General features: G+C 38.3%; 3 protein-coding genes and 2 long non-coding RNA genes across 7 annotated transcripts; 3 read left to right on the top strand and 2 right to left on the bottom strand.

Annotated features, from left to right (window-relative positions):
• The first annotated feature begins 1,003 nt into the window (after positions 1-1,003).
• On the top strand, positions 1,004-3,804 carry LOC128519461 (E3 ubiquitin-protein ligase TRIM39-like). Its single transcript, XM_053493234.1, has 7 exons — positions 1,004-1,023; positions 1,514-2,097; positions 2,191-2,286; positions 2,397-2,630; positions 2,726-2,873; positions 3,065-3,091; positions 3,193-3,804. Exons 2-7 carry the CDS (start codon positions 1,516-1,518, stop codon positions 3,735-3,737), a joined length of 1,632 nt encoding a protein of 543 aa, XP_053349209.1. The 5' UTR covers positions 1,004-1,023; positions 1,514-1,515; the 3' UTR covers positions 3,738-3,804.
• A 6,803-nt stretch (positions 3,805-10,607) lies between these two features.
• LOC128519371 (nuclear factor 7, brain-like) lies at positions 10,608-18,039 on the top strand. Its single transcript, XM_053493117.1, has 7 exons — positions 10,608-10,689; positions 15,581-16,164; positions 16,246-16,341; positions 16,414-16,647; positions 16,743-16,890; positions 17,109-17,135; positions 17,237-18,039. The coding sequence occupies exons 2-7, from the start codon at positions 15,583-15,585 to the stop codon at positions 17,779-17,781; spliced, it is 1,632 nt and encodes a 543-aa protein (XP_053349092.1). The 5' UTR covers positions 10,608-10,689; positions 15,581-15,582; the 3' UTR covers positions 17,782-18,039.
• Positions 18,040-26,922: 8,883 nt separating this feature from the next.
• On the top strand, positions 26,923-28,633 carry LOC128520776 (uncharacterized). The gene is made up of 3 exons (XR_008357956.1): positions 26,923-27,201; positions 28,103-28,175; positions 28,575-28,633. It is a non-coding gene; the product is annotated as an uncharacterized LOC128520776 (long non-coding RNA).
• Positions 28,634-31,506: 2,873 nt separating this feature from the next.
• Positions 31,507-32,977, bottom strand: LOC128520829 (uncharacterized). The gene is made up of 3 exons (XR_008357961.1): positions 32,936-32,977; positions 31,962-32,034; positions 31,507-31,562 (listed from the first exon to the last, which is right to left on the bottom strand). It is a non-coding gene; the product is annotated as an uncharacterized LOC128520829 (long non-coding RNA).
• An 18,006-nt stretch (positions 32,978-50,983) lies between these two features.
• Positions 50,984-63,615, bottom strand: LOC128520158 (Fc receptor-like protein 5). Of its 3 annotated transcripts, none has more exons than XM_053494445.1 (8): positions 63,482-63,615; positions 60,923-60,958; positions 60,290-60,586; positions 59,024-59,305; positions 58,483-58,758; positions 55,961-56,209; positions 55,652-55,792; positions 50,984-51,635 (listed from the first exon to the last, which is right to left on the bottom strand). In XM_053494445.1, exons 1-8 carry the CDS (start codon positions 63,510-63,512, stop codon positions 51,625-51,627), a joined length of 1,323 nt encoding a protein of 440 aa, XP_053350420.1. In that variant the 5' UTR covers positions 63,513-63,615; the 3' UTR covers positions 50,984-51,624. The 3 variants fall into 3 exon arrangements, with proteins under 3 accessions (XP_053350420.1, XP_053350338.1, XP_053350261.1); XM_053494363.1 differs by lacking the exon at positions 50,984-51,635 and adding an exon at positions 55,383-55,513; XM_053494286.1 differs by lacking the exon at positions 50,984-51,635 and having other exon boundaries at positions 55,575-55,792.
• Between the last annotated feature and the right edge of the window lie 4,265 nt (positions 63,616-67,880).

Here is a 67,880-nt window from a genome sequence, read left to right as displayed (position 1 = left end):
GTTTACAGTGAAGTAGTGGCTGTTGTCTTAGACATTAGATGATCAGAAGGCATTTTAATACTGTAGTTGTTTATGTGTATAAATCAGTACATGGTTAGAATTAGAAAAAAAAAACAATATAAGACTAAGATATTTAATCATGTATATTTAAGAAAATAAATGTTTGAAATTCTAGACAGACAGCAACGTAGTCCAGCCGACATCTGGCCCAAATCTATTCCACAATATATGGAATCTGGACCAGATCCAGAACAGAGCTTGACAAGAACTGGTCCACATTTGACCCGGAGGCCCGGAGCCGCCTTAGTGTTGGTCTGGTAAATTGTATCTGTGCCGGTAGTGGCCCATTGTGCCAAAAGACACCGGCCCAAGTCAGTTACACGGATCTGGCCCACATGATTTTTGCTATCTAGGTTTTTTTTTTTTTGGTTTCAAATAAGTAAATATTGACACAGTGAAAAAAAAGAAAAAAAAATTGTTATTGTTGTTTATCTGAGATGTATTTGCCTAATATTAAGGCACGCGCTATGATCAGATATTTTTTTTATGTTTTTACACAAAAACACACAGGATTCAAGGGGAGTAATAACTTTTGCACATGACTTTACAAAGCTTATGCACATTTAATACAAAGTGGGACCATAACGATTTTAACTGTTAATTAATATAAGTGAGATATATTAAAATGTTTTCTTTATGATAAAAACAGAGAAATTACTCAGTAAGTGTTTTAGTGAACATTTAAAAAGGCTTATTGTATTAATGTGGACATACAAGATGTGTAATGTTTATCTGTAGTTTCTTTGGAGAATGGCTGCCACCTAGTGGCCAAAATGTGTAACTGAGTAATAAATAAATATTCTAGAATGAGGGGGCGTGGCCTAATGATGTCACTCGGGTGAAACGAAAGTGAAGTGTGAATCCGTTATCTCATCAGGATTCATCAGGTTTCAGCAGGACACAATCTCCAGTTTGAAGCTTCTCAGTCTTTCTTCAAGGAACTAAAATCACAGCAGCTAAACTGTAAGTGAGCAGGAAAAGTCATATATATATATGTGTGTGTGTGTGTGTGTGTGTGTGTGTGTGTGTGTGTGTGTGTGTGTTACGGTGAGATATTCCCTATAATACATTTATCATTAATCATTTTAAACAAAATAAACTTTAAATAATTAAAATTAATTTAACTGCTTTTAATTTAAACAAACACTTAAATGAAACTAAAGACTAAATTCTTTGTCATTTATTACAATCTGTAATCATTGATACATTTCTGTAGTATGAAGGGAAATAAACACTTTAACACAGGCTTGTATAGAAAAGAAAGAATCAACTAGTAACTATACTTTTATAATCACATACACCATCCTTGATTATATTCCCATAAAAGCACAACACTGATTATTTTATTCCTGTTTGTAATCAATATTATACATATGCAGTGTCAGTGTTTATTGTAAGGATTACACTGTGGAACGTTTTCTAAAATCCACTCCCATCATGTCTCCTGTGTCAGTCATGGCTTCCTCCAGCAGTGTCCTGTGTGAAGATCAGCTCCAGTGCTCCATCTGTCTGGATGTGTTCACTGATCCAGTCTCTACTCCATGTGGACACAACTACTGTATGATCTGTCTCAAAGAGTTCTGGGACAGCAGTTCACACTGTCAGTGTCCAGTGTGTAAAACATCTTTTGCTAAAAGACCAGAGCTATGTGTGAATACGTTCATCTCTGGACTCGCTGCTCCATTTAAGAAGTCAGTTCAGACGAAATCCAGCAGTGCTGCAGAAAAACCCACCCAATCTCTGGTGCTCTGTGAGGCCTGCTGTGAAAAGAAATGTCCAGCTGTGAAGTCCTGCCTGACCTGTATGACCTCTTACTGTGAGACTCACCTGGAACCTCATGAGAGAGTGTCTTCATTAAAGAAGCACAAACTGATGGAGCCTGTGGAGAACCTGAAGGACTACATCTGTCAGAAACATGAGAGACCCCTGGAGCTGTTCTGTAGAGACGACCAGACGTGTGTGTGTCAGTTCTGTACTGAGGGAGACCACAGAACTCACAACACTGTTCCTATAGAGGAGGAGATTAAAGAGAAGAAGGTAAGAGACTGTAACTTATTAATGTATAGTAAAAGTTTGCAAACTAATAAAATGCAATGACCAAGGTTTGAACATCATCTATATTTTTCTCAGACTGAAATGGAAAATACACGAGCAGAAGTTCAGCAGATGATCCAGGAGCGTCTGAAGAAGATTGAGGAAATCAAACACTCTGTAGAACTCAATAATGTGAGTCTCTTAAAGAACCTACAAAATAACTCCTTCATAACAAACACATTAGTGAAGTCCTGATACAATCAAATGAAATTAAATTTTTAGCTTAATTTGTCTCCTGTTAGAAAACCACAGAGAAGGAGAAAGCAGATGTTGTGAAGATCTTCAGTGCTCTGATGAGCTGCATTGAGAGAAGACAGGCTGAACTGCTTAAGGTGATAGAGGATAAACAAAAAGCAGCAGAGAGGCAGGCTGAAGAGTTCATTAAAGATCTGGAGCAGGAAATCACTGAGCTAAAGAGGAGAAACACTGAGCTGGAGCAGCTCTCACACACTGAGGATCACCTCCACCTCCTACAGGTCAGAGTCCCTCTGTTTCTCAATAGCAATGCAGCACATGACAGGACAGCAGTCCCCATGCTGAGGGATTTCTCCTCTCTCCTGCTGTACTGTAGATTTACCCGTCACTGTGCAGCCCTCCACACACCCAGGACTGGACTGATGTCACTATTAACTCTCATCTGAGTGTGGAGACTGTGAGGAGAGCTCTGTCTCAGATTCAGGAGACTCTCAGTGAGGAAATGGAGAAGCTTTATGAGACTGGTCAGTATTTATTGATCTAAATGCCAAAATTCATAAAGATTCTGATAACAGAAGTACCGTAACTTTTTTTTAACTGCTTGTGTGTTTAGGTTTTATTTTTACAGCATTTTTTTGTGATTTATAATAATTAAATATTTGATTTTACCTCATAAAAGTAAGATATCCAAAATATTGTCTTATTTTCCAAACAGAACTGAAGAGAATTAAACAATATGCAGGTTTGTGAGCTCTTATTGATCACATGACTAAATATATATTTCTTCACTGTTACACACTGTACAATGATAAACCTGATGTACGCTGTGTTTCTGTCTCTCAGTGGATGTGACTCTGGATCCTGATACAGCGAATCCTTATCTCATCCTGTCTGATGATGGGAAACAAGTTACATGTGGAGACGAGGGACAGAATCTCTCTGATAATCCAGAGAGGTTTGATTATTGTCCCTGTGTGTTGGGAAAGGAGGGATTCTCCTCAGGGAGATTTTACTATGAGGTGCAGGTCAAAGGAAAGACTAAGTGGAGTTTAGGAGTGGCCAGAGAGTCTATTAACAGGAAAGGGGAGATTAGAGTCAGTCCTAATCATGGAGTCTGGTGTGTGTGGCTGAGGAATAAGACTGAATATGTGGCTCTGGACTCTCCTCGTGTTTCCCTCTCCTTAAAACAGGCTCCTCAGAAGGTGGGGGTGTTTGTGGATTATGAGGAGGGTCTGATCTCCTTCTATGATGTTGATGCAAAGTCTCATATCTACTCTTTCACTGGTCAGACTTTCACTGAGAAACTTTATCCATACTTCAGCCCCTGTCCTAATGATGAGGGTGAAAATGCAGCACCACTGATTATCTGTCCTGTTAGTCAAATATAATATATTTTTTTTTATTTGAATTTTATTTTCTCTAAATCTTTCCGCATTATGTAAAGTTGGTTCAGGCTTTAAAGCAAGTTTAACCTCAATTGATTCATTGTTTTAATAAATAAATAAATACATTTTGCATTATATTCTTTTGAGCCTGTTTTGATTGGCATAAACTGCCAAATTTATTTAATATATTTTTTTATTTGTATTGTATTTAGAATTTTGTGATCATCTATTGTACATTATCTAGTCCTGTTTGTACTGTAGTGAAACCATTACAGAAACAGCACAGATAAAAAATTCATTGACTTTAAAACAAGTAAGTCATAATTATATACACAACTGCACAGGGCTGCGTTTCCCAAAAGCATCATAAGCCTAAGTAGTTTGTATAAATGATCCTACGACTGATCTTAATATTACGGTCTGTTTCCCAAAAACCTCGTAACTTAAGTAGCACTTAAAAATCTGTGACGAGTCTTTAGCAATTCTAATAATTCTCTGTTACGGATCCACGTTACTACATAACATATTTGCATAATGACCGCCCACGTTCTACGTCCCGAACAACTTGCCCGCCCACAAACAGTACAATTTCCATGTGGATTAACATTACATCATGTCAAAATGACGCTATATCCTGCACTTACCACTGAGAAACGTTCTCCTCTAGTCATTCTTGCGAAACAGTTTCTTGTCGATGTGCCACTTCAACCGTTTTATCGTCAGCTCGAATTAATACAGTAAAACCGACGCCATCTTTTCCATGTATTGACGGGTCTCCAGAGCTGCCATTAAGTTATGGTAATGGGCGTTTCATTTTCCGACACGCTGTAATGGTAGACCAATCATAAAGGACCAGGCCATCTGACCAAGATAGAGTATAGAGAGATTGAATCTTCAAACTGCTTCACACGAGTCGTTTACGAATCATTTAAAAATGGGGTAAAATGAAATCTATTTTTGGAAAAAACTAAAGTGTTTTTTGACCTTGCATACATGTAAACCTGTTTTAAGAGATTTATTAAGCAATATTAGCAACCTTTAAAATAGCATAATAGGGGCACTTTAAGGGAAACAGTTTTAAAAGTCATTGCCATGTCAAATATATACAAACAGCATCAGCAAACAGGAGACACAATCATAAGTCAAAAGTCACAGACAGGGACAGACAGACAATTTTCACTTTACATTTAACCTTGGATTGCAATTACCCTGCTCGGAGTGTTTTGCAAGACGAGCAAAGATTTTAAATAAATTTTAACTCTGTAAACTAATGAGGTCTTCAAATAAGAGCAGTATTGTGGATAATCGTCTCTCATGCTCGGTCTCAATGCGTGTGCGTCACTCATATAGTCAACATGCGTGTACGCTTATACTGTTTACTATAACACTGTGACCATGTGTGTGTGAGCATGAAGCATTTTTAAAATTTAGGTTTGTATGTGTGCGTGCATGCTTGTGTGAGCGAGAGTCTCTGTCGAAAAACTGGTGTGTGTGTGTGCGCATCAACGTTCACCTTTCCGCCATCTTGATACACCGCATGAAAGAACTCGGCGTGGTGAAACGGGAATCAAGAAAATTGGTAAGTAATTTTAAACACACATTTGGGCTTATTATTAACCTTATACATATGTGATTTCATAAAATATTATGTTGTACTGTTTACATACGGTTACATACAGTTATTACTAGTTTGACGGCGCTAACTCGGCTAGAAGCTTTACAAGATTCCCTCATCACAATGGTAAACCGAGTGGAAATAAAATAAGAATAATACAAGTAAACTGCTTGAGGTGAGATGGATTGATACTGAAACGTATAATAAAAACCGTTTCGGCTAATGCTGGAGCGCGATACTTTACAGCGCCATCAGCGTAAATGTCATTTATACATGGCGCCAGCATGTATAAAGTACACGCATGCTTTGTATGGACTTAACATTGTTATAAAGCTTCATTATTATGAATATTTTCATTGATTTATTATGAAACTTGTGTTCGCAAGTTATCTCATTTATGGTTTATGGTCTCTCATTTAGTTAATGATTAACACATTGCGCTTTACATTTACATTTACATTTAGGCATTTGGCAGACGCTCTTATTCAGAGCGACTTACAAAAAGTGCTTTAATGTTTACAACATTGGATACATACTTACACGGGGTTAACTAGGTTAATAACTAAGTGCCATTAGTCCAACACATCGGAGAAGAGGGTTTTTGTTTTTTGTTTTCTTCGGGAGGGGGGGGGGGGTGGTTAGTCCATGTACTGGACTTTTATGTAACGATAATGCTAGCACATGTGGCTAAAGGCATATTTTAACGTATCGCGTCGACCAGCATACCCAAATTCTAATTTATTTTGGGTCAGTTTTGTAATTAATGCTTTCTTCTCCCCTATGCTCTACCTCACTATTCTTGTTGGCAAGCAACCGAATGTGGAAATGCAAAAATTATGGTGTCTCCAAAGCCAAGCGTTCTGAGCTTCTCAAGCATTTTAAACTTGATCATAGGAATTTTGGACGTCATCATTCTTATCGTTGTGTTTATTCAGACTGTCCTTGTTCATTTACTACTTTGACTTCAACGAATGTGTCAAGGAGGCAGTCCTATTGACTGATTGTTAATTAAACTACTGTAGCTTGCAGGTTGATAAAGTTGTTATAGATGAGTCAGCCACCTTTCTTGCCAGTCACACCCGTTAAAACAGCAATCAGAGAGCAAGGTCCACTTTCCACTACATGGAAACGGAAGGCATACTACAAAGCCCATTTTTCAGTAGTAAAGCCTGTAGAGTCTGTGCTTGATCAGAGTGATGGAAGGACATTTCGGTTCGTTCAAGTTCTACAGTCCTTGCAGCAACTTCTGAGTTGGCTGTCAATACTTGATAATACATACTGTATCATTTAAAATCAGTGTATAAAGGAGATGAATTTAAATAAACATGTGTTTTTTTTTTCATTTACTTAACTTTAAAAGGAATGAACTGCTTTCTGAACCTGCTATCTCTTTAATTTTGTATGTTGAGGAATTTAAGATATGCAACCCCCTTGGCATGTCCAAGAAAAAAAACACAAATGTTTTGGAGTGTATTGGATATTGGGCTATTTACATAAAGGTGCCAGTCATCCCTGTCTGCTATAAATTTAGCTGCTTAAACACTTTTTATTGAGATTATCAAGCTAATGTCACAGTGGGATCATGAATCACAGAGTATCAGTGACAAAACCTGGAATGTTTACTGTTTAAAACATTCTTAAGTCATTGCCATGTCAATTATAGACAAACAGCATTAACAAGAAGGGGAGACAATCATAAGTCAAAGGACAGAGACAGAGAGCCACCTATTCACTTTAGTTAAAATATTACTTAATGTGCTGCAGTAAAAATAACTATAGAAGTGAAAGACCATCTTAATAAAAAAACGTACGTTCTGACTTTTACAATGCTGGATTTCATGACAAGTTCATACAGTATATCAGTCATCTGCATGTGGAAAGTCATTCATTCCTGACGCGTCCAAAAACATCACTTATAAGCTGATCCACCAAGAGAAGCCTGTGTAAGACAGTGTATTTCGACATTTAATGCAAATTTTAACTGTGTTTTATATTCTATTTGTAACAATACAGCACATTGCTTGTAATAAACATTACATTTTGACTTTCAAATCTCTGTTGTTATTCAAAAAACACAAAACAAAAAAAAATCTAATTTTTTTTCATATTTCCAGGTAAGAAAATAGATACATTGTACAGGCTTATGTAATTATAGTCAAATTCAAGTTATTTATTGTCACATGTGCAGTAGCTACATAGTTAAATTATGATCTTGTCGGGTCGGATTTTTCAATGTAACTTGGCAACCCTGAAATTGGATCAGAGAAAAGATTTGGTTAAATCAATCCAGAGTTATTAAGAATAGCTAAGCTAATGCTAGAGTAAAGCTGGGTGGTCATGCTTTAAATCCTGAATGTTTTCTCCCACAATCCAGATCAATATATACTATATATATATATATATATATATATATATATATATATATATATATAAAGATTTTCCTAGACAAGATCTTATCCCAAATGACTTGGGGCATTAAGCGAGGTGCACCCTGGTCAGGGTGCCAATCCATCGCAGGACACACAAAGATACACACACAGATACACACACTAACACATACATTATGGGCAATTTGGGAACAACAATTAGTCTAATGCATGTCTTTGGACTGTGGAAGGAAACCAGAGTAGAAAACTGGAGAAAACTCACCAAGCATGGGGAAAACATGCAAACTCAATGCCTACAGAGACCTGGAAGTGCAAGGCAACAGTCCCTACACAAGGGTGCCCCTCAAAAAGTTAATATTCTGATTTAAAAATTCTACATTTTATTCATTAAATACACAGTATGGTATGCACTGAAATGTTTACATTAGTATTATCTCTGGATGCGCTGGGACACATCATCAGTGATGTTTCCTGAGATCATCGGGTGTTTCAGGTCTCACAACATCAGACACCCTCTCTCAGGTGACCCAGCCGGGGTTGATCACGCCCCAACTTGTGTCCGAGCAGCACTGGCCCACTTTGCGGACCTCTTGATCCAAATCCACCTCAAGGCTCTTTCTGCGGCTTCTGTGATGGACTTAATGGCTCTCCTTTTTGCAGCTCCTGTGATTCCAAGCCTGGCAAAGATCTTACACAGGGGTCGAGCGGCAAAGCCTCTGCACCCTACTTCTATAGGCTCACAGCAAGCCTTCCAGCCCTTCCTTCGGCAGTCCTCAATGAGCTCCTGGTACTTGAGCCGCTTACGCTTTTTTGCCTCTTCCATGCGGTCCTCCCATGTGACTGTCAGTTCCAACAAAAGGACTTGCTTGGACGATGCAGATGTCAAAACCATATCGGGTCTCAACGAGGTTGATGTTACAAATTCCGGGAACTTGAGCTGCCTGGCCAGGTCAACCCGCAGCTTCCAGTCTGCTGAAGATGAAAGGAAGCTGGTTGAGTTTTGCTTTCCTTGCGCCTGCTCACCAGCCCTTACGAAGGCAATTTTTCTCTGACTGCCAACATATTTGTTGTTGGCCACTGCATGTGAAATGGTCTCTGCTATACACTTCAGGACCTGATCGTGCCGCCAACGGTATCGGCCCTCTCCAAGGGCAGATGGGCAGCCACTCAGAGTATGCTCCAGGGACCCTCGTCCAGGACATAGTGGACACGTTGGAACTTCACTCTTGCCCCAAACATGCAGGTTCGTTGGGCTGGGGAGCTCGTCGTACACAGCTTGGACCAAGAACTTAATACGCTGTGGCTCTGCCTTCCAGATGTCATTCCAGGTGATCTTCCTCTCCAGCGCTCCTTCCCACCTCGTCAATGCCCCTTGTTGCCACATGCTCACCGCCCTGCTGGTCCTTACCTCCTCGACACCTGCTCGTACTTCCTCTAGGAACAATTCTCGTCTCGCCTTGCCCTGAGCCTTGTTGTACTGTGGCTTTGGGATTGCTCCCAGTCCTGCTCGCCCCGTTGCCACTGTGCCCACAATTGCCTTGTGTCTCAGCCGAGACTCTGCCAACTGCAGTCCCTCTTGTGCTCTCCACTTCCTTCCCGTTCGCACCTCAAAACCTGCTGCTGTTACTCTAGAATCTCAAGAGCCTTGCTAGACTAGGGCCTCTCTTATACGAGAAACCCTGAACTCCTCCTCCAGGCTGCTGATGGGTAGCTGAAGCTTATTACTCCTGCCATATAGTGCTACACTTGTTAGACTGCGAGGCAGGCCAAGCCATCGTCGGAGATGGCAGCTGATCTTCCTCTCCAGGGCCTCTACTGTAGACATCGACACTTCGTACACCAACAGCGGCCAAAGAATCCGTGGCAAAATGCCATGCTGGTATATCAATGCCTTAAATCTGCCTGTTTGTGACCTACAGAAATAAGAGCAGCCGATGGAAAATAATGTAAACCATAAAATCTACAATATGTAGTAATTTTGTTAGTACATAAAGTCAATGTAGATAATTGTTTTTTGAAAACAGTATGAACTGTATAAATAAACTGTATAAAGTATATGTAATGTGCAACAGCATCAGTGTTGCTAGTCCTGAGTTATAAAATGAAATTATGATGTTACTTACACCGTTATTACTCCTTTATTTTCTTTGTTTCTTTTATGATCTGAATAGTTGGTCAGATGCTGAAGCACCCTTTTCTGCTCATCAGGGTTGTTACAAAACTTACCTGAATTTTTTAGCCAAGCTAAACATGTCTGGTCATTCTAATGGAAGCTGTTAGATGGTATTGTAAGCTGGACATTCTGGGATATTGGCCAACCTGTCTGGTGCTAGTAAATGTGCTGCAGGGCAGGTCGGGGAACTTGATTTAAATGATGCGCTCAGTGATTGCTACACCCCCTGTAGATCTCATCTGTCCTGCATGGGACTGTTCCCAAACCAGGTTGTGATGTTTCCCGTCATGATGCTCTCTATGGTGCAGGAGTAAACATCTCTAAGCACCTCTGAGGGAAGTCTAAAGTCTCTCTGGCATCTGAGGTGGTAGAGACGCTGCTGAGGCCTTTCTGACAACGGTGTAGATGTGACAGATCCTGCATGACGTGAATAAACATTATACATTATACATCATTATACATCATTATACATTAATACACATGAATATGAAGAATATTTAGATCAGGTGGATGTTAAAAACAGGATTTGTGCACATGTTCACGTTCATGAATGTTTACCTCCAGTTTCTTTGGTGAATTTCCGCCACCTAGTGACCAAAATGTGTAACTGTATAATCAGTATACCGTATATACTCTAGAACGGGGGGCGTGGCCTAATGGAGTTTCACAGGTGAAACCAAAGTGAGGAGTGAAGCCGATTCATCATCAGGATTCATCACAATCTCCAGTTTAAAGCTTCTCAGTCTTTCTTCAAGGAACTAAAAGCACAGCAGCTGAACTGTAAGTGAGCAGGAAAAGTCAAACACTAACGAAATGATTTTAAAGTAAACAATAAAGTACTGCTGTAACCGAATACCAGAGTCGGATAAATAACAGTGTTGTGTCGAAGTTGGTTCCCCCATTGAGATGCGTTTCCCCACCAGGTGCAGGTCGCGCGCGTTCAGAGCAACACACGCCCGTGAGAGGTTGCGCGCGCACCACTGAGATAAAACGTGTTCTAAAAGTGACATTGTTACAGTTTTTAATGTCTGAAGTTAAAGAGACTGAGATTTTGCTTATCATAACATGCGTTGTATTGTTTTAATATTTATAACTAATATTAAATATATTTATATTAAATTGTGATTTATTAATGCCATTTTAAAAACTTTGATAGAATATTTAAATTGTATATTTAATTACATACCAGTGTTGATTATCTTTATACTCAGTTTAAGTTTATTGAGATTAAATGCAAATCCTCTCGCATTATTATATTAAATATATAATGATAATAATACGTTATTATTTTTTGAGACTGTATCTGATGGGTCTCTATTAAAGCACATAAGGTTTTTCTCCACTTATCTTCTACAGTAAAGAGCTTCTCACACCTACTGTATCAGACTGTTGCTGCTGATTTGTTTCCACACCACATGTGAATTAGCTGAGTTTTATTCTTCACAATCCTTATGTTCATTATAGCCAGGGAAACACATCCCGTTGGATAGAATTGTACTGTCAGATACTGTTTCCAACCTACTTTCTAAGTAAATAAATTGTAGCATGTTAGACTGTTACTGTGGCTCTCTGAGTTTTATCATTAGAAAGTATTGTATCTTCATATGTTCTAAATTCAGGAGTTCCCAAAACTGTCAAAATCTTACTGCTCACTTGTGTACACAACAAAAGTGAATTTTTAATGTGTTTGCTTTTTTGTGGAATTTGACCAAAGGGGTGAGATGGGTGATTCTTAGGTGCCAATGATCCTGTCACCAGTTTACTAGAGTATAATTGATAATCAATAAAAATGTGTAATGTTTTGTGGTCTTAATGTTGTGGATGATAAGTGTATGGTATCAAAGTATTTGAGGACATATTTGGAAGGGGAACATTAGGTAGGGGTCAGGGGTAACTCAGTGGATAAGGCATTGGACTACGGTTCGTAAGATCCCAGGTTCAAACCCCACAACCACAAAGTTGCCACTGTTGGGCCCTTGAGCAAGGCCCTTACCCCTTAACAGGCTCAGATGTATAATGAGATTTTAAAAAATGTAAGTCGCTCTGGATAAGGGCATCTGCCAAATGCCCAAATGTAAATGTACTACAGTTAAAGATGTCTTGAAACATAATGCACTAACTAACATTAATTTTGTTATTTTTAAGAGTGAAATCAAATCTCTTAGATACACTTTTGCACAGCTGGACGAGGTACTTAGGAGATGTTCCAACCAAGAACACCAGTTCTTCTGTGAATGAAGGCTGCCTCACTGTCTGTCTTTTTTTAGGTAATTGCAAACTGGCAACGATGAGAGAGAGAAAGACAGAGATAACATAACTAAACAGAGACAACAGTATGTGACAATGACAATTCTAGCCATCAGGATGTGTATCTAATGCTATAACAAACATACTTTGTGTGAAAATGAATAACCTCAGCTAATTCACTTGTGGGCTGCAAACATGTCAGTAGTACCAACTTGACAGGGTTAGGACACATCTGTCCATGAACAACAGAAGGGAAACATTATCTGATAGAATTAATTATAGACATCAGAATGTGTTTCTGATACTTTAATGAACATAGTTAGAATGACAAAATGTAGATAATTCACTTTTTTGTGTAAACAAGTGAGCAGTAACAGTTGGATAGAAGTGAGAACACCTGGAATTAGAGCATGAACATATGAAGATACTTAGTGTAAAAATGATGAAATGATGAGATGCAGTAACAATCTGCTACATGTGGAAATTTATTTACATAAAAAGCAGAGTGTGAACCGTATGTGACGGTGACAATTCTATCCATCAGGATGTGTTTCCCTTGCTACATTAAAAAAAAAAATTAAATCAGTAGCTACAGTCTGATAGGTGTGGGAACCTCATTACTTAGAAAATCAAAGGGAAACAGTATCTGACAGTGACACTCCACAGACTTTCCCTGTTGTCGAAAACACTTCAGCAGTAACACTGGTAAGATTTTTAGATTTCTTTTCAAACATGTCTTATCGGTAAAGTGGAGCCAAACCATAGGTGCCATAAGAAACCCATCAGATACAGTCTCAAGACATTATTATTATTATTATTATTATTATTATTATTAAAATAGAAAATTATCCCATTTGTAAAATAGCATGAATAAATCATGGGTTGTGCATAGAGTGATTGAAAAAGCAATAAAATATATGGTATGAAAAGGAAAATCTCTGTCTCTTTAATTTCAGCGATTTAAAAACAGTAACAATGTAACATTTAGAATCTGACGAAGCTCAATGGTCCACGCACAACCTCTCATGGGCGAGCCTTTCTCTCAACGTCATTTAATAACTGCTTAAAGTCCACTGGGTTTGTCACAGTTCAAATACTTCAAATACTTTGAGAGTGCACTTGCCTTAAACAACTGATTTTAACACACATTACAATGTGTTTTCTATGTTTTATGTATATACAGTGGTGTGAAAAACTATTTGCCCCCTTCCTGATTTTTTATTCTTTTGCATGTTTGTCACACAAAATGTTTCTGCTCATCAAAAACCGTTTTTATTAGTCAAAGATAACATAATTGAACACAAAATGCAGTTTTTAAATTAAGGTTTATGTTATTAAGGGAGAAAAAAAACTCCAAACCTACATGGCCCTGTGTAAAAAAGTGATTGCCCCCCTTGTTAAAAAATAACTTAACTGTGGTTTATCACACCTGAGTTCAATTTCTGTAGTCACCCCCAGGCCTGATTACTGCCACACCTGTTTCAATCAAGAAATCACTTACATAGGAGCTACCTGACACAGAGAAGTAGACCAAAAGCACCTCAAAAGCTAGACATCATGCCAAGATCCAAAGAAATTTAGGAACAAATGAGAACAAAAGTAATTGAGATCTATCAGTCTGGTAAAGGTTATAAAGCCATTTCTAAAGCTTTGGGACTTTAGCGAACCACAGTGAGAGCCATTATCCACAAATGGCAAAAACATGGAACAGTTGTGAACCTTCCCAGGAGTGGCCGGCCGACCAAAATTACCCAAGAGCGCAGAGACAACTCATCCTAGAGGCCACAAAAGACCCCGGGACAACATCTAAAGAACTGCAGGCCTCACTTGCCTCAATTAAGGTCAGTGTTCACGACTCCACCATAAGAAAGAGACTGGGCAAAAGCGGCCTGCATGGCAGATTTCCAAGGCGCAAACCACTTTTAAGCAAAAAGAACATTAAGGCTAATCTCAATTTTGCTAAAAAAACATCTCAATGATTGCCAAGACTTTTGGGAAAATACCTTGTGGACCGACTTTTTGGAAGGTGCGTGTCCCGTTACATCTGGCGTAAAAGTAACACAGCATTTCAGAAAAAGAACATCATACCAACAGTAAAATATGGTGGTGGTAGTGTGATGGTCTGGGGTTGTTTTGCTGCTTCAGGACCTGGAAGGCTTGCTGTGATAGATGGAACCATGAATTCTACTGTCTACCAAAAAATCCTGAAGGAGAATGTCCAGCCATCTGTTCGTCAACTCAAGCTGAAGCGATCTTGGGTGCTGCAGCAGGACAATGACCCAAAACACACCAGCAAATCCACCTCTGAATGGCTGAAGAAAAACAAAATGAAAACTTTGGAGTGGCCTAGTTAAAGTCCTGACCTGAATCCTATAGAGATGTTGTGGCATGACCTTAAAAGGGCGGTTCATGCTAGAAAACCCTCAAATAAAGCTGAAGTACAACAATTCTGCAAAGATGAGTGGGCCAAAATTCATCCAGAGCGCTGTAAAATACTCGTTGCAAGTTATCGCAAATGCTTGATTGCAGTTATTGCTGCTAAGGGTGGCCCAACCAGTTATTAGGTTCAGGGGGCAATTACTTTTTCACACAGGGCCATGTAGGTTTGGATTTTTTTTTCTCCCTAAATAATAAAAGCCATCATTTAAAAACTGCATTTTGTGTTTACTTGTGTTATCTTTGACTAATAGTTAAATGTGTTTGATGATCAGAAACATTTTGTGTGACAAACATGCAAAAGAATAAGAAATCAGGGTAGCTCAGAGCCTGGGGTAGCTCAGTGATTAAGGCATTGGACTATGGTTCAGAAGATCACAGGTTCAAACCCCACAACCACTAAGTTGCCACTGTTGGGCCCTTGAGCAAGGCCCTTAACCCTCAACTGCTCAGATGTGTAATAAGATAAAAATGTAAGTCACTCTGGATAAGAGTGTCTGCCAAATGCCTAAATGTAAATCAGAAAAAATTGTTTTTCACACCACTGTGTGTATATATATATATATAAATGGGATGAACTGGGTTAAATATTTTACTGTCAGACTTCCTCTTAATACATTTATCATTTATAATTCCTACTTTAAATTATAAAGATCCATTATAAAGCTTTGCATTTTCACACCCCATTAAATGTAACAATAAACCGTCAAATATGTGTCATTTGTAATTAATAAAAATCTGTAAACATCGACAAAGCACTGTGGTATGAAGGTAAATAAACACTTCAAACCATGATTGTATAGAGAAAAAAATCAACTAGGAACTATACTTTTTTAAATCACATACATCATCCTTTATCATTTTCCCATAATACCACAACGCTGATTGTTTTATTCCCTGCTTGGATAATTATAAATATATGTTTATTGTAAGGATTAGAATGTGTAAAGTTTTTTTCAAAATCCCCTCATCATGTCTCCTGTGTCAGTCATGGCTTCCTCCAGCAGTGTCCTGTGTGAAGATCAGCTCCAGTGCTCCATCTGTCTGGATGTGTTCACTGATCCAGTCTCTACTCCATGTGGACACAACTACTGTATGATCTGTCTCAAAGAGTTCTGGGACAGCAGTTCACACTGTCAGTGTCCAGTGTGTAAAACATCTTTTGCTAAAAGACCAGAGCTATGTGTGAATACGTTCATCTCTGGACTCGCTGCTCCATTTAAGAAGTCAGTTCAGGTGAAATCCAGCAGTGCTGCAGAAAAACCCACCCAATCTCTGGTGCTCTGTGAGATCTGCTGTGAAAAGAAATGTGCAGCTGTGAAGTCCTGCCTGACCTGTATGACCTCTTACTGCAAGACTCACCTGGAACCTCATGAGAGAGTGTCTTCATTAAAGAAGCACAAACTGATAGAGCCTGTGGAGAACCTGGGGGACTACATCTGCCAAAAACATGAGAGACCCCTGGAGCTGTTCTGTAGAGACGACCAGACGTGTGTGTGTCAGTTCTGTACTGAAACAGACCACAAAACTCACAACACTGTTCCTATAGAGGAGGAGATTAAAAAGAAGAAGGTGAGAGACTGAGAGTAAAACCTTGAAAATTGTTTACATTAACAGTGTCCAAGGTTTATACAGGATCTATATTTTTCTTAGACTGAAATGGAAAAGACACGAGCAGAAGTTCAGCAGATGATCCAGGAGCGACTGATGAAGATTGAAGAAATCAAACACTCTGTCGAACTCAATAATGTGAGTCTCTCCTTAATATCCTGATACAATTATGTGAAATAAAATATTTTAGCTTGATTTGTTTCCTGTTAGAAAAACACAGAGAAGGAGAAAGCAGATGTTGTGGAGATCTTCAGTGCTCTGATGAGCTGCATTGAGAGAAGCCAGGCTGAACTGCTTAAAGTGATAGAGGAGAAGCAGAAAGCAGCAGAGAGGCAGGCTGAAGAGTTCATTAAAGATCTGGAGCAGGAAATCACTGAGCTAAAGAGGAGAAACACTGAGCTGGAGCAGCTCTCACACACTGAGGATCACCTCCACCTCCTACAGGTCAGAGTCCCTCTGTTTCTCAATAGCAATGCAGCACATGACAGGACAGCAGTCCCCATGCTGAGGGATTTCTCCTCTCTCCTGCTGTACTGTAGATTTACCCGTCACTGTGCAGCCCTCCACACACCCAGGACTGGACTGATGTCACCATTAACTCTCGTCTGAGTGTGGAGACTGTGAGGAAAGCTCTGTCTCAGATCCAGGAGACTCTCAGTGAGGAAATGGAGAAGCTTGATAAGACTGGTCAGTATTTACTGATCTAAATTCTAAAATTCATAAAGACTCTGGTAACAGATATATCTGTTTTTATCACTGCTTGTGTGTGTTTTATTGTTACAGCATCAGCAATTTACAATAATCATATATTTTATTTCACCTCATAAAAATAAAATTATATATATATATATATATATATATATATATATATAATGACATCAATAATATTCTTATTTTTCAAACAGAACTGAAGAGAATTAAACAATATGCAGGTTTGTGAGCTCTTATTGATCACATGACTAAATATATATTTCTTCACTGTTACACACTGTACAATGATAAACCTGATGTTCGCTGTGTTTCTGTCTCTCAGTGGATGTGACTCTGGATCCTGATACAGCGAATCCTGAACTCATACTGTCTGATGATGGGAAACAAGTTACATGTGGAGAGACAGAACAGAATCTTCCAGATAACCCAAAGAGGTTTGATTCTTGTCCTGATGTCCTGGGAAAGGAGGGATTCTCCTCAGGGAGATTTTACTATGAGGTGCAGGTCAGTGGGAAGACTGAGTGGGATTTAGGAGTGGCCAGAGAGTCCATTAACAGGAAAGGGGTGATTACACTCAGTCCTAATCATGGAGTCTGGTGTGTGGTGCTGAGGAATAAGACTGAATATGTGGCTCTGGACTCTCCTCCTGTCTCCCTCTCCTTGAAACAGGCTCCTCAGAAGGTGGGGGTGTTTGTGGATTATGAGGAGGGTCTGATCTCCTTCTATGATGTTAATGCAAAGTCTCATATCTACTCTTTCACTGGTCAGACTTTCACTGAGAAACTTTATCCATTATTCGGCCCCTGTCTTAATGATGGAGGTAAAAATTCCTCACCACTGATTATCTGTCCTGTTAGTCAAATATAATATTAATTTTATTGTTTGTTTATTTGTATTGCATTTAGAATTTTGTGATCATCTGTTGTACATTATCTAGTCCTGTTTATACTGTAGTGAAACAATCACAGAAACAGCAACATTAGTTACATTTTAACTCTGTAAACTAATGAGGTGTTCAAATACGAGCAGTATTGTGGATAATCGTCTCTTATGCTCGGTCTCAATGCGTGTGCGTCCCTCATATAGTCAACATCTGTGTACGCTTATACTGTTTACTATAACACTGTTACCGTGTGTGTGTGTGTGCATAAAGCATTTTTTCTTCTATGAGTGAGAGTCTCTGTCGGCGAACTTTTCCCCTCATGCTTTTATTTCCTCTTATTTCTTTCTCTTATATTTTTTTTTCTTAAAAATGTTATTTTCTTAGAAGGAATTGCCTTTGCATTTGTGTGGCCTTCTAAATGGTTGGTCGGATGCTGTTGGCAGATCAGTATGTAGTGTGTGGTGTGTACGGGTGCGAGGCTTTGGTGAGTGCCTACCCAGCATTGTGATGGGGTGGGAATCTGGTCTCTATGGCCTACAGTAAGTTGAGGCATGTAGCTGCTGCCGGATGGGTTGGTTTACGTGTCTCAGTATCCGCAGCTTATTATGGTCTTTCACTAGAATGACCCAACCAATTTAGCTTTGAGTTGTGGTGTGCTGAACCACGAGCCATGTGTCAAGGAGGCATCCTCAGCATCCCCTTCAAAAATATGCATTGGCAACTCATAAATGCTTGCTTTGTGAATACAAACACACATCATTGTTCTAAGACTATTTCCATCACATTGGACAGCACCGGAAAAATAATGAATCTGTTCATTGTGTTTTTAGTGGGTGCTCTTACAAAACCTATATTTATGAATCATTTAGAACGCACAAGGCAAGAAAACACAAATCATTCTCTGAAGAGGATCTAAAGCCTGGCATTGGTGTCAGTGAAAGACCAGTCCCTATTTTTTCTGCAAAAGATGAAATTGAATCAGATGAAAATGTCTCACTTGATGAACCTACTGTACATCCTCTGGTGTAATAACAAAAAGTACTGAAGACTTGTCCAAAGCTATAGAGCACAAATTAGCCTCAATCCTATTGACTGATTGTTAATCAAACTATTCACTGGGTACTGCAGGAACATACTGTAGTTTGCAGGTTGATAAAGTTGTTGTAGATGGAGTCAGCCACATTTCTTTGCCAGTCACACCCGTTCAAACAGCAATCAGAGAGCAAGGTCCACTTTCCACTACATGGAAACGGAAGGCATACTACAAAGCCCATTTTTCAGTAGTAAAGCCTGTAGAGTATGTGCTTGATCAGAGTGATGGAAGAACATTTCAGTACGCTCCAGTTCTACAGTCCTTGCAGCAACTTCTGAGTTGCCAGTCAATACCTGATAATTCACATCATTTAAAATCAGTGTATAAAGAAGATAAATCTAAATATACATGTTTTTTTTTTATTCACTTAACTTTAAAAGGAATGAACTTCTTTCTGAACCTGCTATCTCTTTAATATTGTATGTTGATGAATTCGAGATATGCAACCCCCGTGGCACATCCAAGAAAAAACACAAAGGTTTTGGAGTGTATTGGATATTGGGCAATTTACATGAAAGATGTCAGTCATCCCTGTCTGCTATAAATTTAGCTGCTTAAACACTTTTTATTGAGATTATCAAGCTAATGTCACAACCAGTGGGATCATAAATCACAGAGTATCAGTGACAAAACCTGGAACATTTACTGTTTAAAACATTCTTAAGTCATTGCCATGTGAATTATAGACAAACAGCATCAACAAGAAGGGGAGACGATCATAAGACAAAGGACAAAGACAAAGACAGAGAGCCACCTATTCACTTTAGTTAAAACATTACTTAATGTGCTGCAGTAAAAATAACTATAGAATTGAAAGACCATCTTAATAAAAAAAACGTATGGTCTGACTTTCACAATGCTGGATTTCATGACATGTTCATACAGTATATCAGTCATCTGCATGTGGAAAGTCATTTATTCCTGACGCGTCCAAAAACATCACTAATAAGCTGATCTAACAAGAGAAGCCTGTGTAAGACAGTGTATTTTGACATTTATTGCAAATTTGAACTGTTTTATATTCTATTTGTAACAATACAGCACATTGCTTGTAGTAAACATTACATTTTGACTTTCAGATCTCTGTTGTTATTCAAAAACACAAAACAAAAAAATCTTAATTTTTTTCATATGTCCAAGTAAAAAAATGGACACATTGTACAGGCTTATGTAATTATATTTAAATTCAAGTTCTTTATTGTCACATGTGCAGTAGCTACACAGTTAAATTATGATCTTGTCGGGTCGGATTTTTCAATGTAAACCTGAAATTGGATAAGAGAAAAGACTTGGTTAAATCAATCCAGAGTTATTAAGAATAGCTAAGCTAATGCTAGAGTAAAGCTGCGTGCTCATGCTTTAAATCCTGAATGTTTTCTTCCACAATCCAGATCTATATATATATAAAAGATTTTCCTAGAGCAGACCTTATCCCAAGAGACTTGGGGCATGAAGCGAGGTGCACCCTGGACAGGGTGCCAATACATCGCAGGACACACACAGATACACACACACACTAACACATACTGTACATTATGGGCAATTTGGGAACAACAATTAGTCTAATGCATGTCTTTGGACTGCGGGAGGAACCAGAGTACCTGGAGAAAACTCACCAAGCATGGGGAGAACATGCAAACTCAATGCCCACAGAGACCTGGAAGTGCAAGGCAACAGTCCCTACACAACGGTGCCCCTTAAAAAGTTAATATTCTGATTTAAAAAATTCTACATTTTATTCATTAAATACACAGTATGGTATGCACTGAAATGTTTACATGAATGTTTGTGACCTACAGAAATAAGAGCAGCCAATGGAAAATAATGTAAACCATAAAATCTACAATATGTAGTAATTTTGTTACCACATAAAATCAATGTTTATAACTGTTTTTTTAAGTATGAACTGTATAAATAAACTGTATAAAGTATATGTAATGTGCATCAGCATCAGTGTTGCTAGTCCTGAGTTATGAAATGAAATTATGATGTTACTTACACCGTTTTTACACCTTTATTGTCTTTGTTTCTTTTATGATCTGAATAGTTGGTCAGATGCTGAAGCACCCTTTTCTGCTCATTAGGGTTGTTACAAAAATTACCTGAATTTTTTAGCCAAGATAAACATGTCTGGTCATTCGGATGGAAGCTGTCAGATGGTATTGTAAGCTGGACATTCTGGGATATTGGCCAACCTGTCTGGTGCTGGTAAATGTGCTGCAGGGCAGGTCGGGGAACTTGATTTAAATGATGCGCTCAGCGATTGCTACACCTCCTGTAGATCTCATCTGTCCTGCATGGGACTGTTCCCAAACCAGGTTGTGATGTTTCCCGTCATGATGCTCTCTATGGTGCAGGAGTAAACATCTCTAAACACCTCTGAGGAAGTCTAAAGTCTCTCAGGCATCTGAGGTGGTAGAGACGCTGCCAGGCCTTTCTGACAACGGTGTAGATGTGACAGATCCTGCATGATGTGAATGAACATTATACATTATACATCATTATACACTAATACACATAAATATGAAGAATATTTAGATCAGGTGGATGTTAAAAACAGGATTTGTGTACATGTTCACATTCATGACTGTTTACCTCCAGTTTCTTTGGTAAATTTGGTGAAGCTCAGTGGTTAAGGCATTGGACTACGGTTCGGAAGATCCCAGGTTCAAACCCCACAACCACCAAGTTGCCACTGTTGGACCCTCAAGGGTCCAACCCTTAACCCTCAACTGCTCAGATGTGTAATAAGATAAAAATGTAAGTCGCTCTGGATAAGAGCATCTGCTAAATGCCTAAATGTAAATTTCCGCCATCTAGTGACCAAAATGTGTAACTGTATAATCAGTATATATACTCTAGAACGGGGGGCGTGGCCTAATGATGTGACTCAGGAGAAAAGAAAGTGAAGAGTGAAGCCGATTCATCATCAGGATTCATCACAATCTCCAGTTTAAAGCTTCTCAGTCTTTCTTCAAGAAACTAAAAGCACAGCAGCTGAACTGTAAGTGAGCAGGAAAAGTCAAACACTTACGAAATGATTTTAAAGTAAACAATAAAGTACTGCTGTAAGTGAAGTGAAGTAAAGTGTGCGCGAGCGGGCAGTAGCTTGGTGCAGCTGCTCTCCGGGTTTTTGTGTGTTTATTTTGTTAACGGTCACGTGACTGTTAAGGAGCACGTGTGTAGTCCGGATCTTGAACTGTTGCCTGTCTGACTGCCCCCCCCCCCCCCCCCCATATTATTTACCCAGAGAATTCTCTCATGTTATTATTATGGAACTCCAAAGTGTTCAAAATTAAATGAATAAACAGGACATGATGAAATAAATAACTCTATGAATAAATAAGACACAGATATGTAATATGAGAATGATATTGTAAATTAATGGAACACATTTTTTGAAAAAAGCTTATTATTGTTAAATATATTGCTCTCTGCTATATAAATTTACTTATTATTATGAAATAGTATTTCATGGTCATTATTTTTCCCAATAACAGAGATTATTGCGGAGGCATTTTATTTATTTAATTACATTTTTTTTTTATTTCAAAATGTCATTTATTTCAAAGGCAGTCTTTACAGTATGTCAAAATCCCGTTTTCCCCGATGGCCTATTTATTTCATAATGCGACTTTTCAGCATAATGACTTAATAAGAGCAATTATCATCCCAAGCATTTCAGAAACATCATCTAAACCAGTGGTTCTCAAACTTTCAAGCCAGCGACCCCTAATTGAAGATCGACAAGATCTCGCGACCCCTCCTAACAAAAACAAGCAATAAACATAATAAACTGTTCACAGTATTTTGACTACATTTACTATACATCAAAATAATTTTGGTTCACCTTTCAATGGGAAGGGTATACTTGTTTTTGGCAGCACAAAAGTATGTAAATGTATGTAAATGTAAGTACCATTAGTCAAACACAACTGGAAAGATTTTTTTTTTTTGCATAATTCTGTCTGTTTTAAACCATTATATTCTTTATAAGGAAATGAGGATGATGGAGGATGATGAGAATATTATTATTATTATTATTATTATTATTATTATTATTATTATTAATATTATTATTTATGTTGATGTTTTTATTCCTGATTATGTTCCTGTTGGTCTCAGTCTGTACTTATGCTGTACCTGTGCTTCACACTAGTGGAGATTTTTTTTCCTCAGCCCATGAATACATGGACATTTTAATAAAGCCCATATACCTTTTTATACCATGCTATTTTTTTTATTGTTTAATAATGATAGCTGAACATAGCAAACATGAAAACTTGGACTTGTTTTACATCCACAGGACCCTGCAGTCATTAAGTCATACTGGAGTACTCTAGAGGGTAATGTGAGGTTATCTGTCTGACAGCTGAAGCTTGGTCGAAAGTCAGTCATGCAACAGGACTATGATCCAAATCACACAAGTAAATCTACATCAGTATGGCTCAAAATAAAAGAATTAAGGATTTAGAATGCCCTAAACAAACTACAGTGAAGTAGTGACTGTTGTGTTAGAATTAAGATTAGATGATCAGAAGGCATTTAATACTGTAGTTGTTTATGTGTATAAATCAGTACTTGGTTAAAATTTGACAAAAACAATCAATAGCATGAGACAATAAGATATTTAATCATGTATATTTTAGAAAATAGAAAATGTTTAAAATTCTAGACATTTAGCAACATAGTCCAGCCCACATCTGGCCCACATCTATTCTACAATAGACGGAATCTGGACCAGATCCAGATATAGTGAAATATTGACGTGTTTTGTTTATGATAAAAACAGAGAAATGACTCAGTAAGTGTTTTAGTGAACATTTAAAAAGGCTTATTGTATTAATGTGGACATACAAGATGTGTAATGTTTATCTGTAGTTTCTTTGTAGAATGGCTAAAATGTGTAACTGCACATTTCTTCATTAATTTATTTTTGTTGTAACATTTCTTTATCTATTTTAGATATTCCACATTTTTATATATATTTGTTTATATAAAAATGCATTTCCACATTTTTACATTTATTTGTCACTGTATGCTGATAAGGTAGGTGGTCCCAGCCTTAGTCGAAACCGTGATTGGGCCGCAGGGCACCTCAGACAGAGGTGCCAGAGGTGTCCGCTGTGTTTTCGTCTCTTAGTGGATGTGACTCTGGATCCTGATACAGCTCATCCTTATCTCATTCTGTCTGATGATGGGAAACAAGTTACACGTGGAGAGACAGAACAGAATCTCCCTGATAACCCAGGGAGTTTTGATTATTGTGACTGTGTCTTGGGAAAGAAAGGATTCTCCTCAGGGAGATTTTATGTCACCTTCCTCTTTCTGAATGAGGATATGAAGTTGGCGGACAACTTCTTGGAAGACCGTCAAACACAGTTTGGTTAAGGTCAACATCCATCTCAGCATCAAGCTGAACTAAATCGTCCATTAATCTTTCAACACGATATAAAACGTAGTCATTAGCTGCGAGGTTCCCAATTTCACCGGCTAATGATTTTAACTCATTAGAGGCAGCTTGTAAAAAAAAATACGCCATATTTGCCAGACACAGGTGATTACAAGCTAAGGCATTACTAGTTGAGTCGAAACAATCTTACTTCATTTAACCAATCATGGTTTCCTACTTTATCAGCATACAGCGACAGATAAATACATGTAGAAATGGGGAAATGTAGAAATAAATATATGTAAAAATGTGGAAAATCTAAAATAGATAAATAAAGAAATGTGACAACACAAAAATAAATAAATAAAGAAATGTGACAACACAAAAATAAAGAAAGAAAGAAATGTTAAAATTCAGAAATAAATAAATCTTGAAATATGTTAATAAACAAAAGAAGGAATACACTTAGCATTTTTCCAAGGTATATTGTATTTATGTATTAATTTATTTATATATTTACTTATTTATTCACACATTTACAGTATTTATTTATAATTGTCATGTTTAGTCCCCCATACAAGATGTGACAAAATTACGTCAACCTTAATTAAAAAAAAAAAACATTTAAATCAACAAACACGATTATTATGAGTATGCTGTAAGTAATTATATTATGTAAAGTGCACAACCTGCCATTTTTTTTTTTTTTTTTTAGTGTAGTACTGCCTTTCAGTGTAGTACTGATTTTTTTTTTATCAAAAATACAGCAACATTTTTTTTGTTTTTGCAACATCAGCATGCACATTGGAATCAATGATAATGTATATTTACATATATTTAAAACTATAGGTATTTAACACTCAAAATAAGTTAACTGTGCAGTTGAGTCTACACTCAAAAAAATAACTTGTTGAATGAACATAATTAAATTATAGAAAGAATTTCCACCTGATTTAATGGCTTTCTTTTAGCATTAAGCAATTTTGTTGGCCCAACTTAATGTTCTTAGGTTCAGTCAAATAAATTTTATTAGGTTCATTTAACTTATTCACTACAGCTGCGTCCAACATAATTTAATACTGTTAACATAAATGAATAGTGTTGGTACAACACATTTTTCAGTCTAAATTAAGTTGATCTAACTCGAGTAAATTTAAATTTCAAGACCTGGTCAACAGAATTCTTTAAAGGAAGGAAGCATAAGACAAACGGGATAAAATAGAGATTTTTATTTTACACCAGCAGCAACTTACAAATGAAGTCTCAATTTGAAAAGATGTACAAAACATAAAACACCACAAATAAGTATTAATCATAGAAAAAAAAATGTAACACCAACAGAAAGTTTTGTACTTTATAACTGTCCGTTATGACTTTTAAATATGACCGTTAGAGACGGTTGGTCAGGAAACTCCTGAAGTCAGATACAGACAGGACACTTTCACTCACAAACTCCTGTGAAAAAATACAGAGATAGATTCAATTAAAATTCATGATACTTAATTTATCAAATGAACAATATTTATACTTTCTTCCTCTCGCTTCACAACTCATGAGAACAAACCGAAACCAGAACCCGAACCGCAGATTAAGCACACGCATATAACCGTCGGTATTTTAAGTGTGATTAAAAATACAAGAAATAGCTTAAACCAAAATAACGTGACTAAACAGCAGGTGACATTTATGTTCAGTATTTGGTTTCTATTTAGAAAGATGGGAATAAATTCCTGCTTACCTTTTCCACACGCCCGCCAAACGTTTGTCTTCTCAACACGCTGTGTTCTCTTCTCGCGATATTTCCGGTTTTGCTATTTCCGGTTTTCATAGTGACAAGATCTCTTTGGTTTATCTCAACATAATTAAATCTAATACATGTTAAGTTGTTGAATTTCATGTAAATACAACATAATTTATTCATGTTCATCTTGGAAACATGAAATTATTATGTACAAAACACATATTACATTTTAGTACATGTAACAGGTAGCCATGTTCATTTTTTTGAGTGCAGCTGGCCTTTTCAAATCCAGGCACTAGGTGGCAGCAAACTTTTTTTGACCCACCACGCAGCCCCATTTTACTCTACAACTTTCTGCTTGCATACCAGTTGTTCTGGGTCCTCCATGGTTTGAGAAACAGAATCTCAAGTCTTCTAAAACTCCTTTTCAGTGGAATCTTTAGGCCGAGAAAGGATTTACTGACCTCAAGCACCAGTTAACCATGGCAGTTATTTTTCCCCCAACTCCTCATCTCAGTTTATTGTTAAGATGGATGCATCTGAAATAGGATTCAGAAAAGTATTTTCTTAAAGATCATCCCAAAACTACGGTGGCCCAGAAGGGCAAATAATCTTTCCCGTATATGTGTGTGTTTTTTCCCTTGTAAGTGTGTTTTTTTTTCCTTGAAAATGTCCGCTTTTTCCCTTATAAATGTCGTTTTTTTTCCCTTGAAAATGTCCGCTTTTTCCCTTATATATGTCGTTTTTTCCCTTATAAATGTGTTTTTTTTTCCTTGAAAATGTCCGCTTTTTCCCTTATAAATGTCGTTTTTTCCCTTATAAATGTGTTTTTTTTTCATTGAAAATGTCCGTTTTTCCCTTATAAATGTCGTTTTTTTTTCCATTGAAAATGTGCGCTTTTTCCCGTGTAACTGTGCGCTTTTTCCCGTGTAAATGTCTGCTCTTTTCCGTTTGTGCGCAACTACTTCTTTCCCGTGTGAGAACTCTTTCTCCAGTATTTTGCAAGCTAAAAGCTAAAGCTAATGCGCAAAGGACTATGGGAGTGGGGTCAAAACGCAACTGAACACGGAACCTTTCCGGATATCATCTCCAGGACTCAACATCATGGAGTATACAGTGAATTATAGCGTGATAAAGTTATAATTTTCACTAAATTTTCAACTGCACACACTTACCAGGTAATGTTTAATATATAAAATTAATCAGATTTTACTGTTTTAGGCACTAATGATAACTTTGTAGCAGTGTTAATACTATTGGAGTGTTTGGGGGAAATGCCGAGCCGAGTGTAAATGGCAGTGATTAAAAGGAATATTATCTCATTTAGACCATTAAACACTGATGTAAACCATCAGCTCCATGGCATCTCTGTAATATACATCCACATATGGATTTATAAGCAAGCTAATATCACTATGCTAACCGCTAGCGCTTAGCATGGGGAAACTAGCTTGTTTATTAATATATATTAGTTTAATAGTGTATTTGGACACCTATACGTGATGTAAACAGTTAGCTCTATTGTTTTTGTAAAATGCCTGTCCAAATATGGATCTATAAGCAAGCTAATATCACTATGCTAACCGCTAACGCTTAGCATGGGGAAACTAGCTTGTTTATTAATATATATTAGTTTAATAGTGTATTTGGACACATATACGTGATGTAAACAGTTAGCTCTATTGTTTTTGTAAAATGCCTGTCCAAATATGAATCTATAAGCAAGCTAATATAATTATGCTAAGCGCTAGCTTACTAAAAGAGCTAAGATAGCAGCAACTATTGCTAATTATCCCTGAGCTGCTCCTGTTATGTGCTAAATGTTACAGATGGTTAACGAATTGTTGTATGTAGTTTATTGGAGCGCCTGAGTGCCATATAATGTATACTGCTGTATAATGTAGTGGTTTTATCATAGCTAGAGATCTTCTGAATAGTTAGTTATGTGCTTACACAATGTATGTAACAGTCAAGAAAAGGGGCTTTTGTTCAGGTTCTATCTATTCTAGTCATTAAAGTCATTAAATATATGTTTATACTCCTTATAATATGTATGATTGTGTGTTTTTCTTCTCACAGTGAACTGTGTGTAAATCATCAACTGCCTGTGTATCAGCTGATTTCTACACCAGCTTTACATCCTGAGCAGAAGGTGAGTGCTCAGAAGTATTTACCTCTCTTTTCAAGAACACCACTGAGCACATCTTAATCAGGGGACAGGGACACATTTCTCTTCATGAACATGTGTGTGTTAATAAATGGTGGAGATGGGGCCAAATTTTGCAGCAATCCTTAATAGCAAAACCAAATAATTGGTTTTAATACACAGCATTACTAAAAGCTTGCATTCTATGAAATTTTGTGTGCGTGCCTGCCTGCGTGTGTCAAACTGATGTCATATGATGTCAAACATCATGAAGTGATATTAACTTGCTTATAAACCCATATGTGGATTTATATTACAGAGATGCCATGGAGCTGCATAGTAACACCATGAAGTCTTTTTACTAGACACTTATAATAACATGTCTTTATTTCTCCCCTGTTGTAGATTGTCGTGGAGAGGACGGACCCTTGATGCTCTGCCTTTTTGCACCAACAATACATACATGTACTTTATTTGTAAATAAAGTCTTTAATATAATTTTATAGTTGAGTATTTATTTCTAGTTTGCTTATTATTTAGCAAAACAGTTAAAGTGCATGTAAAGCATTGCTGCAAATGACACTGAATAGAATCAGATGTTACTCCACTCTGTGTGAGGGTACAGGCTTATATACAGTATGTGATTTTAGCATCAATAATGTTTTTCTACTAACTAAAGCATGCTGCCTTGGAGATATTAGTGACATCTCTGTTTCAGTTCGAACAACATATTCCATAATATTTATGAATACATTAATCCCATATGTTCAGCAGTTAAAACAGAGGTTCTTAAACATTTTACAGCGAAGGACTCCTTCAACTGTAAAACAAACACCTCTGCATACATTTACTTATAGTGCATTTCCAAAATTACATTTTTATGTAAATTCAAAAAGTAAAACCTTTTGTTTTCATTTAAATGATTAATGATTAAATGATCCATGAAAATCAAAAATCTAGTATGTCAAAATATTAGAATATTTCACTTCGATCTTAGGGAAGACTGCTGACCTAACAAGTTGTCCAGAAGATGATCATCTACACCTTCCAGAAGGAGTGTAGGCCCTCAAGGTCAAACTTTACCACCAACTATTTCACTGACCATGTTGTTGCTTGATTTGCCAGCCATCTCACCTGACCTTAGGTTTCATGGGAAAGATGAGCTGAAATCTGAGATAAATTTCAAGCTGAATGCTTCAAGTGTGATCTGCAAACATAACCAGGGTGTCATGTTTAACAGCTTAATGCAATGGGTTACATAAAAACACCAACTATTTGAAAATATGTAGGCTTATGAATAGTGGCAACATATATCTACTGTATGTACAGTGAATGTATGTTCAAGAATAAGAGTATCATAAATTGACCAATAATTAAAATACACATGTAAACAATGAGTCTGTCATTTGAAATGCCGTTTATCTAAAAAAATTAGAATATTGTGCAAAAGTGTTTAAGTTTTAAAATTATTGGGGGGGAAACACATTCACAAGGAAAACGTCATACACATAGAAAAAAAATCATAGAGCACGATAAAAAAATTATATATTCACAAGGAAAAAAATTATAAATTTACATGGGAAAATAATACACTAACAAGGGAAAAATAATGCACTTACAAGGGAAAAATAATTCACTAACAAGGGAAAAATAATGCGCTATCAAGGGAAAAATAATACATTCACAAGGGAAAATGTATATACTTATAGGTGAAAAATAATACATTTACAAGGGAAAAATTATATACCTACAAGGGAAAAATTCCCCCTTGATAATATATGCTGTTTCCCTTGTAAATGTGTTTTTTTCCCTTGTAAGTGTGTGCTTTTTCCCTTGAAAATGTATGCTTTTTCCATTATAAATGTCATTTTTCCCCTTGAAATGTGTGCTTTTTCCCTTATAATTGTGCTTTTTTTCTCTTATAAATGTGTGCTTTTTCCCTTATAAATGTCCTTTTTTCCCTTAAAAATGTGTGCTTATAAATGTGCTTTTTTACCCTTGTAAATGTCCTTTTTTTTCCCCTTAGAAATGTGTTTTTTTACCCTTGTAAATGTGTTTTTTTACCCTTGTAAATGTCCTTTTTTCCCCTAAAAATGTATGCTTTTTTTTCTTATAAATGTGTTTTTTACCCTTGTAAATGTGTACTTTTTCCCTTCTTAGTGTATTATTTTTCCCTTGTAAGTGCATTATTTTTCCCTTGTTAGTGTATTATTTTCCCATGTAAATTTATTATTTTTTTCCTTGTGAATATATAATTTTTTTATCGTGCTCTATGATTTTTTTTTCTATGTGTATGACGTTTTCCTTGTGAATGTGTTTCCCCCCCCAATAATTTTAAAACTTAAACACTTTTGCACAATATTCTAATTTTTTTAGATAAACGGCATTTCAAATGACAGACTCATTGTTTACATGTGTATTTTAATTATTGGTCAATTTATGATACTCTTATTCTTGAACATACATTCACTGTACATACAGTAGATATACGTTGCCACTATTCATAAGCCTACATATTTTCAAATAGTTGGTGTTTTTATGTAACCCATTGCATTAAGCTGTTAAACATGACACCCTGGTTATGTTTGCAGATCACACTTGAAGCATTCAGCTTGAAATTTATCTCAGATTTCAGCTCATCTTTCCCATGAAACCTAAGGTCAGGTGAGATGGCTGGCAAATCAAGCAACAACATGGTCAGTGAAATAGTTGGTGGTAAAGTTTGACCTTGAGGGCCTACACTCCTTCTGGAAGGTGTAGATGATCATCTTCTGGACAACTTGTTAGGTCAGCAGTCTTCCCCATGATCGAAGTGAAATATTCTAATATTTTGACATACTAGATTTTTGATTTTCATGGATCATTTAATCATTAATCATTTAAATGAAAACAAAAGGTTTTACTTTTTGAATTTACATAAAAATGTAATTTTGGAAATGCACTATAAGTAAATGTATGCAGAGGTGTTTGTTTTACAGTTGAAGGAGTCCTTCGCTGTAAAATGTTTAAGAACCTCTGTTTTAACTGCTGAACATATGGGATTAATGTATTCATAAATATTATGGAATATGTTGTTCGAACTGAAACAGAGATGTCACTAATATCTCCAAGGCAGCATGCTTTAGTTAGTAGAAAAACATTATTGATGCTAAAATCACATACTGTATATAAGCCTGTACCCTCACACAGAGTGGAGTAACATCTGATTCTATTCAGTGTCATTTGCAGCAATGCTTTACATGCACTTTAACTGTTTTGCTAAATAATAAGCAAACTAGAAATAAATACTCAACTATAAAATTATATTAAAGACTTTATTTACAAATAAAGTACATGTATGTATTGTTGGTGCAAAAAGGCAGAGCATCAAGGGTCCGTCCTCTCCACGACAATCTACAACAGGGGAGAAATAAAGACATGTTATTATAAGTGTCTAGTAAAAAGACTTCATGGTGTTACTATGCAGCTCCATGGCATCTCTGTAATATAAATCCACATATGGGTTTATAAGCAAGTTAATATCACTTCATGATGTTTGACATCATATGACATCAGTTTGACACACGCAGGCAGGCACGCACACAAAATTTCATAGAATGCAAGCTTTTAGTAATGCTGTGTATTAAAACCAATTATTTGGTTTTGCTATTAAGGATTGCTGCAAAATTTGGCCCCATCTCCACCATTTATTAACACACACATGTTCATGAAGAGAAATGTGTCCCTGTCCCCTGATTAAGATGTGCTCAGTGGTGTTCTTGAAAAGAGAGGTAAATACTTCTGAGCACTCACCTTCTGCTCAGGATGTAAAGCTGGTGTAGAAATCAGCTGATACACAGGCAGTTGATGATTTACACACAGTTCACTGTGAGAAGAAAAACACACAATCATACATATTATAAGGAGTATAAACATATATTTAATGACTTTAATGACTAGAATAGATAGAACCTGAACAAAAGCCCCTTTTCTTGACTGTTACATACATTGTGTAAGCACATAACTAACTATTCAGAAGATCTCTAGCTATGATAAAACCACTACATTATACAGCAGTATACATTATATGGCACTCAGGCGCTCCAATAAACTACATACAACAATTCGTTAACCATCTGTAACATTTAGCACATAACAGGAGCAGCTCAGGGATAATTAGCAATAGTTGCTGCTATCTTAGGTCTTTTAGTAAGCTAGCGCTTAGCATAATTATATTAGCTTGCTTATAGATTCATATTTGGACAGGCATTTTACAAAAACAATAGAGCTAACTGTTTACATCACGTATATGTGTCCAAATACACTATTAAACTAATATATATTAATAAACAAGCTAGTTTCCCCATGCTAAGCGTTAGCGGTTAGCATAGTGATATTAGCTTGCTTATAGATCCATATTTGGACAGGCATTTTACAAAAACAATAGAGCTAACTGTTTACATCACGTATAGGTGTCCAAATACACTATTAAACTAATATACATTAATAAACAAGCTAGTTTCCCCATGCTAAGCGCTAGCGGTTAGCATAGTGATATTAGCTTGCTTATAAATCCATATGTGGATGTATATTACAGAGATGCCATGGAGCTGATGGTTTACATCAGTGTTTAATGGTCTAAATGAGATAATATTCCTTTTAATCACTGCCATTTACACTCGGCTCGGCATTTCCCCCAAACACTCCAATAGTATTAACACTGCTACAAAGTTATCATTAGTGCCTAAAACAGTAAAATCTGATTAATTTTATATATTAAACATTACCTGGTAAGTGTGTGCAGTTGAAAATTTAGTGAAAATTATAACTATCACGCTATAATTCACTGTATACTCCATGATGTTGAGTCCTGGAGATGATATCCGGAAAGGTTCCGTGTTCAGTTGCGTTTTGACCCCACTCCCATAGTCATTTGCGCATTAGCTTTAGCTTTTAGCTTGCAAAATACTGGAGAAAGAGTTCTCACACGGGAAAGAAGTAGTTGCGCACAAACGGAAAAGAGCAGACATTTACACGGGAAAAAGCGCACAGTTACACGGGAAAAAGCGCACATTTTCAATGGAAAAAAACACATTTATATGGGAAAAAACGACATTTATAAGGGAAAAACGGACATTTTCAATTAAAAAAAAAACACATTTATAAGGGGAAAAAGCGGACATTTTCAAGGAAAAAAAACACATTTATAAGGGAAAAAGCGGACATTTTCAAGGGAAAAAAAAACACACTTACAAGGGAAAAAACACACACATATACGGGAAAGATGATTTGCCCTTCTGGGCCACCGTACCAAAACAATAAAATTGCTCATTTTTTTCTTGAGGGGATCGAGAAATCTTAAAATCATCTCAGGTTACTTTGCTGTAACCCTGTTCCCTGAACAACCAGGAACGAGATCTTTCTGATGAAGCCCACCTGCAGGTTATAAATAGGAGTGAACTGAAACATTTCTCAGATCAATTTTGTCTGAAAGGACGTATAGTCATGCAAGCAGTGCAGCATTGGAGCGCAGCATCTCGTTCCCGCTTTTTCAGGGAACAAGGACCCGTGAGCCTGAACATCCAAACTATAGATGGAAAAGTCTAGGCAGGATGTAAGGCCTGCAAATCTCTTGAAAGAGGTATATATATATAAAAAATCATCTTAAGAGTCAGAAGCCAGACAGGCGCTGACCCTAGTGGTTTGAAAGGGGTACCTTTTCTTGCAGAACTCCAGCACTGAAACAATTCGGCAGTGGACTGGGTCTACATGTTTCGCCATGCACCACTTTTAAATACCCTTTCCGGGCATATGTTCCTCTAGTGCGTGAAGGTTTTAGGGCTCCCATCTTCATATGCCCTAGAATGTAAATCGCCTTGAGGGACAGGAACTCTTTCTGTGCCCAAAGCAGAACCTGGTGCGATAGCTTATTCAAGCGGCGTAAGCACAGTCCGCTCCTTCGATTATATACGAGACTACCGTAGTGTTGTCCACCCGCCGAAGGGCATGGTGGCCTCAACTGCTAGAGGACGTGATTTAGGGCCAAAATAAACCCATCAGTTTGGGGCAATTAATGTGCCACGCGAGAAGATGGCCTCTTCAGCTCCCTTGGGCTGGCCGGCCATCTAAGACCGCACCCCAGCCGAAGCGTGAGAGAAGTGTCTGTTGTTAGCGTCTCGCGACGACAAGACGCACGTAGAGTGGGACCCAAAGTCAAAAACCGCGGTCTGAAGCACATAGAAAGGGTACGGAACCCTTGGCGCGTAACTCTTCTTCCCTCCGGCGATTGGCCCTGAGTAAAATCCCGTTGCTTTTTGCCACAACTGAAATGATCTTATGTGCAGAAGGCCCAAAGGTATCACCGTCGACGCAGCTGCCATGAGACCTAAAATCTCTGAAAGTAATGAACAGTCACTTTCTGGCCCAGCTTGGTTTCCTTCAGGGTGTTGGAGATGGATTCGACATGCGCAGGAGACACCTGTGCCCGCATTGTGATCGAATCCTACTTGACACCCAAATATGTTGTGTTCTGAGCAGGAAAGAGAATGCTTTTCTGTCATTGAATCTCAATCCTAAAGAACGGAGATGAGCTCGAAGCGCTAGCTTCTGAGCCAGAATCAGTCGTCTAATGTGCGGGGTAAGCTAGACCAAATGGATGTCCCCTAAAGTGAACCCCAGAAACTTCCTGTGTTGTGGCAATATTTCCATGAAGATCTAAAATCGGACGCAGCTTCCCCATTCCTCTTGGGAACCAATGGGGACTGGAGTAGCCTGACTCTTTGTCTGGTAGAGAAACATGTTCTATGGCCCCTTTTCCAGCAACGTCTGTAACTGCAGAGTAAGCAGATGTGCCCTTTCCGGTTTGACGGAAGTGGAAACCACGCCGTTGAATTGCGGAGGGCGATGTGAGAGCTGAATCCTGTAGCTCTCACTACAGTGATTAGTACTCAAGGAGATATACTTGGCAGTAGCTTCCACGCTGCCAGTTTCTCCGAAAGGGGCAAAAGTCTTAGCGGTTAGACAGAGGGGACCTCCTGGGGGTGCCAGGAAGAACACTTCATCCTTGAGAGGAATTCTAAGCACCCCTTCCAGGGGCGAGCCACCCCCACGGTCCTGGGGGAATGAGCCTCAGGGCTTCTTCGTGAAGAAGACAGTACGTAGGTCAGACTTCTTTAAACCGGATTGCGAAGTGTAGCACGCCGCACCCCAGTTTTACGAGGGGGTGCCCAGCTCATAACACTCTCTCTGTGCTTTACGCCTCGCAAGAGTCCGACCCAGTCGGGACTGGGTGGTGGACAATCCCGACTCTTGGCGCATGGCGGGAAAGGAATTTCCCAAAGGCTTGTTCATAAAATTTCGCCTCCCCAACCTAGTGGCGACGCCGTTAGGGCCGGACGGCAAGATGGGGGGGATCAAGAAGGAATGCATGATCCTTATTCTTGATTCCTGTGAAATTTAGCCACAGGTAACTCTTTGCGGAGAACCATCGCAGCCATAAAAACAGCCAATAGCACGGGCTGTCTGCTTTGTTGCATAAAGAGACAGGTCTGTGGCTCGGCGTAATTCCAGGAATGATGATGAAGAGCCCTGCCAATGCTCAAGTCTTTCAGCAGGTCAGCCTGGTGAGCCTGCAAAACCGCCATGGTGTGCAGTAGAGCACCAGCCTGACCTGCTGCCTGAAAGCTTTTCAGGCAGGATGATGTCCCAGGAGAGAGATAGCCACAAGCGTCTTTTTCTATCTGGGACATCATTATATAACCGTGTCTTCATATCAACAATATTTAAATAAATCAAAGTTGATGGCATGAAAAACATGGAATGAATAAAGTTATTCCATAAAAGAGTTAACTCGTCATGACGGTTGCCAAAAGAGAGAGAGAGAGAGAGAGACAGACACCTGTCGTATAACTTTTGAGCACTTGGGCAAAAATCCCGCTTCTGCGGCCAAATACGATCACATGCATTACTTTCCTGCAGTAACTCCTCCATACCCGCGGAAGCGAGAGTATGTCTTCCCTATCACAAGAAGTGGCGGAAAGAAGTGGATGGAAAACTTCCTGATTCGGCAAGGGTGCGAGAGAAAGGGGGAATTCTGTCTCATGTGCGCCTCCCAGATTACACTGTTTGACCCCAGGAATGCGCCACAACTCGTGATTCTCTTTAAGAATGCGAGCCGCGCGCGAATCACGAAGTGATTTATCATGCGGAGGTACGGATCTAACAACTCCACCATATCGGAGAGTTAATACTTTTAAATTTGCTTGCACACATCACACGCAATCAAAATACGGTCCTGAATACAAAAAGATCTGAGGAATGTTCTGGTTCACTCCTATTTATACCCTGCAGGTGCATTCATCAGTTGACGTCACCTGACCGAGGTTATATATGCCAAGATTTGGTGTGTTTGACACACATGCTTCACAACCGGCAACACAGAAAGATGTAAAAGCTTTTGAATTCCATCTTCAAGATGGCGCCGGTGAGGTCGGCTGCCGTCACGACTGCTCCGACCACCTTTTCTTTGTTTTTTTTCTTTAAGTTAGTTTACAGCGTTTTAAAACCAGCAAAATTACCACCATGGGGTACATTAGTTATGATAGAGACACTCTTGTTTCTATTGGTATACAATGTACTCACAATTCGACGTTTTTAACTCCGGATCCGAGCTGGCCGAGTGAGATCCTGAGGGACAACAAAGGACGCGACGCGAAGTGGCGGCCTCGAGGGAAACGAGCCGGCGTCAGGAACAGGCTGAGAGCCCGTGCACACCGCACACCTCTGCCTAGCATCCAGCTCGCCAACGTCCAGTCACTGGAAAACAAGCTCGATGACCTCAGGGCTAGGATAAAGTTCCAGAGAGACATTCGGGACTGCAATCTCCTCTGCTTCCCCGAGACATGGCTGAACCCAGCGGTGCCGGACCACGCCATCCAGCCGGCCGAGTTCTTCTCGGTTCACCGCATGGACAGGACGCGGGACTCGGGGAAGTCAAGGGGAGGCGGCGTGTGTTTAATGGTGAACAGCAGCTGGTGCAACAGCGCGAGCGTTGTTCCTCTCACACGCTCCTGCACACCAAATCTGGAACTACTGTCCATCATGTGTCGTCCTTTTTACCTTCCTCGGGAGTTTACATCGGTCATAATCAGCGCCGTTTATATTCCATCAACAAGCGGACACGGACACTGCCTTATGCGAGCTGCATGAGGCACTCACACAACAACAAACACAACACCGGGACGCAGCGCCGAACTTTTATCAGCACATCACCTGCCCCACCAGGGGCGAAAGGACACTGGACCACTGCTATACAATGGTCAAGGACGGCTACAAGGCACAATCTTGTCCACTGTTTGGTAAATCCGACCACGCCGCCATCTTCCTCATGCCAAAATACAAACAAAGGCTGAAACAGGAAGTTCCGGTTCAGAGGGAGGTCGCGTGCTGGACGGACCAATCGGTGGCCGTGTTACAGGATGCACTCGATGACGCAGACTGGGACATGTTCAGAAACAGCTCACCATCAGAAGCTCACCATCAGAAACAGATGGTGACGTCAGCGTGTTTACGGAAGCGGTTGGGGAATTCTTCGGGAAACTAGCGGACGATACCGTAGAAAAAAAGACTATTAAAACGTTTCCCAACCAGAAGCCGTGGGTGGATAAAACCATCCGCGACGCTCTGAGATCTCGCACCGCTGCCTACAACACGGGACTCGCGCCGGGGGACATGGAACCATATAAGGCTGCGTCATACAGCGTCCAGAAGGCGGTGAAAGAGGCGAAGCAGCGCTACGGGAGGAAACTAGAGTCACAACTCCAACAGAGAGACTCTAGGAGCCTGTGGCAGGGATTAAGGACAATAACGGATTATAAAGCACCAACATCCGGTATGACGAACGCGGACGTGACTCTGGCAGACGAGCTGAACACTTTCTATGCTCGCTTCGAGGCTGCAGCTAAAGACGCTAACGATGGTAATGCTAGCGGCGCTAACGGCTGCAGACAGGAAGTCACTGCCAGCACCGGAAGCGCGTTCATCATCTCAGAGCATGACGTGAGGAGAGCCTTCAAGAGAGTGAACACCAGGAAAGCAGCAGGCCCAGACGGCATCTCAGGCCGCATTCTCAGAGCCTGCGCAGACCAGCTAGCACCTGTGTTCACTGAGATATTCAACATCTCTTTATCTCAATCGGTGATCCCCACATGCTTCAAAGAGTCCATCATTGTTCCTGTCCCAAAGAAACCTCATCCTGCTTCCCTCAATGATTATCGCCCTGTAGCCCTCACCTCAGTAGTGATGAAGTGCTTTGAACGCCTGGTCAGAGACTTCATCATCTCTTCACTACCAGACACACTAGACCCACTACAGTTCGCTTATCGTACAAACCGTTCCACGGACGATGCAATCTCTCATCTCCTCCATACATCTCTCACTCACCTGGACACTCGGAGGGGGAATTATGTGAAAATGCTCTTCATCGACTACAGCTCTGCATTTAATACCATAATTCCCTCCACACTTACCACCAAGCTGGAGCACCTGGGACTCAGCTCATCAATGTGTCAGTGGATCTCCAATTTTCTGACTGGCAGACCACAGGCAGTAAGGATGGGCGGACATGTCTCAGCCTCCCTCACTCTCAGCACTGGAGCCCCCCAGGGTTGTGTTCTGAGCCCCCTGCTGTACTCTCTGTACACCCACGACTGCGTGGCCACTACCAGCTCCACCACCATCATCAAGTTTGCTGACGACACTGTTGTGGTGGGCCTGATCACGAACAACGATGAGACGGCCTACCTGGAGGAGGTTGGAAATCTGGAGAACTGGTGCCAGAGAAACAATCTCCTCCTGAACGTCAGTAAGACAAAGGAGCTGATAGTGGACTTTAGTAAAAAGCAGGTGAGGAACTACCAGACCCCCGTCATCAACAGGAGCCCAGTGGAGAGAGTGGACAGCTTCAGATACCTCAGTGTTCACATCACGCAGGACCTGGCATGGTCCTGTCACATCAACACCGTGGTGAACAAGGCCCGGCAGCGTCTCTACCACCTCAGACGCTTGAGAGACTTTAGACTGCCCTCCAAGGTGCTCAGGAATTTCTACTCCTGTACCATAGAGAGCATCCTGACAGGAAATATCACGACATGGTTCGGGAACAGCACCATGCAGGACAGACGAGCTCTACAGAGGGTGGTGCGATCAGCTGAGCGCATCATCCGCATCAAGCTCCCTGACCTGCACTCAATCTACAGCAAGCGGTGCTTGACCAAGGCCAGGAAGATCGTGAAGGACCTCAGCCACCCCAATAACGGACTGTTTACTCTGTTGCGGTCTGGGAAGCGATTCCGCTCCTTGAAGGCCAACACAGAGAGACTGAGGAGGAGCTTCTTCCCGCAGGCGATAAGGTCTCTCAACCACAACCACACCACTATGCAAAACTAACAATCTTTTCATCTTTTTCATAATTGATCAAATCTATCAATCTTTTTACATCCATGAACACTATGGACAATTACATGCTCACCTTCCTTCATATATACACCACATGTCGTACGTTTACATCCTGGACCATTGCACAAAGACACTTTAATAACTTTGCACACCTACCTTCACAACTACACTACATTTTACAGTTTTACGTTTACATCCTGGACCAGTGCACAAAGACACTTTAATAACCTCTGCACAAAGTCACTTTGTTCTATGCATATTTGCACACACAGCACAGTATATTTCAATTTGTACAGTAAATTTCTATTTTTGCACATCATATTTCTATTTTTATTTTTATTTCTATTTTTCCTAGCACATTTCTATTTTTATTTTTAGTTCTATTTTTCCTAGTTTAATTTAATTTTTTATTTTAATTTCTATCGTATTTCTTTTATTCATATTTATTTCTTATTTGTAAACTTTAATTCTCTCCTAGGGTCAATGGCAGTCGTATAATGCATTTCACTACTTTTCGTACTGTGTATGTTTGTGTGTGTGACAAATAAAATTTGAATTTGAATTTGAAAGGGAACTTGAAATCTTGAATATTTTCTCTCTGGCACTCCTGGGTGCAAATACCACGTTGGGGATTGTGAACTTTTAGCGGTTAAACTCGCCTTGGAGAAATGGAGACACTGGATGGAGGGAGCTGAATACCCATTTTTCATATGGAAGACAACAGAAGCCTTGAATATCTTTCGTTGGCTGTGGTGAGACTTAATTCACATCAAGCACATTAGTCCCTAATTTTCTCCAGATTCAATTTCACTTTGTCGTACCACCCAGGCTCCAACACATTGAACCTGATGCCCTTTCTCGAAATTCTCCACCCCTCTGGACATGTCTACTTCAGAGACCATTCTACCACCCCACTGTCTTGTGGCCACCGCTCAACTGTAAGTGGAGAACCAGATCTTACAATCACTTGAACATGAGCCAGGTCCTAGTAACAAATCCTCCAGACTGCTCTGCATCCCGGCCGTTATCCATCCTCTAGTACTAGATTGGGGCCACAATTTAAAGTTAGCGTGCCATCTAGAATCTTATTTGGGACTTAAACTTATTTGGATTTCTAGATGTTGTTTCTTGACCACCAAAGTAGATCATGGACCTTGTTTGTCTTCCCAAGTTTAAGTCTTTCATGTTTCACAACTACAATGTATTTCCGTGAGTTTGCTCATCATGGATTGTGCTTGGATTGTGACATAACTGATTACAGTTTAAAGTCAAATGGCTTTGTGTGCCATTGAGAAGATGATTAGTTTTACGATTTAGTTTACAAGTCTTTTTTAAAAGGGGACTGATCTTTTTCCAAATTAGTGATGCTGTTTTTTTTTTCTGACATTTTGGTGCTGAGTACAGTAAATACAGATGGATAAAACACAAACTGTGTCTGTCTTCATTTCATCTGCAAAGCAACAAAATTTTTTTTTGTAATTTTTTGATATATCGAAAGAATTCCACTAAGCATGTTTTTGCCTCATGCTCTTTTGTCTTGTCATTTGTTTTTTGTTTTGAAAGCTCTGTCACTAAAACAAATTCCTTGTATGTGCAAGTGTACTTGGCAATAAAACTCTTTCTGATTCTGATGTACAAATGTGGATACAAAAAACAGAGACATTAAAATTTAGGATGATTAAACCATTTTATACACAATTTACTGTAAATTCTTCTTCCACAATAAGTTTATCAACTATCCCTTAATATCTTGTAGAGTCTATTTAACTTTATCTTATTACAATGAGTTATGTAGTACTGAAGTTCAGTCAGATACACATTACATTTCATTAAAATTACAATTAGTTAAAAAATTAGTTTTTTTATGTTATATAGTTGTAACCTGTGAAACAGTAATTGCCAACTTGCAAAATTATAAATGAACTATGATTTTTGGAAAGTGGAGTAAAATTTTACTTGTGACACACACGACTGGTTACTGCCACTTAAACAGAACCTATCTGACAAAGTGACACATCATAAAAGATCTAAAATGCAACATGATCTAAAGAAATAGAGGAACAGACAAGAAACAAAGGGTTACAAAGCCATCAATAAAACTTAGTTGTTCATTTGTGGATAATGAATTTTACCATGGTTTTCTGAATTTTCAAAGCCTTATAGATAGCATCATAACCCTTTTCAGACTGATACATGTAAATTACTTTGTTTCTTATCTATGTTTTAGATCATGCCATTATATGAGATCGTTATGCATTCTTCACTTTGTCAGATAAATTTTAAATGTGGCAAATGAAATTTAACTTTCATTAAGTTTCTTTTTCACTTTAGGGCAGTTTGGTTTGGGCATTTTTTTCCCCTTAATAAAAATTATTATTTAATTAAATTAAATTTTATTTGTATAGCGCTTTTAACAATTGTCATTGTCGCAAAGCAGCTTTTTACGATCTAAAGAATTGTTAAAGTTTGTATGAAATGTGAATTTGTAATAATCAAAATGATGAGATTGTCCCCGATGAGCAAGCCGAGGGACAGTGGTAAGAAAAAACTCCCTACTGAGATGGCAGTAGGAAGAAACCTTGAGAAGAACCAGACTCAACAGGGAACCCATCCTCATTTGGTTGAAAACAGAAAGCAGGGCTTGTGCTGCAGTCATACTGTGTTTTAGGAGGCTAGGAGTTCAGTAAAGATGTGTTTAAATTAATATTAAGTCTAATATAGGCATTTCACTGCATATCGTACTGTGTATGACTGTGTATGTAACAAATAAAATTTGAATTTGAATTTAAGTCTAGTTATTGGAGGCTCAGGTAGACTGTAGTCATGAGTCCTCTGAGAACAGCTGTCAGCATAATTTTTGTGGCAAAGTGGAACTGTCCGTAGTCACCACACGCATTCCTGACAGACCAGACGGGGCTTCCATGCAACGAGATCTACAACCAGAAACGGGACACAAGGACAAGTCAGTTATAATAAACATTTTTAAAAATGCAGTTATAATAAACATTTAAAAAAATGCATTTTGTATTTTATCTATGTGCAATATTAAAATCGATGTTTTAAATCATTTAGGTGTGACAAACATGCAAAAAAAAAAATCAGGGAGGAAGCAAATACTTTTTCACAGCACCGTAGCTCATGCAAGATTAACCAACAAAAATAAAACAGAAGAAATTGGATAAATTTGTATAACCTCTTTGTCATGTTTCTTAGGTCGGCGTGAGTGTTTTGGTGGCATAACTGCAGAGGCGAGCTGGCGGTTCAATAAAGACTTTTATTTAATTCAAACACAAACACAAAAGTAAAGCTCTTTCTTTTGAGCACTTATGAAGCTTTACTGTAACAGCTTTTAAAACCACAACCAACATAACAAACCACAATAATAAGAACAAAAGCTAGACGCCTGACTGAGCTTCAGTCAGGCTATTTATAATAAACTTAATTACTTCCCTTGGTTCAGGTAAATGCCTACGTCACCTGATCGAGGTGCAACCTGGGACATGCAGTTCCCACTTAAACAAAACAAACAAACTACAAACACACATAGTCTTTGGGCGCATTGGCGCCCTCTAGGGGTTAACCCTTACACTCTTATTTAATTTTAAATATGTGGGGTTTGTATTTATTACAACAGAACTAAGTATTCCTTTGTAATTTTAACATTACAACAGTGTCAATAAAAGATTAACTGAAAGCAAATAATTTAAGAGCTTGCAGAAGAAATGTATATTCTATAGTGTCAAATGACTTATAGAAAATGAGTAATACAGTAGGAGAAGATCATCAGATTGTACATCGGGATAATCTAAAAGGTCAAGCACCATTCTTATGTTATTAGTTATACAGTATGTCATTTTAAAGGAATCCTGGTTGCATCCTTTATATCGCCTACTAAAAAAGATGTTGGAACAACTTAATTGATTTTTTTAAATCAATTAAGGCAATGAAGCTTTGAAGGTTTGCATGCCTTCCTTTTTTTTTTCTTAATTAAAGGCCACTGTTTGTTCCTGCTGTCTCTACAATAAGGGCTCCATGATGCAGAAGTTATTTTCAAGTAAGAACTTACAGGACATTTCCTGGCATCAAGCCAAACTTCAAACTTCTTATCAATCACTATTTGATGTGCTGTGGTAGTGCAATTGTGGTTTTGTGTGGCGGTAGTAATTTATTTATTTATTTTGCCTAAATTGAATAACTGTCTAGAACACATGTACCTCTCAGCTCCAATCACACCCCGCACTGCATCATGTTCCCTCTCTTCCTCAGTCACTGGCAATCTTTATGTGATGACTAAACACCAACCCCTCTTAAACATGCTCCCTCCCCCCCCAAAGAAAACAGTGTTTGACTAATGGTACTTAGTGACCTAGTAACTCAGTTAAAGCATCTATCCAATAAAGAAAAGTTTACAGCACTTTTGTAAGTCACTCTGGAGAAGAGCATCTGATAAATGCCAAAATGTAAATGTTTGACGGTAAATACAATTGCCAGACTTTGTAGTTCACTGGAAAATTTCCACCATCTGGTGGGTAAAACTTAAAGTACATCACCAGACATTGGGCGTGACTTGTCACGTAAAATGAAACCTTTGTCACGTAAAATGAAACTGAACTGATCTTTTACACATAAGCAAAGCACAGAGAAAAAGCAAGAGACCGCAGGACAAGAGAAATAAACTTGGTAAGCAGTGCTACCGATGGGACTATTGGCTGTTTTTTAATATGTTTTTCACTGGATTTCTGTTCAGTTAAAGTTCAGCTAAAACACACAGGGCTTTGATCTTAAAGAACAGGACTTCAGCTCACATTAAACCCCTGAAAGTTCTACTCTGTTACTGAAAATAATTTCAGAAAGAGAGATTTATAACAGTGTTTACCAAATATTTGACATGCACAATATAAAAAAAAGAATATTATAAAGTGATTTAATATTTTCGCGTGAGCAGTGAGACTACTTCCTGTTTCTAACAGTAACTGCCGTTTTTTGTCATTTACTAACTGCTCAAAATGTACTTGGGTTTGTCACAGTTCAAGTGCTTCCTACGTGTTTATTTACACGCACCTTAAACAATAGATTTTAAAAAGAGGAGATGTGGAGGATAGTATGGTTATACTAAACAACCTAAATTATTATTTATTAAGATTTACTGTAAATATTTTAATTTTAATTTCAATAGACCATTTAATGTAACAGCGAAAAGGAAAAAAAAAAAAAAGAAAATAATCTACTTTCGGCTGGTAAGAGTAAGTCTGCTTTTCTTCATATACACTGTTATTAATTGTTTTCCTAAAACAGCACAACACCAAGTGTTTTATTTCCTGTTTAAATACCTAAAAATGGATAAAGTGTGTAAAACCTGTAATGTGTGAAATTTTATGCAGTCTAAATCCACTCTCATCATCTTGTCTCCTGTGTCAGTCATGGCTTCCTCCAGCAGTGTCCTGTGTGAAGATCAGCTCCAGTGCTCCATCTGTCTGGATGTGTTCACTGATCCAGTCTCTACTCCATGTGGACACAACTACTGTATGATCTGTCTCAAAGAGTTCTGGGACAGCAGTTTACACTCGCATTGTCCAGTGTGTAAGGAGGAAATCCCTAAATGTCCTAAACTACGTGTGAATACGTTCATCTCAGAACTGGCTGCTTCATTTAAGAAGTCCGTTCAAGTGAAATCCAGCAGCGCTGCAGATCAGCAACCTTCCAAGAATAAGAGGGTTCTGTGTGTCTACTGCATTGAGGAGGCTGAAAAGTCCTGTCTGCACTGTGGAGTTTCTTTCTGCAACATTCATCTTGTACCTCATAAAACTACAGCAAAACTCATGAAACACAAACTGATGGATCCTGTGGAGAACCTGGTGGATTACATCTGCCAGAAACATGAGAGACCCCTGGAGCTGTTCTGTAGAGACGACCAGACGTTTGTGTGTCAGTTTTGTATTGAGGGAGACCACAGAACTCACAACACTGTTCCTATGAAGGAGTTTAGGAAGATAAAGGTAAGAGAAATTATTATTGAGTGATTATGTTTGCGAATTAGAAACATTAGCGTCAGAAACATAGCCTGACTTCTATATTTTTCTTTGGCTAAAATGAAAAAGACACAAGAAGAAGTTCGGGAGATGATCCAGAAGCATCTGAACAAGATTAAGGAAATTAAGCATTCCGTAGAAGTTAATAATGTGAGTCCCCTCACTATCCTCCAAAATTACTATTCACTTATATTTTTATAAAAAGCAAGACACAGTCTGAAAACTACAATAAATCATAAAATAATTTAGCCCAGTTTGTCTTCTGTTAGAAAAACACAGAGAAGGAGAAAGCAGATGTTGTGGAGATCTTCAGTGCTCTGATGCGCTGCTTTGAGAGAAGCCAGGCTGAGCTGCTTAAGGTGATGGAGGAGAAGCAGAAAGCAGCAGAGAGGCAGGCTGAAGAGTTCATTAAAGATTTGGAGCAGGAAATCACTGAGCTAAAGAGGAGAAACACTGAGCTGGAGCAGCTCTCACACACTGAGGATCACCTCCACCTCCTACAGGTCAGAGTCCCTCTGTTTCTCAATAGCAATGCAGCACATGACAGGACAGCAGTCCCCATGCTGAGGGATTTCTCCTCTCTCCTGCTGTACTGTAGATTTACCCATCACTGTGCAGCCCTCCACACACCCAGGACTGGACTGATGTCACTATTAACTCTCGTCTGAGTGTGGGGCCTTTGGTGAGAATAAAACTTCACAAAACATTTAATAAGGAAATGGAGAAGCTGATTGAAATTGGTAAGTTTTATTAATAAATACATGCTTTTTCATAAATAATATAATATATTTATATTTAAAATTATATAATTATTATTTATGTATAAATAATAAAGACATTTAAAATAATATGATCTTTCAATTAAAAAGAGTAAAAAGGTCAAACCTCCTTTCATACCAATATAATAAAACAATAGCATTTTCTTCCCTTTAGTTTCCCTGCTGAATACCATTAGTAAGATCATCACTTCATGCCTGTGAAAATGACTTTTAGTTGCCCATTCTAACCTTGTTTAAGTGTTGATTAAATGGATGCTGAGATTAGTTAATCCTGGCACTGAGCTAACTTAGTTTACATACAGTAACCTACCCTGTTTTGCTGTCAATTGCTTCTTGACATACTGTACAGGCAGGTGAATAATTGAGTGAAAAGCAAGAACATAGAATAGAACAAATACTGATTTTACTATAGGCTAAAGTTAAAGCTACCATAGCAAAATTAAATTGAATCCTCTATCCATTATTGGTAAACAAGAAACCCAATCCATTCAATAAGACCAAACATCAGTCTGTCTTAAAAAAAAATTCATTCAAATAAATGAAAATTAACTCAGTATACATTTCAAGAAAATATCTGTCTCAGTTTCAGAAATAGGCATTCTGGTTTATATATATACACTGTATATATCAGTGGCGGCTGCTCTAAGACTACAAGGGAAGCTCCGCTTTCTCTACTATGTCAGAAAATTAATGCTCATATATGCACTGTCGTATTCATATTGGTTTTAATACAAGTGCGCTAAAATGCATTCAACTTCATGACTAGCTCGTTCAGAATCAGGTATTTATTGTAGATTGTTTGATTTTCCTGTCATATATATTTCCATTCAGCACAGCGCGTTAAACCCTCCTGAAGCCCAGCTTCACTGGAGCTCCATGGGCACAGAGGAGCTTTTTTCACTGCAGAAAAACTGGACGGTAATTGGATAAATGCATGAAAATCGTCACTTCCAGGGAAGCTCAGCTTCTCTGGGAGTGAATGGAGCAGTGGGCGGGTCACGCTGGGCTGCTGCATGATGATTGGAGGAGCTGTTTAAAGGGCTGAACCCCTTTTTTGATTGACAGCATGTCTTAAGTATACATCAGCGCTAAATAGATTCGAGTTTAGTCCCATGTGGATTTGCAGGTGAAGTGGTACAACAAACTGCTACACTCTGTATTGTTTGCTGGTGATATAAACCATAATGGCAGACGCAGACGGTGCTAATGGTGTGTTCACCTGCTTTGCTTACGAGGAGAGAGAAATATGAGCTTTCCCAGCCGCCAGTGGTATATATATATATATATATATATATAGAGAGAGAGAGAGAGAGAGAGAGAGAGAAAGAGAGACTTTATTGTATCAGTGCTTTTTCAAGAAATAATTTTTATTTTCCAAACAGAAATCAAGACAAGTCAACAATATGCAGGTTAGTGAGCTCTTAATGATCATTTAAACATTACCACAAAGTGTAAATTAACAATTATATACCAGTAAGCTGGTTACAGGATCCCTGGAACCCAAGCTCCCATTTATGCCTAAGGGGAGCAAAGGCTAGCCTGTGTTATTTTTCTGTAGCACAGAAAAACCAATGCAGCATCACAAAAAAACAAAAAAAAAAATAAAAACAATGCTGTCTGTGAATAAAAGGCATCAGAACACCCACTACACCATAGCTCGCTGTGCACGAAGCCCAGAAGGCAAAAGGGCCTAGCCACCAAACTCCCCAGAATACAGGCAACACAAGGGAATAAAATATTGGCCATAATGTTTATTATGTTAATGTTCATATTGATGGAATTAAAAAAAAAATGGGATGTTGATTTGCCACCGTGATCCTTCTCTTTAATTTCCCACATTGTCTAATTAGCGCTCAACCGCACACAAAGTTTTTCAGGGTACAACGGCAGAAGTAATAAATATAAATGCATTGAGGAAAAACAGCAAGAACTCTGACACTGACTAACCATTTTAGTAATTAATTGTGATGCTAACATCCCTGCAGCTGTGGATGTGCCTATATGTTTCATATGAATTATATCATATGAATTACATTATCTGAAATTAGTTTTCCATTAATTTATGTAAAAGCAGACATTTTGCTTTGTATAAGTATACATTTTTTACATCTGTGAGGCGAGTATACAGTACACAGAGTTCCGGGTCATTTTCTGACCGCGCTCAAGTTCACCGTCAGTTTTGTCCCAGTTATAATTTAAGGTTATAAAACAATAGTTGGGGTCAAAACAAAAATCATAAACATACTTTGAGTGTCTTTTCTCTTTGCCTGTGTGTCTCCTTACCTGAACAAACAAAATAAACAAAGAAAGACAGACATGTTCAGACATGTAACGCTTGCATAAGACAAATTTAGTTTCGCGTTGGTGACTTGCAGAGTCACATCTCCTGTTTGCAGCAGTCAGACATAAGAAGAAGATTTACAGTGAGCCAAGCTCTCGATCATATCTTTTTTGAAAATTAGGCCGAGGACACAGAACAGCATAGTGATACAGATGAGCAGGGTTCCGAGGAGAAAGACATTGTAGAGTATCTACCAGAAGGCACAGACACATCTGATGAGTCTGATGAGGAGGACACAGATGCTAAAGCTGCACTCACTCCTGCTGAAACGCTTAAATCCAAAGGTGGTAACATCTGTTGAAGTTCAGTATCTCCTGACTAACATGGCAGGGCAGCTGCTGCAAATGTCATTAAAATGACCCCTGGAATCACAAGGTTTGCTGTGATGAGAGTAAGTGACATCAAGACATGTTTTGATCTGTTTATGCCATTGTCACTAAAGAAAGTCATGATTGCTATGACAAACCTTAAAGGAAAAAAGGTCCATGGCATTGGCATCGACATTGATGAGGAATACCTGGATGCTTATATTGGTGTTCTTCTTCTTCCTGGTGTTTACAAATCCAGCAATGAGGCCACCGATAGTCTCCGGGATGCATTGACAGGCAGAATTTTTGACCGGGCAACAATGCCACTTCAGTCATTTTGAATGATATCAAGAGTCCTTCGATTTCAAGTTCAAGTTCAAGTTCAAGTGGGCTTTATTGTCATTACAACCATATACAGTTAGTACACAGTGAAACGAAACAACGTTCCTCCAGGACCAAGGTGCTACATGCAACATAAACTTACAACATAAATTAACAGAGACACTAAACTAGCTAACCAAGAGGCCTAGTTAACTGGCTAGCAGAGACAGGACAGAGAGATCTAACATAAATTACAACATAAATTAACAAAAACTAACTAGCTAAGTAACATTTTTACAGACAACATAAAGTGCACGTGCAAATGTGCAAACAAGAGCAACAACAAAGTGACAGTGCGCAACCACGACATAACAGAACATAAAATATGGTGTTGAGGTAGTGGGTAAACAAACATTCCTTAAAACAGCAGCAAGATTTGAGGAATTAGTGCAAAAATGTAGTCCAGTAATGATCATTGTGCAAAAAGATTGTTAAAAACAGTGAAGCATTTACAGGTTGGTGTGTACGATAATTTGGTGGTGTAGGTCAGTGTGTCTGCACTTGTGTTGATTAGTCAGTCCAGTCTCAATATTTTGAGGTAGTTGAGTTAAGCTGTGTGATAATGTTTGTGTTTGTGTGTGTGTGAGTGTGTTTGTGTTTATCAGTCCAGTCCCTTTTTGTTGAGGAGACGGATGGCTTGTGGAAAAAAGCTGTTGCACAGTCTGGATGTGTGTGCCCGAATGCTTCGGTACCTTTTTCCAGATGGCAGGAGTGTAAAGTGTGTGTGAGAGGGGTGTGTCCGATCAGCCACAATGCTGGTGGCTTTGCGGATGCAGCGTGTGGTGTAGATGTCTTCAATAGAGGGGAGAGAGGCCCCGATGATCTTCTCCGCTGTCCTCACTATCCGTTGTAGGGTTTTGCGATCCGATATGGCACAATTCCCAAACCAGACAGTGATGCAGCCGCTCAGGATGCTCTCGATAGTTCCTCTATAGAAGGTGGTCAGGATCGGTGGTGGAAGCTGGGCCTTCCTCAGTCTTCTCAGAAAGAAGAGACGCTGTTGGGCTTTCTTCTGCAGGGAGCTGGTGTTGAGGGACCAGCTGAGGTCCTTCTCTAGGTGGACACCCAGGAATTTGGTGCTTTCGACGATTCCCACAGAGGAGCCATTGATGCTCAGCGGAGAATGGTCGCCTCGTGTCCTCCTAAAGTCAACAACCATCTCCTTTGTCTTGTCAACATTTAGAGACAGGTTGTTGTCTTTACACCAGTCTGTTAGCCTCTGCACTTCCTCTCTGTACGCTGACTCGTCGTTCTTGCTAATGAGACCCACCACGGTCGTGTCATCAGCGAACTTAATGATGTGGTTCGAACTGTGTGTTGCTACACAGTCGTGAGTCAGCAGTGTGAACAGCAGGGGACTGAGCACACAGCCTTGTGGGGCCCCAGTGCTCAGTGTGGTGGTGCTGGAGGTGCAGTTCCCGATCCGTACTGACTGAGGCCTACCGGTCAGAAAGTCCAGGATCCAGTTGCAGAGGGAGGTGTTCAGGCCCAACAGGTTCAGCTTCCCAATTAGTTGTTGGGGGATGATAGTGTTGAAACAGGGAAACTAGAAAAAAATATGACAAGCTTGCTACCATTAGGGATGTCAGAGAAAGGTGGGTGCAGCTCTTTTCACTGATGTTCAACCCTGGGCCAGAGGTTACACTAGATGAACATTTTGTCCCTTTCCGTGGAAAATGTCCTTTTCGGCAGTACATGCCTAGTAAGCCAGGGAAATACGGCATAGAAATTTGGGCAGCCTGTGATGCAAAAACCAGCTATGCATGAAATCTGCAGATTTACACAGGCAAACATGCAAGTGGCATTCCTGAGAAAAATCAAGGAAAACGTGTAGTCCTTGATATGACTTTTGGACTGTGTGGTCACAATAAAAAAATTTTTACCAGCGATGAACTTGGACAAGAACTTCTCAGGTGGAAACTTACCATGGTGGGCACAGTAAAAAAAAAATAAAAAAAAAACCTGAGCTGCCTGCTAAAATTTTGCAGGTGAAGTGCAGGGCTCCACTTTCTTTAAAATTTGCTTTTGCAGACACCACCACGGTTGTTTCATATTGTCCAAAAAAACACCGGAGTGTTATACTTATGTCCAGCATCCTCTTCGGCCAGCACTGCCTCAACATCAACCTACACAGCCACAGCCACAACCCCACTGAGGCCACCTGATTCTGAACAGAAAGAGGTGTCAGGTCTGCCCTGCAATAAAGAAATACATTTTCAAAGGACACATCAAAAGTGTCAAGTCCACAATTTTGAGATTTACTTGTTTAGCTTTCCATTTTTTTTCAAGTTATTTTTTGAAAATACTTTTTTGTGTTTTTCTTTGAAATAAATAGATATAGGTCACCTCTGACAATGTTACTATAGTAATTAATATTATAATAATAAAAAAAAAAAAATATATATATATATATATATATATATATATATATATATATATATATATATATATATATATATAACAAATTTATTTAAAAGATGTGTTCTAATACCCCTCAGTAGTAGTCAGGTAACATAACCTTTTATTTATTTAAATAATTCTCTTGGGGTTCATTTATTTTTATTTTTATTTTTTGAAAACGAGAGGTATGCTGTTAAAGTAAAAGCTCTAAAGGCTTTTTTCTATAAATTTGATGCAAATAAGAAACACCTATATTTTATTTAAATTCTAAATTTGTACTGTAATTTAAGTACTGTGATTATGAATTAATTTAATGTTTTATCTGCTACCACATAAGCTGCAGCTCATTAATCCTTAAGAGATGGATTAAAGTCCATAGTCTAAAGTTATAGCCGCACCACCAAAAACACACCCCAACAACATTCAAATTTGTCCGTTTGCAGCATTTAGCAGTCATTTCTGAATTGCGAATTCTGAATTCTGAAAATGCGACTGATTATGATTTATTATTATTATTATTATTATTATTATTAATAATAATAATAATAATAATAATAATAATAATAATAATAATATTAAAATAGTTTACATATTTCCTATATTCTCTGGTTATATCTTAATATAAACACTTAGACATACATATGGATAGTCAATACAATCTTATAAAAAATATATAATCTATGTATTTTTTCATTATCTTTTTCAATGATGAAGCTGATGTATGCTCTGTTTCTGTTTCTCAGTAAATGTGACTCTGGATCCTAAAACAGTGAATCCTATGCTGTTCCTGTCCAATGATAGGAAACAAGTGAGATATAGAGGCATACGACAGAATCTCCCAGATAACCCAAAAAGGTTCGACTGGCGTTATGCTGTGCTGGGAAAAGACGGATTTTCTTCAGGGAGAATTTACTATGAGGTGGTGGTTAAAGGGAAGGTTGAGTGGCACGTAGGAGTGATTAGAGAGTCCATTAACAGAAAAGGGAAATTTACAGTAAGTCCAAAAAATGGATTCTGGACTATTTATATGGAAAATAAGAATAAATATAAAGCTCTCGAACCATCTCCTGTGACTCTTACTTTAAAACAGGCTCCTCAGAAGGTGGGGGTGTTTGTGGATTATGAAGAGGGTCTGATCTCCTTCTATGATGTTGATGCAAAGTCTAATATTTACTCTTTCTCTGGTCAGACTTTCACTGAGAAACTTTATCCAATATTTAACCCCTGTGATAATGAGAAAGGTAACAACTCGGCACCACTCATCATCTGTTCTTTTCATTAGATCTAATTTAAAAGGATACGTTTTATTTTCTTTATATCTCATTACCATAATCTGAGATCTATCCATGCTTTTGGCAACATGCTTTATCTCAATACGTATTATGTACATTATTAGTAACTATAAATACTGTACATTTGCTTAAATAGGCTATTTTTGAAAGTGCTATATTGCAGACCATTAATACTTTCTTAAATGTTTTCATTATTGTGCTATCTATAAGATGTACGCAGCAGTACCTCGGCATACGAACTATGCAATGTTTAGCTTAAGATTTTGCATGAACTTAGCATGCAACGCATTTTCGGCATATGAGCAACCAAATTAAGTGGCAGTATGCCAGTAGCTGTTTAAAACTCGTTTAAGTCAGTGTAAAGACAAATAAAGCATTTCAACATATATTTTCGATTATTTTGCATTTTATGCAAGATTTAGTGAAGACTTAGCACCATGGTCCCAATAATCAAGAATGGTAGCAGGAAGAAAAGGGAGTCACATTCAGTTTTTTTTTTTTTATATACTGTAAGCTGCCAGTGCTCTTATCAATTAAGGTTAAGTGAGGTTTAATGTTTATTTACTTCATATTTTATTTCAAAAGAACTGAATATCTGCATTTACAATATTTCCTATGGGAAAATGTGTTTCGAGATAAGATTTTTTTTCCTTAGGAACTCACTTCTGGAATATGCTAAAGTATCGCTGTATATTAAGTATTGTATAAAAAGGATAAATGATGTTCAGCAGAGAAAAAAAATTAAGAATGATATATTTTTTTTACCATAATTGTAAGCTTTTAGTATTGAAATTCATGTTTGGGCTAATGTTATAGAAAATATTTCCTTAAGAAGATCAATAAAATTTAGGGACACAGTTAACTGCACAATAATATGTTTATTCTTGTCACAGCTAGGGAAAGAATTCCAATGAACAAAGAGCTACATGTGATAATTCTGTGCAATGAAATATGTAATCATTCTGTAGGTGTTTAAAAGTATACAATGTTATGCTTATTGGTAAAATAACAATAAAATGAAAATGAATTTCCATAGAATTATTATAATTGATTATCTGATTAGATTATTATCAGGAAAGGAAATACATACTGTATATGGTGAAGATATAATATACCACATACAGTAGGCTGTAAGAATTATTTTCCACATTATGTGTCTTAAATCAGTCTTTGTAGACCCTGAATCAGGCCTACAGTACAAATCTTTTTTAGGTTTCCTCCTCCCTTGTGTGTGGGAGGGCAACTATTTAGTGTTAATGAAGAGGCGTTAAGGAGAGGGAGAAAGAAAGAGGATTACAGTTGGTCAGAAGGGAGGGGAGAAAATCTCCAAGAACATTGAGGAGTGTTGAAAAAATCTCCCAGGTAACCAAAAGTATGGCATGCTGTGCTGGGAAAGGACGGATTTTCCTCAGGGAGATTTGACTATAAGGTGGAGGTTTGACTATAAGGTGGAGGTTTGACTATAAGGTGGAGGTTTGACTATAAGGTGGAGGTTCCAGGAAAGCTTGAGTGGTACTTAGGAGTGATCAAAGATTCCAGGTAAGGGAAGAAGAAAATGAACACAGAAAATGAGACTGAATATAAAGCTGGTGAACTGCCCCCTCTTTCCTCTAAAGGTGAGGGTGTTTGTGGATTATGTATATCTCGTTACATGAAATAATATACATTATACAATAGTCTCCAAAATGTTTGCCATATTAAAGGTCATAAATACATGGTCCGAAATATAATATAACATGCATTGACTTTGAATTGAGTAATTTACAAACACAGGGTAACACAGCCGCGGAAAAAATTCCAATGACCATGTGATAAATAACAATAAAATTAACATCATAGAATTACCATACAATGATCACATAGGTAACAGTAAAGGACATACTGTATACACACAGTAAACATCTAATAGACCACCAAGGAGGATTCCTTTTTACAAACTTAGTCTATCCATAACACAAGAACACATGGCTGTAACTATACGTCTGGTGTCTTAAATCAGGCCCAACAGAGTAAACTTCTTTATCTGCCCTAAATAAGGCCTATATTTTTCTTTTGCCTTAAGTATAATATTGCTTGAATACAACAGCCCCACAAAGACACTTTATTATCAAAGATTATGATTTGTTTGTAATTCAACCACTTATTTATATCCTTATGTGACTGGCAGAACTAAGCATGACTGGCAGAGCTGGTGGCCCTCTTTAGAATATTAACTATGTTACCTTCTGGGTTCTGAGGTTAAATTCCAAATAACATTAAATGGAAAGCTAGTGTAATACTTCGTACAATCCCTTGTCCCACACACCAAGTGGTGCTCCTGATCAGGGTATGGAGAGTGATTTGGGATTCAGCAATATGTTAGAATGTAGTCAGCTCAGCAGCTGTGAATAAAAGAAAATGGATGGCTCAGGAGTGATTGGGAAGGACATAATGTTTTTCGGAGATAAAATTAGTCCTCTTGCACTAATTAAAGTTAGTGTAGGTGTTATCTGAAAAATTGTGAGTGAAAGAGTTCTTACCTCGAGCTCTGTAACATTTGAACAGCAGAATGATGGTGACCAGCAGATACGGAGATGCCGTCACTACACTACTGATCAGCATGAGCACTGAGAATGGAGCTTCTACACCTGATGAGCCTTCTATACATAATGGACCTGACCCTGAATAAAATAATTTTTTTCTTCATTTTGAATTGTTTATGTACACAAACACAATAATGTACATGTTCTTACATATACTAAACAATATAGCTTACATAATGTAAAAACCCTGAGTTCAACACATTAATTCTCAGCTGTATTTAAATTAAAATTTAAACAATTTCTCACCCCTGACTGCTACCCAGCTTTTCGCAGACTCTCCTCTCTCCGGGTGTTTACAGGAGTAGAAACCCTCATCTGACTTTAAGACCCTAGGGATGATCATCTCTCCTGTCGTCTGTGTTCGGACAACTGATCCATCTTTATGGAAATCAGCTCGGAGGTTTAAGGACTTTGTGTTGCGATATAAACATCGTAGAGTCAGAGGATGTCCCTTAGAGACAGGATGGACAGGACTCTCCAGGATCACATCACCATCTACAACACAGAAAAGTACAACAACGCCAAGGGAATTCCCGCATGTCATTGTGATAGCCACATTATCACGATACCTCTATTGGTGGTGAAGAAGCATGCAATGTTCTGCATTCTGTTGTTAAGTCCAAATGCCCTTTATTATCTCTGGAGATTTTACTAATGCCCCTTCATCCTTCACTCTGCCTATGTATGTTTTCGTACTCCTCTCCCCTCTGTACCTGTGTACAAACCGCTTGTGTTCAGGCAACTGGCTGTCTCCAGCATAGTGAGGACATGCACGGTTATAAAAGATTCTTTTGATACAGGTTTGTAGAAATAACTTTGTAATTCACACGTGGATAATATTGACAATATAACAGACTGTATAACGGATTGTATTGTCTTCTTTGTGTAGAGAAAACTGTTCCCACCAGGACAGTATGATGTTTTCCCTACAACAAGCCATGAATTAACCCTAATATAAAGACTCTCCTTAAAGAAGGTTTTTAAATCAGAATACATAAAGAAGATGAAAACTGTACAGAGAGAACTACAAGAAGAAGATAAAGGATCAACTGCAGCAGAACAATGTCATCAATGTGTGGAAGGGGCTCAAAAGCATTACTGGTCATTAGAAGCCCAGCTCTCAGGCTGAGTGTTACCAGAAATAGGTGAATGATCTGAACCTATTCTTTAAGAGATTTGATCAACTAACCAACTCTGCTGCCACCCCTCTTCTCTGCTTCCATAGCAAGCTTCACCTCTCTCTAAACTGATTTCAGCTCACAGTCTACCCAACACTCATATAACCTTTCATCCCTCCCAATTCCCTGCAGCTGCCACTCCAACCACTACTTACAGAAGCTCAGGGAGGGGGTATGGAATTGGAGTGGAAGATGCCGGCATCTTCCTCCTAAATATTGCTTTTTCTCACCTGGAAAAGGCTTGGAGCACAGTGAGAGTTGTGTTTTGTTACAGATCCGGCATGTCCGTGACAGTTTGCTGGTTCTCTAGTGCTTTTAATACCATCCAACTTTTGAGGGGTCATCTACCCACCTACAGTAATTACTGGATTACCTCACGAACTGGCCACAGTATGTGAGGACACAAGACTGTGAGTCTGACATGGTTGTCTGCAACACTGGAACCTCCAGGGAATGGTCCTGTCTCTGTTCCTGTTCACAATCTACACTGCTGAATTCACATTCAGCTCAGCAACCTGTCACCTGCAGAAGTTCTCAGATGACTCTGCCATCATTGGCCTGATCTTGGATGGTGATGGCAGAGTCATCCGAGAACTAATTTAGAACTTTGTGGACTGGTGCCAATGAAACTTCCTTGGGATAAATGCGGGGAAGACCAAAGAACTGGTGATAGACTTCCGTAGGCACAGAGACAGAGCCGACTTTTCTGCTGAGTAGACTAAGGTCATTTCTAGTGAAAGGAGCAATACTGAAGACCTTTTTTGACTCTGTGCTGGCCTCTGCTATCTTAAGTGGTCTGCTAGCACAGCAGCATCTCTACTGGAGACAGGAAAAGACTGGACAAGTTGATAAAGAAGGCCAGCTCAGTTTTGGGGATTCCCCTGGACACCTGGCATAAGTGCTGGGGAATGACTGAACCAGACTGTTAGATCCTAAGCGTCTGAAAAAATCGATATTGAAGGTCTTTTTTTTCCCTGCTACCAATAGACTATACAATCAGAGCTGCTCCCAGTAATCTACAGTGCACACTGTTGTATACTGTTACAATATTTTGAATTTTACAATATACTTTCAATAGTTACAATATTTAAAATATAGTAACATCTTACAATAGAGTTACACTATTTTTTTTTTGTGCAAGAGCAATTGTGCAATAAAACCATTTTAAACTGTGCATTATTATTCTAATGCAATTAATGGACAAATAGCAATTTATTTGAAAGGGTAGCTGTTGCATTGTTCCCGATTTCACAAGGGAACTCCATCATGTTGCTGTTTTTTTTGTGTTGAATTGTATGAAAATTATTTAAACTAGAGTTGTTTAGAGCTGCATTACAGCCATGTTCAGTGTTTAACCTGCTCTACTGTAGCTCATTCACCTCATGTGAGAAACTTAACTGTGCTATTCTGTTGCTGGCTTCAGGTAATATTACAATAACAGAAGATTGAAACTTTCAAGAACAATATTTAATATTGAAATAAAATAAAAAAACGTGTCTTGTTACAATTTTTCCCATGTTGGAAACTTGGAATTCTAAATCATCCTCCTTCATTTTCCTTCAACAATAAACTCACTAGATGTAGACTCACCATACACTGTGATGTTGACAGGATTACTGTTTTCTCCAGATTCAGACTCACACCAGTAAACTCCAGTGTGGGATGTGGAGAGGGAGCTGATTTTACATATAGATCCTGTAACTGATCCCCAACGTGAACAACTTGACACTTTTTCACTGTGTGTGTATCGGTTCACTCTTAGTTCAGTAGAGTTACTCTGGTCCTCACAGCTCAGTGAGAGAGAGTCATTAGTAAAGTGTTGAGTTCTGCTGGGATTGATGGTCAGAGAGACTGGAGGAGATTCACCTTAAACACACAACATTATAATTCATGCATTATTATGATTATGTTTTTAAGGCATAACTTGCACGAAACACATTTACACCTGATTTAACTAAACAGTGCTATCTGAATGAGAATAATCTTCCAGTGGTTAGGGCTATTCAACTGCCTTAAGCATTCCTCACTCAGGAGGGCTTCCTCACCGCAGCTGTAATTATCCTTATCTGATATTTAATTCATGCATATGCTATGATCAACTCTCCAGCACAAGAGTGATATTTTTCCTCACCAGCGATCCATAGTAGCTGCTTATTGGATGAAAATCTCAAGGACAACCCTTCTCTCTGCGCATCGCACCAATAAACTCCTGTGTGATTAAGAGCGGCAGGACAGATTGTGTAGGAGGCTCCATAAACAATATCGCCGTGACTGTCTCTGATTTTTCTGTAGGGATAATCTGCGTACCAGCTGAATTTCCATCCTGTAGAGGACTTTGTAACCACACAGCTTAAAGTCACTGAGTCTCCTTGAGTCAGCCAGCTCTGTGGAGATACACTCAGTGCTGGCCTCTCTGGTACACAGAAAATACAAACTATTAAATCAGTACATTTAATATATGAACAATAACATTCCTGTCAGGAATGCGTAATGCCAGGCCAACTACTGTAGTTAGAAGGAGTACAACTTAGCAATGTAACAAATCTGTCTCTTAGTTAGTCAGTCAGAGTGGGTGGCCAGATTGTAGAAAATTCCAACCACAACTTAGTAATCAAACACAGCACAGAAAGAGTATAACGTCTTGTATATCCTCCCAACAGTTGTTATATGAATTGAATTATCGCAGCAATGTGTAGTACTATGTTTTATTTTCATTTCATTTAAAAGTGATAGTTCCATGTGACTATCAGAAGAGAGGTATATATTGCATGTATACATTTTTGGATCTCTGTGAGTATATGGGTCTATCAAAGAATTAATAATCCCTGCGTGCCTTCATTTTTATTTTTATTTTATTTATTTTTTTATTCAGTCATTTTTTGTGAGCATGTGTTGCCAACTGTCTGAATAAAAGCTGTTTTATTTGACATCTACAAAACTACAAAAACATCTGGAGCCATGCTTGTGCGCTTTTTAATGTATAAACATGCATTTTATTAACCTTTCATAAATTTTTAAGATGCTCAAGATACCATCATGTATAATCCACATGCTATCTGTTGTGGCTTTTGATCTGATGCTGAAAATCCCAGTGCTAAGCAATAAGTGAACTGTGACTTTATATACTGGAAAACTAAAGGTATTTTTTGGTCTGAATCAAAAGAACCAAACTACAACACATCCTGATAAATAAGATAATGGCAGAGACAACATAAGGTGATATAGACTGCCTTCTTGCTGAATTCCAAGCTTCTTGCACATGTTGCACATGTTAATCGCTGACTTATCACATTACATATTATTTATTGTCCTAAATGTTTATTACACATGTTTATCACCCAGCTTTACTCACCACAAATGTAGTTCTAGTATTAAATTGGTGTTGCCACAGACTCACCTGAAACAGTCAGTGTAACAACATCACTGATCAGTGAGCTCTGAGAATCACCGTCCCATCCTTGGCAGGTGTAGTCACCACTGTCAGGCTCACTAACAAAACGGAGAATGTACTTCTGCCTTGTGCTGCCTGTATAGAATCCGTAGCCCATGCGAACGGCAAGTCTGTAATTGTTCTTATACCAGCTGTATGTCCACTCAGTGTCTTCTCCTCCCTGTATGTCACATCTGAGAGTAACGCTCTCACCTCTGTACACATGTGTATCAGGCTTTATGGACACCCCAGCTTTAGGACCCACTGTTAAATAAATAAAGTTTTAATAAAAGATCTCTGCTACAAAGGAATTCCAAAGTATACATCAGGGCACTTCAACTCCAGTTCAGAAGGGCTTATGCGCAGCATAGTTTGGTGATTCCTTTGTTTAAAGACAGCTGATTCAAATCATTTGTTAGTTACCATGTTCAGTGGGTGCTTTTAGGTGTAAGTGAATTACAAACTGTGCCGGACACTGGCCCTTCAGGACTGGAGTTGAAGACTTCTGGAGTGCTTAGTTAAACTGTGCAATTTTTAAAGACTGCAATTTAATTACTAGTATACATTTAGAGTAATGGTCACTAAATAGGTAGAAATCACCTTGAGTATGTGACACTGGGATAAGTGAAATCAGCACTAAAAAGGAAACAAAAACACAACATAGAAAATATTTAGTGTAGCAAAACGTGAATTGACATTGCACTTAAAACATTATAGTCAACATACCAAACCCTCTGAAAGAAAAACAATGTCATCCGCTCCTTCCACTTGCCTGAGCTCACAGATGCCCTTGATTGGCTGTAGAGCCGTGATTAATTTAATTTAAGTCAATTTTATTTGTGTAGCACATTTAACAATTGCTTCTGTCCCAAAGCAGCTTTACACAATCAAAAGAATTATTAAAGTTTGTATGGAATTTGAATGTGTATGAATCAAAATGGTCAGTTTGTCCCTGATGAACAAGCCGAGGGCGATAGTGGCAAGGAAAAACTCCTGAGATGGTAATAGGAAGAAACCTTGAGAGGAACCAGACTCAACAGGGAACCCATCCTCATTTGGGTGAAACAATTATTGTGGGAGCATGAAGTACCACTCATCCTTTCCCTCGGCCAATCAGCTCTCTCTAGACCTCTAGCTGTGAGAGGTTACAGCATCACCCGGGAATCGAACCAGCGATCTCCAGATGAAAGGGTGAGCCTCACTCGGAGGCCCAGCCAGCTCCTGTTTCAACAGCCGTCACATCACCATCACACTTCGGTGACATTTCACTGAGAAAAGTCACAACTTAACTTCATGGTGTTGGTTGCAGCAGCATCAGAAAGCATTCGATCACCTCAAATCCTGCCTTACCAGCCCATCAGTCAATGTCAGAGAGCCATTGATCTGTGCTTTGGACTTGAGGCCACATGTATACACAATGGCAGGCCAATAGCATTCTCATCACATGCCCTCAGGTACAGTGACTTGATACAATATGCCGAGAGGCAGCACACGGAGAGAATAAGGTGCTTTAGGGTATAAAAGAAAACAAGGATGGCCCAACAGTGAAAACCAGCTTGAGAGCAATGTATGTTTTTTCTTCCCCTACAGCACCTGATGCCGAACTCACAAAGAGTTGGAACTGACATCTCCCTCATTCTTCTGAATTAGATGAATATTATTCTACATATGGTTCCCCTGCGAAAAATGTGATGTCACACACAGCTTCCCCCACAAGTACCACACTATTCAAACCAAAACTGCCAAAATGCCAAGTGAACGTGAAAGTATAAGAGACTCTTGAATCAAGTCACCCTTTACAGTCTTGGAGGGGCAAGTGGTCCGGAAGCAGTCCATCATAAGATACAATCAACACAAATTGCAAAAGAACATAGAGCCATTCTCTAACATCATCCAGTCTAAATAAGGTCTAATTTTATGTTTTATACAGTCTTTCTACATTTTTGTTTAGCTGTGGTAATTGGTTCAGCTGTACTGGAACAATTCTTTTAAGACCTGTATTGTAAAGTGTTTTTGCAAAGCCCATCAAACACCATGAAGAAACTGGTTCTCATGAAGACCTTCCCAGGAAAACAAGACCAAAACTTACCATTGCTGCAGAGGAGAAGCTCATTTAGAGTTACCAGCATTAGAAATGACCAATGAACCTCACCTTAAATTAGAGTCTTCATGGATGACTTACAGAACATATCAATAGCAAAAAATAGAATAAACCTTTGCCTGGTAGCATATATAAATGTATTTATTGCTGTAAAGCTACTTTGCTACAATGACCACTGGTAAAGGTATTTATAAAAATGTAATTAAATTCAACGTTTATTGAATATTTAGAGTCATTAGGAAGATCTTAGTTTCTCTCTCTCTCATAGATCCACTTTTATGCCTCCTCCCCTTCCACTTGCAGTGGTTAATAAAAAATATATATATATAAAAATAAAGGTTAAACCACATCAGGCAACTCACCATGTGTGTCTAGGCTGAGACTAGGCAAGACTAACAAGATCTGCTCTTTTCTGCAGAACGTTTGATGTTAAAGTTGAAACAAACAGGTGAATAATGGAATAATTAATCATTAAAATGACTAATGTCATTTTACAAATAACAAATTAAAATATATCACTGTTCATTAGATTTGATGCTCAGACCACAATGGTGACAATGCTTCCTGTTTCTTGGTAAGCCTAGGTATTGTTAAACTCTATCTGTTTACAGGAAACAGCACCCCAGCCTCGACCACAGCAGCTAAAGACATTTCAGTTAGTCACAACTATGATTTTCATTAGTGAAAGTACAAACATTTCATTTCCTCTACTTACTTCCCTAAGCAGATAAAAAGGGTCATGAGAGGATGTCACTGAGCAGCAGGTGACATCAGGACACAGAAGATCAGCTACAGATTCCAACCATACAGACTCATTTACACTCATTAGATTATTTAAACCCTGTGTTTTAAACTTGTCCTGTTGAACTATCATAGTTACTGAGAGTAGTTACACATCAAACTAAACCCTTCTCATAACAGATATGGATCCACTGATCCACCTGAGCAGTCATGCTGAAGTACACACAATGTCCTAATCACACAATAACCTCATCACTCAGGACATTCAGATGTTCACCTGTCACTCTAAAGAAGACACGAAGAGAACATTTACTTACAGACAATCACAGTTTGTGGACTGAGCTCCATCCTGTCTCTAGAATGACTGACTGACAGAGCAAAGCAGGGGTGTGAAGCCTTGACACTTCCTATGTTCTTAAAGAAAGACTATGTGCACATGCAAGAGGAAGAGATCTCTCTTGGTCATAAGTAACTCAGGAAGTGCTTTCAGTTAATGGTGTGAAACTCCATGCTGCATGCTCTCTGTCAGAGCTGATGAGCAGATGGGCCCCCTTTGTGTGTGTAGTAAATATAGATGTACCGTAGGCACAATGCCAAGTGTATTTAGAGCAGTTGTAGTTACCAAATAATTCCAGTAGAGGGGATCATTGATTTGCTGATGTATGTACAGTATGTTACAGGGATGTTGCCTTTTCCCTGCCATTACACATGGGCACTGAGGAAAGTTTGTGTCTGTGTTTGGGTCTTTTTATAAAAACTGTTATGTAGTAATGGCAAAATAGTCGAAGCATCCCAGGCACCTGTTTTACAATAGGGCAGGGGTAGCTCAGTGGTTAAGGCATTGGACTACAGTTCAGAAGATCCCAGGTTCAAACCCCACAACCACCAAGTTGCCACTGTTGGTTCCTTGAGCAAGGCCCTTAACCCTCAACTGCTCAGATGTGTAATGAGTTAAAAAAAAAAAATGTAAGTCGCTCTGGATAAGAGCGTCTGCCAAATGTAATTTCGCTAAGCCAACATCTTACATTTAAAAGCTCATTGTACTGTCATCTAGTGGACAAAATAGCGAGCAGACCCTAACATCTGAGGCAGCAAAAGTAATATGGACATGCAGCTGCCAGCGTGTGTGTATTTAAGCACATTTGTCACACTTAAATAATTTAGATTATCAAACTAATTTCAATTCAATACAAAAAAAACTCTGAATAAATACAAAATGCATTTTTTTTATTATTTCATTATTTAAATAACAGTGTTACAGAGCATCCTGAACCATAAAAAAAGCTCTTAGTGCTAGATCTAGCCTGCTAGATCAATTTATCTGTCCACTCTTACAGTTCAATAACAAAATTGTAAACATTAGGCAAAAAATTCAGGCTGTAAAACCAAATAGTTTAATTGATGCAGATCATAAACTAACCATATTGGATCAAAAACAAAAATATTTCACTCATCTCTTCTTCTATATCATCAGCCTGTGTATTAGATCCTATACCGACACATTTTTCTCAAGCAGTGTTGGGGGACGTTACTTTTCAAAGTAACTAATTACATTACAAAATTACTGTCATTAAAAAGTAATTAGTTACATTACAGCGTTACTTTCTGATAAAAGTAACTAGTTCAGTACTTTTCCATTGCAGAAAATGAAAACTCCTTTGTGATTCCTCATGCATGTTGTTTTAGTCACGACCTTTATTATTATTCTACCATCATCACTCAGTAAAGTTTTGCCCATAATCTGTTAAGTACTGATACCCCCATCTCACCTACTAATACCCCTATCTCACCTACTAATACCCCTATCTCACCTACTAATACCCCATCTCACCTACTAATACCCCTATCTCACCTACTAATCCCCCTATCTCACCTACTAATACCCTATCTCACCTACTAATACCCCTATCTTACCTACTAATACCCTATCTCACCTACTAATACCCCTATCTCACCTACCAATACCCCCATCTCACCTACTAATACCCCTATCTCACCTACTAATCCCCCTATCTCACCTACTAATCTCCCTATCTCACCTACTAATACCCTATCTCACCTACTAATACCCTATCTCACCTACTAATACCCCTATCTCACCTACTAATACCCAATCTTACCTACTAATACCCCTATCTCACCTACTAATACCCCTATGTCACCTACTAATCCCCCTATCTTACCTACTGATACCCTATCTCACCTACTAATACCCCTATCTCACCTACCAATACCCCCATCTCACCTACTAATACCCCTATCTCACTTACTAATCCCCCTATCTCACCTACTAATCTCCCTATCTCACCTACTAATACCCTATCTCACCTACTAATACCCTATCTCACCTACTAATACCCCTATCTCACCTACTAATACCCAATCTTACCTACTAATACCCCTATCTCACCTACTAATACCCCTATCTCACCTACTAATACCCCTATCTCACCTACTAATACCCCTATCTCACCTACTGATACCCTATCTCACCTACTAATACCCTATCTCACCTACTAATACCCCTATCTCACCTACACGGTTTCACACTGTCTGGCTCACAGATTACATAAATTACTGAATAACGGATTACATTTTTGAAAAAGTAACTAAATAACTAAGTACTTAAATGGCGGACCTAAAGCGTTAGATTACTCGATACATCAAAAAAGTATTAGAAGTACTCTAACGTTACTTTGTACTTTGTATAGTTGGGGTGTTACACCCAACACTGTTCTCAAGCAGATAGTACCAGCAACAACAGAAATTAAATAACTCCTTACTCATGTAATGATTTTGGAATGTTTCAAAATGTTTTAAATTAGCAGATATTAAACCAGTAATTAAGAAATCTGACCTTGAGCTCTGTCAGCTGTCCAATTACTGACCGATATCAAACCTCCCCTTTATCTCTAAAACTCTGGAAAAGATGTAGATATAAACATAGTTGCTGCCCTACCTGGAAAAGGACTCTGGTGCTGATGACCATCATTCTGCTGAAATGTTACAGGGCTCGAGGGGAGAACTCTTTCACTCACAACATTTTACATAACAAGCCTTCTTGAACCTTCACCTTAGGAAAAATCATTGGACTCTACATTACCATTAGCAAAAGTTTTGAGTGTCAAAGCACTTGTTCTCCAATACACAGATTTTAATGTAAATATGTGATATTAAACATGGAGTATTTGTTTCTGCCGAGGTCTGAGGATAAATTTACATGTGACAGGTAAGGCATCTAGAAAAAGTTAAAAACTTACAATGTTTTTTCTCATTAAAGAAAATCACATTTGTATTAAATACACAGTTATTGTTTAATAATTAATATAAATAGTAGACAAATATTAGTATAAAAAATAATTTAAATATCATGCTGTTAGTAGCTCCACATAAATAAATAAATAAATAAATAAGAAAAAACAGTTGGTCAGTGCAACCATTTTGGCTTCTGTAAAAGAAAAAACAAACCACAAACTATTTTCTAAAGTGTGTAAAATAATTGTGTATTAAAGAGATTTTAATCCCAACATGTTGACCTGCATATTAAAACTTTAAAACATTTCATGCTACCGATAAACACGGTGATGTGTGTTGTTGACAGGAACCTTGAGGTGCATGTTTTATATTTTGTTTAACTTTTCTTCTGAGTTGTGTGAAATTGTTGAAATGTTTCAATTAATTACAGTAGAAATCTTGCAATAGATGCATTACTACCAAAGAAGACAATGTGCACAATATATAAGGTTTATAGAGAAATTTGTGATTTCTCTTAATTTAATTTAACAGACTACAGTCATGAAATATCTGAGTAAGAAAATTAAAGTAATTAAATTCTTATTATGGTGATTGCTGACCTACTGTAAGACATGGGTGCATGTGCACAACCTGGAATCCTTTAATAATAATAATAATGATAATAATGATAATAATAATAATAATAATAATAATAATAATAATAATGATAATAATAATAATAATGATAATAATAATAATAATAATAATAATAATAATAATAATAATAATAATAAAATTTCCACATCTGAATTGGGGGGGGGTGTTTACATATTTTACATAAAAAATAATAACACCACCACCAACCTTCGTGCAATCATTGTACAGTCTGCTAACTTCGACAACCCAGCTGAATTATAGCTTTATCCTAGCTTTGATAACAGGATTGATTCAGCCTACAGTTTTCTCTGATTCAATACCAGGGTTGCCAGGTCACACTGAAAAACCCTGCTTGTGGAATGCTGAAACCCGCCCTCATTGATATAAAAGCTAATGCAGTAATACTAAACTCAATCCAAGGCTCAGGCTCACTTTCCCACTTATTTCCACATTGTGTGTGAAGTGTGTATTTTGCACTATTCTGAGATAGAACAAGTTAATAATTTGTGTAGCTACTGCACAAATGACAATTAAGGACTTGAATTTCAACACACACACACACACACACACACACACGCACACACACACACACACACACAGACAGACAGAGATATATCATAAGTCGGTACAGTGCATATACTATCCTATCTGGGTAGATTTTGTTTTTTCTACAACAAATAATAATTATAAAATAATTAATAAAATAAATGATGACTACAAAGGTAATACCATACATCATCCTCTTAAAAAAAAAAAAAAAAAATTCTGTTTAATAAAATAATGTAGCATTCTATTTTGTTTTGCTATCTTTTAATAATAGCTGGG

This window comes from Clarias gariepinus, chromosome 1 (assembly GCF_024256425.1).
Source record: "Clarias gariepinus isolate MV-2021 ecotype Netherlands chromosome 1, CGAR_prim_01v2, whole genome shotgun sequence".
Taxonomy (NCBI): Eukaryota; Metazoa; Chordata; class Actinopteri; order Siluriformes; family Clariidae; genus Clarias; species Clarias gariepinus.
This window is presented reverse-complemented; position numbering and strand designations above follow the sequence as displayed.

Bases quoted from the DNA above. Each gene is read 5' to 3' on its own strand.
- LOC128519461 (XM_053493234.1), top strand. From the start codon at position 1,516: ATGGCTTCCTCCAGCAGTGTCCTGTGTGAAGATCAGCTCCAGTGCTCC. The intron at 2,287-2,396 runs GTGAGTCTCTTA...GTCTCCTGTTAG, and splicing joins ACTCTGTAGAACTCAATAAT to AAAACCACAGAGAAGGAGAA. The intron at 2,874-3,064 runs GTCAGTATTTAT...TTTTCCAAACAG, and splicing joins GGAGAAGCTTTATGAGACTG to AACTGAAGAGAATTAAACAA.
- LOC128519371 (XM_053493117.1), top strand. From the start codon at position 15,583: ATGGCTTCCTCCAGCAGTGTCCTGTGTGAAGATCAGCTCCAGTGCTCC. The intron at 16,165-16,245 runs GTGAGAGACTGA...TATTTTTCTTAG, and splicing joins AGGAGATTAAAAAGAAGAAG to ACTGAAATGGAAAAGACACG. The intron at 17,136-17,236 runs GTTTGTGAGCTC...TCTGTCTCTCAG, and splicing joins GAGAATTAAACAATATGCAG to TGGATGTGACTCTGGATCCT.
- LOC128520158 (XM_053494286.1), bottom strand. From the start codon at position 63,512: ATGGAGCTCAGTCCACAAACTGTGATTGTCT. The intron at 59,306-60,289 runs GTGAGTCTGTGG...TCTGTGTACCAG, and splicing joins TGTTACACTGACTGTTTCAG to AGAGGCCAGCACTGAGTGTA. The intron at 56,210-58,482 runs GTGAGTCTACAT...TCTGTGTTGTAG, and splicing joins TGTCAACATCACAGTGTATG to ATGGTGATGTGATCCTGGAG.